General features: G+C 33.1%; 2 protein-coding genes across 2 annotated transcripts; both read left to right on the top strand.

Annotated features, from left to right (window-relative positions):
* The first annotated feature begins 13059 nt into the window (after positions 1–13059).
* On the top strand, positions 13060–27996 carry LOC127241672 (G patch domain-containing protein TGH). The gene is made up of 16 exons (XM_051260829.1): positions 13060–13254; positions 14065–14155; positions 14254–14348; positions 14906–15009; positions 15951–16012; positions 16103–16177; positions 17250–17389; positions 18886–18961; positions 19053–19118; positions 19211–19285; positions 21879–22023; positions 24058–24544; positions 24668–24949; positions 25045–25170; positions 26753–26968; positions 27070–27996. The coding sequence occupies exons 1-16, from the start codon at positions 13117–13119 to the stop codon at positions 27811–27813; spliced, it is 2922 nt and encodes a 973-aa protein (XP_051116786.1). The 5' UTR covers positions 13060–13116; the 3' UTR covers positions 27814–27996.
* A 6907-nt stretch (positions 27997–34903) lies between these two features.
* Positions 34904–36243, top strand: LOC127241690 (uncharacterized). Its single transcript, XM_051260866.1, has 3 exons — positions 34904–35377; positions 35461–35689; positions 35774–36243. Exons 1-3 carry the CDS (start codon positions 34904–34906, stop codon positions 36241–36243), a joined length of 1173 nt encoding a protein of 390 aa, XP_051116823.1.
* The last annotated feature ends 28695 nt before the right edge of the window (positions 36244–64938 follow it).

Raw genomic sequence — 64938 nt, 5'->3', positions numbered from 1 at the left:
ATATTATATAATAAAAATAATTTTAGATTAAAATTAAGACAACTAATTAGTCTAATTAAAATTAAAATTTTTTAAATGTGATTATAGTGTATAATTTTTTTTTTCAAACCTTCGACCTCACGATCATAAGTCCATCCCTACACCACTAGGCCATCCCTTACGATATATTTGCAATTTAACAAAAAATTAAGGATATTTTGGTATTAGTGTATAATTGTTTTTACTAAAATAAGAAATGAATACTTTTAAGTGGGATGACGAAAATGATAAAAAAAAAAAAAAAAAAGTACTTTGAATTGGGATGGAAGGAGTATATTACATGAATGAATATTTTTATGAAGCAGTAAAGAATGCGACAGTTACAGTGATGAATTATATTATTCAGCAGTGTGATGACAATATGTAATATATAGGTGGACATGACATGGCGTATAAGGTAACAATACAATTTTTTTATTAATATAATACAAATATAATTATTAGTTTCGGTAGAAAATATGCTCAAATTAGAATGCCTTATGCAAAATTCTCATCTTGATCCATGGAATGAGCGAAGCTCAAAGTAACAATGAGAGACTTAGACCCTAATAAATAGATGCTTTAAATAGTATACCTTATAGAGCAAGCCCCAAGAGCTCTTTTTTTTTTTTATAACGTAAAAATCCAAAACCGCTATTTTTTTAGAGTGCCCTAGGTAATCCTCCAATCGAAACTAATAGTCTGCAGACTAGGTTCGACAAGACAAGACACACTAGACGAACCAGATATAACATACAAGACCCGAAGACATGTTTGAACCCATTATCTCACAATCACGAGTCTAATCTCATATCGCCAAATCATCTCTTACGAGACAAAAACCAAGAGCTCTTAGAAGTAGGAACAAAGGTTCCAAAAGAAAAGATAAGGACATCAACTAGTAGAAGTCTAGGGCTTCTAGCAAATCCGATGAGAGTGGGGTTAGAATGAGAGTTCTTCTCCTTGTTATTATTATTAATAAATTGTTGGACATCAATCTCTTGAACAAAGATCAATAATGGAGTTGGAATTAGAGTTTTTTTTTTTTAGTTGGAATTAGACCTGATACGGACCAAAAATTCAATCCAAACTGCACGAAAATATTGTGTTTGGGTCTAAAAGATAAGTTTAAAAAAATTTGAGTCATGCCAGTTCAACACAACATATTAAGTAGTTTCAAAACAAATAATTATATATATATATAAATATATAAACAGATTAATAAATGTTAAAAATAAAGTATAATTTAATGATTTAAGTGTTAATTAAATTAAAATTTGAACTTACCCCATAAAATTTAAATTAAATTATTTTAGAAGTAAAATAAAAAATAAATTTTAAAATAAAAAACTAAAAATCGGACTATCCTAGCCTGGCAAGATTTGAACCCGGCATATAAAATTAGGCCGGAACTTTCTCAGCAAAGATGAAAATGGACCGCTCTAGTCTAACATGAAAAAAAGTAAAAATAAGACCATAAGTATAGTAAAAATAGGGTTAAAAATAAGACCGTAAGTATAGTAAAAATAGGGTTTGTTTTGGGTCTGAAATTGCTACCTCTGGTTGAAATTAAAGTTAATGCTAAAACGTAAGTACAGTGAATATATATATATTTTTTTGCGATAATGGAATAATAGAGTAGTAAGGGTGGTTATATGTCCAACGAAAATTCTATTGTATGGTATAAAAGATAAATATATATGAATTAGGAAGAACAATACACACAAAAATAAATATTAGGATGAAGTTTTTTTTTTTTTTTTCTCTCCATTTTTCTATTTTTCATTCTTTTTATTTTTTAGTTTCTTGTCTTTTCTTTTTGTTAGTTAAATTTATTTCCTCTAATTGAATGCCTTTAAATCCCATTTTTTTAAATTTAATATTATATTTCAATATTTTATTTTATGCATTGAATTCTTATTTTTCTTTCTATTTCGTTCAGTTTCCAATATTTATTTTTAGTTTTCCAATGTTATTAGTTTTTCTTAAATTAAATTTAATGTATCCTTTACCTTTATTTCATACGTTTATTTTAAAATTCATAACACCAAGTCTGAATATTTTCTTTAGTAGGTCAGAGAATTTATTACGAAAACCTTCTAATCGGCCGGAATCTAACACAGCGTCTGAAAGAATATTTTGTGTGATAACAATTTGTAGACGATCTAACACCTATTATGAAGAAATAATAGAAACATATGACTATTGGCCTTTCCATATCTTTCGGGATCAAATTTGAACAGGACTTTGAGCCTCTTTTCAAGATTTTACTATGAAAATCTCTCAATATCTAGCCGATATCACGAGGCCAACGACCAATAACAAATGACATGAACTCAAGACGGAGGAGCTAGGAAATGGAAGGCTTGGACTAAGGATTCAAACCCAAGTGAAGGGGTCCCATCCATTTACGCATCCAAATTTGCAAGCATTAAGCTCTCAACATTGTCTTCCCTCCGATATGACCAAGCGATAATTCTGCATAGAGCTGTAAAACAAACAAACAGTTTCCGAGCTTGGCTCGTTTAAGCTCACTAAGAGCTCGTTCGTTAAGCTAAACGAGCCGAACACAAACATGAATTTTGGCTCGTTATATTCACGAACGAGCTCGAGCTTGTTCGCGAACGTTCGATAATATTTATTAGAAAAAATAAATTAATAATTTTATATTATATTTTATTCTATTTTTTATTTAAATTTATTAATAAAAATTATAATTATAATTAACTAAATTTAATTTTTTTTAAAAAAATTAAATAAATAAAATAAAATTTCTCTTAACAAGCCGAGTCGAGTCGAACACGAACAAAAAAATTGTTAAACGAGCCGAGCTCAAACAAAAATTTCAGCTCGTATCTTTTAACGAACGAACACGAGCCGAGCTCAAACATGACAAGTTCGGCGCTATTCGGCTCGTTTACTGCTCTAATTCTGCAAAAGAATTGAGTCAATAGCGGACATCAGAACAACCCCCCTTAGTAGGAAGAAACCAGTTGGCCGACCCAAGGGATGTCAGAGAGTCCAAAGGCCGTAGACCACACATTTCAGTGACACCATAATGTGATCTTGATCTCTGTCACTGGAATAAATCCAACCTTTCAAGGGGGACCTATTGCAAGCTAGATCCCACCAGACTTTAGGGGGCATAGATTTTATAGGTCTTGACTTTTATTTTTCCACAACTAATACAAGACCTTCGTGAGGATTATCATCATTTCCCATATGTCCTACGGATTGGGGTATCCATTCACATTTGATAGGAATATCAAGTTTAAATTCAAATCCTTTCAGCTCCCTTCAAAATTGGTATACTTTATTCACCCTTATGACCCATGGTTGTTCAACAATCCATTATAGGTAGACACCAATGGCTTTTGAAATTATAAAATATTTTGTTTTAAGCATACCCATATAGTCCTTATAGAGGGATTCTACAATTAATTTTTGATTGAAAGATCACCAAAAAACCATCAACCTTACGCATATCATAGGGTTTCAAGGTAGCAGGTCTTTCAACTATCAAGGCCCCCGATACATAAGATGAATTCAAGATGTCAGAAATCTCAGCCCCAATGAGACATCCCTTATAAGCTTTCTATGACTTTAGAGTGGCCAAATTCTCCTAAATACGCAATATCCATTTAAAATTGGAAAGTATCAAATGTTTTTCAATAATAATAGCGGGTAGAAAATCAATTAAATGGCATCAAAAGGTCCCGATTACTCTAAAACAAAGAGAAATGGCCTCCAAGTTGGATTTCCTCCATCGGACTGCCTTCGAGCACAAGAGACCTCAAATTTCTCAACCACCAAGGCCTTTAACGAGTTTTTTTTGGAAAAATAGGTTAGCCTTCACTCGGTGCATGACCGTCACTTAGGAATTAGTAGGTGCCCAAGGTATCCAATACAAATATGCATTTATGGACCAGAAAAAGAGCTTTGAAATGTCCTATCCATTTAACAGCTAATGAGCAAGATCCTCAAGGTAGGTTTTCATTACCGAGTTTTCTACAAACATGAACAAATCACGAAAATAATGTAATAGCCCTATAGATCAATATAGAGGACCTCAAATATAGATTTTCTCTATTGGGAAGCGCACCATAGAAGAAGGGCCTCAGATCCATCAACCCTCGAATATGTTACTTCAACTTAACATTAAAATGACATCAAAATCATCCAAAGAAAAGAAACCTAGTTTGGAGAAAAATGAGTGGCACCAAATGAAGGAAAATGGTTATTGTAGAATCATAGTTCAACAAAAAAAAAGTTAGGGTGAAGCTGGAAAGACCTCCAACCTTAGTTGTCAACTCGACAAAAATTAAAATAGAAACATAAATAAAAAAATGTGATACCCTCAAAAGAGGAACAATAAGAGAAGCATGAAGACGAATTCGGGTATTCACTACTTGGAGGTATCGAAGGGGAAGCCTAATATCACTGCTTTGGATAAAGATGAAATATTTGAGGCCAACTTGAACATTAGCATAAGTCATAAGTAGCCCATATTTAGAACAAGACATTGAATATTATAGTAACTTACATAAACCTTGTGGGTTTCTTGCCAATGGAATTTTACCCCCCCCCCCCCAAGTGCAGCAAGAAAACATCATGTTAGAGGAGATTAACTCCATAATTTGGGTTGATAAGGAGGACTGTTCAAAAGATGTCTACACCTTGGAGGCTATATATTGCCCCCAAAAGTATTTGCTTTATCTGTGATGTTATAGGATGTGAGGGCTAGGAAAAATGTAACCTAATAGTCGGAGAATGAAAAGTTCAAACTAAAGATGACCTATGACGTAAGGTCCAAATGATTCACAATGAAATGTTGGCCCCATTCTTAATCAAAGACCTCATTCGTATGAGAATCCAAAAGTTCTAGACCATACAAAGATTATGGGGGACATTTCTCTCTTGTTTATTAACATTGTTGATTTTTTTCCTTCATTATAAATTGTTATTTTTTTTTTATCATTAATATAATTTAATGTTTTTGGCTTTACAAAATAATTAATACTATGTCACTTAGTGGGAGAACTATAAGATAAATATGAAAGAATATTTGTTGAACTAAAAATGTGTAGAAGAAATATATCAATCTTTGTAGCTGACTGTCAATAGCACTGCCAACCAAGATACATGTATCTATCTGTAATCAAACTTAATACAATGTATGATGTTAGTCACAAGATTCGTTAATGACCTCATTTTTGCATCAAATAACAAATGAAATTGTCTGAAAGTGAGAAGAAAAGAAAATGATCAATCATCATTGTAATGTATGATCCAGAGGAAGAAAATATTTTGCACAACAAATTAATTTGCATAATCATAGTTTTAGTTGTTATCCATAATTAAATTAAAAGAATTTATTGCAAATTCAAGAAAATCTATCTACAAAATCATCAGTCTTAGTTGTGATCCATAATTAAGAATTTTTTTTTGCAAATTAAAAGAATCCATCTGCAAATTATATGCAGGATCTCAATCTTAGCTGTAATCCATAATTAAAAAAAAATTCATTTGCAAACAACTGCTATGTGGAACCTAAATGACTACTCGTTTAAAGATGCAATTAGTTCATATATGGTGGTGAACCGGAGAGAAATAAAATTTTCTCGGATCGATAAGAAGAGATTGTATGTTGTTTGTAGGGATGTAAATTGTAAATGGAAAATTTATGATCGGGCAATGGATGATGGAATAGGCTTTGAAATCTATAGTTTTCATGATGAGCACACATGTGAAGAGCGGTTTAATGTAAAGAATATGAAAGATTAAGTGGTTGAATGACAAGTATGCGAAAATTTTTATGTTAGACCTCAAAAGAGCAATAAAAGGCTTTCGTATAGATGTTGTCAATGAGTTGTGTATGAATATAACGAACGACATAACATATCGGGTAAAAAAGAGAGCATTAAAGCAATTGAAAGATAAAGCAAGTCAACAATATAAGAGATTGTTGGATTGTGTCAATGCCTTGAGATAGGCCAATCCAAGTTTGACGTTGGTGTTGGGTATCCAAGATGAGGATTTATTTGACAGCATGTACATTTTCTTGGATGCCTTGAAGATGGGCTTCAAGGCTGGCTGTCGGCCATTTATTAAGGTTGATGGTTTCCATTTTTGAACAAAGTATAGTAGGGTCCATCTTACAGTTTTTTGGTAGATCCGAACAATTGTATTTATCCTATTGTGTATGTAGTGTTTCCGAGCGAGACAAAAGAAACATAGGTGTAATTTCTTACTTTGGTTAAGATGGATCTAGAAATTGAGAGCCAAGAGGTTTGTCTTATGTTTGATAAGTAGAAGGACTCGGTAATGCCATGTTAGGTGTGTTACCAGGCAAGGAACATCATTGTTGTGTGAAACATTTATACAACAATTTCATGACTAGTGGATTCAAGGGAAAAACCATTAAGAATGCGTTGTGCAAGGCTTCTATAACAACCACAACAGGGGAGTTTTCGAGCGTGGATGCAAGGGGTGAAATATCTCAATCCTAAGGCTTAGGAGTAGCTAGAGGGGAAGCCTGGGAGGAGTGGACCGAATTGCATTTTCATATCTTCTCAAAGTGTGATCTTCTTGTGAATAAATTGTGCAAAAGTTTCAATAGTTCTATTTCAGATGCAAGGGACAAACATATAATTACAATATTTGAGGATTTAAGGGTGTATTTGATGAAACGGCTGCAGGAGAATCGAGACATTGCACTACGCAGGTGGGAAACCATAGAGATTTGCCCTAAAATTATGAAGTTACTTCGATGGAATAGAGATAAGGTGGGGGAGTGTAGTATGATCAAATCCAACGACATGCACTACCACATATCTTGTGCTGATGGGAGCCAATATAGTGTTGATTTGGGAGTAAGATATGTACTTGTCGACGACGACAATTAAGTGGCATTTCATGTCAACATGCAATTTCAGTGATTGAAAATTAAAAGATCAGATGCAGTGACCCATGTTGACAACTGCTACTCGGTGGATTCGTACAATCGGGTTTACGCATTCTCCATAAAAGCAGTGAATAACGAGTAGGGATGGGGAAACTTACCAAAAATACTGATTATACCAATTTACCATACCTAACTGAGCTGAATATACCAATTTACCATACCTAACCGAGCTGAATATACCAAACATTTCGGTATATAAAATTTCGGTATGGTATTGGTATTTAAATTATCTAATATTGTATATAGTTATATAAATACATTAATAAAGTATCGGTATATCAAAAATTTTTGTTAATCATAAAAGTAAAAATTATTTATAGGAACATCGAACTTCCAAAAAAATTCATCAAGAAATTTATTTTTACATTATTTTTTGGAGGATATAGTCGTAAGAAACAATCCATAAGTGGTATAATCATCTAAGTAACCAAGTAACACATAAATATTAATTTATTTGTGATAAAATTAATTCAATGGGCAGCCCCATTGTGGCAAAATTAATGAGACAAAGGGCAACCAACAACATAAGGCAAGTAACAATATACTTTTGACAAACAAAAAAATCGGCAAAGGTAGGCCAAAACCAACCTCATTCAATGCCAACAATTTGAAATAAATTTATTGCAACAAAAAAGGTATGTATATGAGCATTTCCAAAAAGTTGAAAGTAAAAGTGTGTTTCTTCAACCCCAGTTTGGCCACCCGACACATCTGTAGCGGCAGTTTTTTTCATTTTTTTTTGTAAAATTCAAATATAATTTGTCTTGCATGGTCATGCAAGACACCAAATAATTCAGAGTATATACAAATGCAATCAAACTAAGCTTAACTGAGAAGAACAAGATAAGCCGGCTACGATTTTGCCTCAAAAGATTGGAGATTGTATTGGAATCTGGCATTATAAGGTACAAAAGCATGTCCAACACCATCCACATTTATGAGAAATGATTTAACTTATCTAAAGAAAATGATAGGTACTATCTAGCATTTGATGAGGTTGAATAATATAGAACTTGTCAAAGCAAAAGGTTCATTACCAAGGTAATGTTCATTTATACCTTATTAGTACCCTATACGGTTCCAATGGCGACTGTGTATTTGATGAAAAAAATGAAAATTTCCCATTCAAAAAAAAAAAAAAGAACATGCTAAGCATAATTCTAAGAATAGGGCTGCCGAGACAATGAAGATTAAACCATTGAACTCAATTACATAAGAAGTCACGAAGCAAGTATTGATAGATGAGGTAAGCACTTTTTTTTTTTTGGTTAAATGATGCACAACTCTCAGCAATAACCTAATATTTATTAATCATCATCGAATTGTACTTGTAAGTGATTCCGAGCAATTAAGAAAAGATGGCCTAGTGATGCGTCTAAGACAATCTACATACAATAAGATAATACAAAGCCTCATATTGAGGACAATGATCCGGAAGTCCGGAATGGCAATCAGTGATGGATTTTATATTCATTTGGTATTTCAACCGCCTAACAGTCCGGATACAAATATAATGTTCTAAGGTGGTTTAGATCATTGCAGTTTTTACAAATATCAAAAGTAAGCTACAATGTTGAAGAACTACTAAAAACCGTTGCCAATTCTTTTAAAAAACTATCAGACACAACTTTTAATAATATTTTCATCACATTACAAAAGTGTCTAACGAAAATTCTCAAGTGTCAAGGTGACAACGACTAGAAGATACCGTATATGGGCAAAACAACGCTTGCAAGAAAAGTTTTACTTCTTACCAATTTGGAGGTGGATCAAGAATTTGTCAAGTTCACACTAGAACAGCTCTTCGAGAGTAATGAAGCCGTGGACATTGAAAAAATCATCACACTCATGGAGAGTATGACTTAGGATCTTGTTTTTATTCAAAAAATTGATGTTTTTGTATGTGCATCAGATCATTAGGTAGGATTTTTTTTTTTAAATAACTATGGGATTACAAGTATGTGAAATCTATTTCCAATCAGTTTTAAATACTTGTAATCTTTTTTTGATATAGTGTAATATATGAACAATCATTCATATAACTTTGATGTTTGTATCATCAGGCTACATGTCCACTTTCAAATTTTAAAATCATCATCAAGTAGAATTTGATCTTATGGAACAATTGTTGGATTAGTTTAGGGTGTGGGGATTAGTTTCATATAATACATTCATCATCAAGTAATAAGAAGATGAGCTAATCCTATAATTAATCATCACCAAGTGTAATCAAATCACTATCAGATATGACTAATAGGACACAGGGATAACCGGATAGACACGAACGTGCACGCATCTACGAGGGGTAACAAAACATTGTGGAATTGTTTCAAAAACCTCGTAGATTATAAAACAACTTTATTTACCTAATCCGTAGCATATTTCTTATCACAATATCTCATATACTCAAACTCCCAACAACCAAACATATAAGTTTCACGTAGCATCACATATAATCAGGTTGGAGTATCAGTTCAAGCCATTTCACCTCCGATATCGTAATCGCAGAACAAACAATGCTTGGAACACAGCCACAAGTCCCATATTTTTTTCAGCTTCATTCGAATGATTTCTCAAACCGAAAGGAAATTTAATCAATAACTGAACATTTTAATAGGTACAATACACAAATAATATAAATTTAGAAAATAGTGAAAAATCAATTTCTAAAATAACAACCAACTATGAATCTTACCTTTTTTGTACTCCTCAAACTTCATAGCGAACAGACAAAGGATTGGAAGAAACATCAACTACGCCTCGCGAGTGACGGAGGGCTTTTTGGATTTATGGAAGAAAATTTTCGTTCCTTCACCCCCACACCCAACCCTTCTTCACTGTTGAACTTTGAATTAGTGGCAACTTCGTCAGCGTCGCCAAAGCCAAAATCGGAAAACTCGATTTGCAGCGGAAGACACGAAAATGCCAAATCCTACAGCTAATCTGGCTCGCCTTGAGGAGGAGAAGCCATTTCCGAAGTTTTTTGGTCGATTCATCAGCAAAAAATGGCAGCAATGACGAGATTTTTGCGAGGAAAAACTTTAGAAGATAAAAGATCGAATGACTAAGGGACCATGGTAAAAAAGAGAATAGAATTAGGTTAGAGTGACGGTGGTAATTAAGTGAAGTGGGTAGGATATTAATTAGGGTAGGTGGGATAATTTAGTTAATTTGTGTGTTATTTAAATTACCATACTTAATATTTAATATCCAAATTATCTTAAATTGTCAAAGACAAATGTTGCTCGGTGTTTGGGACGAAGGGAGTAATAAATATAAATTAAAATAAATTGATATATTGAATGATAATAAAAAATATATTAATATACAAAAATAGTATTAGGTTACAACATTTCTACATCATTAATAATTATAAAAAAAAATCGATAACTTTTCAATCAAATATGAAAGGTCAAGATTTTCAGCATCTCGATATGCAAGATGAAAATTCACAAATAAGAGAAACTAATACATGAAAAATAAATATTGTTGTTGTGAATTTATTCCCGAATCTTTTGGATTCATCGAATAAAACCTCGTATACAAAATACAAATCAATTAATAGCGAAAGCGATTCATTCGAATAAACCCAAATTAAACAATACCGAAACGAAACTGAAAAAACGCAATTAAAAGACATTGATTTGCTGGAAAATCAAAAGCAAACAAACACGCCTTAAATTGTGCAGAGGAAATACAACACGAAATTGAGTTGGGAAAGAAATTGATACTTCCCTGTTCGTCTCTAAAAAAACAACCGCGAGAAATGTCTATCGATGACAACGTTCGGAAGCGGCTGGCTTGTGACGAACTTCCTCTGGTGGCAGCGTCTCCGATTGGAGATGTCTTCCGGCGACAGCGTACAATAGCTCCGACCAACAGACCCGGACTGCACCGGTCGGCGGCGGCGATTTCTTCTCGGGGACAGCTACTGCGATCTCTTCCGAAAGATTTCGAACGATCCCAATTCTTCTCCGATCTTCCTCAATCTTTCACCAGTGAAGGGACGACGGTTTTCGGCTCATTCCCATGGCTCGCGATGGCCTATGGTAACCACACCTCAATGTGGAGGTTGGCTCTTCACTCCGAGCCTCGACACTCAATGGAATCGGCCATCGGAAAAGAGGTTACTCTCATCGGAATCACACGCCGGAAGTCGCCCAAGAAATCTCGCCCTCACTCTCTCTATCGGATCCTCAACCACACTTCTTGAATCGGTTTTCACCACATCAAAAACTAACTCCCAGATCTCACTCTCTATATCTCATAAAAATATGTTTGAGGTAAATGGATTGGATTAGGATTAAAGGGATGGGCCGATCTGGTGGACCGAACTAAGAAGTGGACAAACTAATTATTTATTATCGTGAGACTCGTTAGATTAGGCCTAGAGCGGCCAAAATTTTCAACAATTGCTAATGATGCGCGGAAATGAGAGCGTAATATGAAATAAAAATGACGAGAATGTAGATAAATAATAATAATGGTGATGAATAATAGTATGTATTTTTAATTTTTTTTATATTTTTATTTAATAATTTGTTTTTTTTTTTTACATAAATCAATAAATTATTTTATAAGTCTATGAAATTTATATAAATAATCCAATCAAATTCATCAAAATTTATTTAAATCAATTAATAAAATCCACCAATATGTAACATGAACTTTATAAATTTGGGGTGTATTTTTCCACCTAGTTTTGGGGATTCCAGCCCAGTTTGAACAGTAATCCAACCCAAAACTGGACTGGATGGGTTTTGGGGGACACAACCCGGCAAACGTTAACCTTTTATTTTATTTATTTTTTTTGTTTTTTAAAATTATAAATATAAAAAAATTATAATAATTATAATTTAATAAAATATATACAATATATAATTTAATTTAGTAGAGAATGGAATTGGAGAGAAATGAAATTGAGTAGAGAATGAAAATTAATTTTTTTTTTTTTAAATAGAGAATTCAGTTGAAAAATATATAAAAACAAAATGCAACTACACGAATGATCAAATAAGAATAAATGATTAACCGGATAATAAGAGAGTTTTAACTAATAATAATTCATGAAAAATATAAATTATATATGATGTTTTTTAAAATTATATTTTAGTACAATTTCTTAAAAGATCGTAAACATTAAATACTTTAACAATAAATTAAATTTGTTTTTTTTTTTGTAAAATTGAAATAATATAATTTTTAAAAAATTATAAAAATTAAATATTACAAAAAAATTTAAAAAGAATACACTACAACATCATTTCTCTCTATTTATCAGCATATGAGAGAGAAATGAAAATAGAGAAATGACTCGAACAAATAAGAGAAATGATGTCATTTTCATTTCTCTGGCATCATTTATCATTTATCTGTATAAAACATAACATTATAATCAAATTATACATTTTAATACACACTTATATTATTATATTCATTAAGGGTGTGTTTGTTTGAAGGATTTTGGTGGATTTCCACTATTCATCCAATTTTTTTCCCCCAAAAACATCAAATCAAACACCTATTTTTTATTTTTTATATTATACTAAAAATCAATTTTACATTCAAAACATCACATCAAACCCTATTTATATCACATCATACAACTATTCAAATTCAAAATTTTTACTATTCAAATCCCAACTCAAAATCCAAACCCCAAACAAACACACCCTAATATCAAATCAGTACACATCAAAACTCTCCGAACACAATTCAAACCTAAACACAAAAGAAACACACACCATTGTAAAATCAACACAAATCCATAACCGTTTTAAAATAGAATACAATCCTATAAAATCTCAGTTATACGTATATACCAACACAGAGGTATCGTAGATGTTTCTATATAATTCCACAAATTTGCTATGCATTTACTACGTTGTACTATGGTAGAAATAATTAATATTTTTATAGAATAATTTTATAATAATACTATAATAATAGCGCAACACAAATCAAATACTGCCAATTGAAATTATGGATAACCGGTTCACGAGAGGCACTTTGGTGAACCGCGAACGGTCGTCATCAACCGGCCAAAACCTCTTCTTCTTTTCCATAAAGAGCAAACTTCGTGACAAAGTCGTTTCTGTCGATGAAGTTTACCGCCGAAAGGAGAAAAAGAAGTAATGTCGAGTGACGACGAAGATTTCGTGTTCTACGGAACGCCGATCGAGAGGGAAGAAGAAATCACGACCCGGAAGAAGAAGGCGGTCGCGGAGGCCTCTGGTCAGCTCAGAACTGCTCTAGCTCCCTGGAAACAAGAGGTGAATGCATCGATTGCATTCATATTACGGATAATTAATTATCACTTTCGTATTTTTATATTTACAATTGAAATAGTTTTTTGGCTATTTTGAATCGTGGGACTTTGAGTTGGATTATTTTATGGTTCTGATTATATTCTTAGGGTGGGTGCACTCTGATTTCTGTGGGTTCTGAAGTTCGTGACTTTTGTGGCTATAATTTTACAACTCAGTTTGGGATTCGATAGTTAAAGTAACTTTGATGTTCGAGAGCTTTTGTATTCAAATTGGTTTTATACATTGTGATTGATAGGTGCTTCTATTGAACTGTTGAAGGGAAGTTCAGTTCAATTTTAGGGTTCTTTTTTACACAAACAATTTTTGGTATTTTAGGATGTCATTCTTTTCTCCCTATTCATGGAGTTCAATTTAGGTCCAAGTTTTAATGAATACTATTACTGAATAAATATGTCAATTATATATATTTATATATTTGTACATATTCCTTACTGATATATTGTTTAAGGATGCTCCAAGTTATAGATTGTCAATGATACATGCTTCTATTGAACTGTTAAAGGGAAGCTCGGATCAGTTTTAGGGTTGTTATTCCCCTCATTTTGGGAATTTAGGATGGCATTCTTCTTTCCTATATTTCATGGCTGATATATTGTATAAGGATGCTTTTTGGGAGGATTTTTGCCTTAGCTTTCTTCGTTAGTTTTTGCAAAGCATCTTTCTCTCTCTCGTAAAGGAGAGCCATCGGAGTTTGGATGTACATAATGCTACCCAAATGTGAGCTGGCGCTTGATTGTTGTAATGAATTTTCAGGTTAGAGATGAAGAAGGGAGGAGGAGGTTTCATGGAGCATTTACGGGTGGTTTTTCTGCTGGTTATTACAATACCGTGGGTTCCAAAGAAGGTTTTATCTGTTGCTTATCTATTTTTCTGGAATTTCATTCTTGCTTATTTTGTGTATACAGTTTGGAATATTGTTTGGTTGTGGTTGAAAATTTTCAGGTTGGACACCCCAGTCATTCACATCATCTCGGAAGAATAGAGCTGAAGTTAGACAACAGAGCATTTTTAACTTCCTGGATGATGATGAAAAATCTGTAAGATCCATCATTTCACTTATATTTAGTATTTGGTATTTCATACACTTAATGAAATTGGTAGATCTTGTATCATCTATTGATTCAATTCTTGAACCTCTCTGATCTAGTTGTGAGGACTATGTGATTGGCAGCTGAACTGAATTGTCATGCTTGGGAATGTGTTAGGGTTTAAAAGTTTCTTGAGAGTATATATAATACCTTGTCAAAGAGTTTAATGTAAAGGAAATAGACTTTTTTTCTTTTTTTTGGTAAAGGAAATACATTTGCATTTTCATGTTGAAAGATCTTCTATCAGTTTGACCTCTAGAACAAAACATGTCTTCTTTAGTTAATATGACTTTTCAGTTCTCTTACCTTCTTTATATTTTAACATTTGTCTTTTTTTTTTTTTTTTTTTTTTTTTTTTTTTTTTTTTTCTTCTTCCGTGTTGTGCTATTATTTATCAGTTTCTGCCACATTAGAATGATTACAGGATCTTTTTAAGTTGGATGTTGGTTAATAGAACATTTCTTTTTGAGCACTCTTGATAAATAAATTGTGGTATTCTGCTCTAGGAATTGGAAGGCCGTTCCATAGGAACATCCATGCAATTTGATACTTTTGGGTTCACAGCTGCAGAGCTTGCACGTAAACAGGCAGAGAAGGAACAAACACAAAGGTCATTCATTTCTTATGTATATGTGTGTGCATTACACTATGTTTGCTTTCCAAGATAATATAACCTTGATATTATAATTATAGCGTAAAGATTTTGTTACCCTTAAGAGAAATTTTACCATTAAATGTATTATTATGTAATTTTTCTGTCAGCACGGGCAACCACTTTTCTGAAAAATGGGTAAATTATTGATGCCATTTTTTTAACTTGCTCTCGGTTAGCAGCTAAATTTCAGTCTTTGTATCTGATTTTTAGCTTCTAGTTTTAGCTCTCATTGCGCTGTCTGGACTCAAGTTTCCACTTTCCAAGCTGTAACAGGTTGATTATTTAATCTGAAATTGCTTTCCGATTCTTAAAAATATTTATTTTGACCCTTTTTTGGGTTTTAACTGGATTATATTAGGTTGTATTCTTTTGTGGGTTTTATCACAGAGGTTTACTATTCAAAATATATCAAATAAAATAATTAATTTCTTTTTTTATACTATACATCTATTCTACACTTAAAATATCACATTAACATCTATTAATATCACATCAAACAACTATTTAAATTCAACTTTTTACTATTCAAAAATCCAAATCCAAAAATCCAAACCCAGAAACAAACACACTGTTATTGTTTGCCCTGCTATCTTTAGTGGAAGATGCAGTAAAATGTCAGGATTAATGGTAGGGAAAAAAACTCCCTTTGAATTTCTTTATTTATTTTTATAGTGTGTATCTCAACATCCATACTTAATTCCTGTCACATTCTGTATCTCAATTGCTTTATTGATAGAAGTATCATGGCTGTCTTGAGGTCCCAAAGATCGTATCATTAATGCAGCCTTTAATCCTAACGGGACCCTTTTGTTTTGTTCTTGAAGTTCATTTTCCACTGCTTTTAAACATGCAAGAACTTTCTAGTCTCTGACTATTTTCTTTCTCATGTATTGTAGACCCTCAACTATCCCTGGACCTCTTCCGGATGAGCTAATAGTTCCTGTTACAGAATCTATAGGTTAAATTCTGATATTGGTCACAGTTGATACAATATTTGCACTACATGATGTAGTTCCACTTTTCTTAATTTTGTTCCTCTAACGAGCAGGTGTTAAATTGTTATTAAAGATGGGATGGCGGTTGGGTCGGTCTATAAAGGATTCTAACAGAGACTCACGTTATGGTGTGATTTTCCAGACTTTGGAACTTAATCTTTCTTTCTTTACTTTTATTGTTTGCAGAGATAGTTGAACGATGGGATATTGAGATAGCCATCATTGAGTAATGTTGCAATTATTGTGCCTGTGCAAATGAGCTTTTGTCTGATTGAAAGAGATTATACTATGTTGCAATTAATGTTGTAACTGTTTGCTTCGTGCGGTGCTAGGGGTAGTGAAGAGTTATGGTTTTGCTATAATTCGTTTCTCCGTTTCCTATGGGCCTAAGTTGTCTAATGTATAAAATTTCCTTTCCTTAAATACATTCAGGGAGAGAACCAGTTATCTTGTGTACGGTCCTTATCAGTGCATTATATCCTTGACGGTTTGATATCAGTTTGTCTTTCGCTTTGAGATCTTTGTGTGTTTTTAACTAAAGTTGTTCCTTCATTTACTCTCCTTTCTACTGTCAATTTGCACTCAATTCCCTTAGGAGAAAACTCTGTTGTCATGTTTCTGATTGATGTAATTTTATGAGTGGATTGTGCTTCTTGATGTCTTAATGAAGAGAAAACTCAGTTCTCATGAGTATGATTGAAGTAAATTCATATCACTGGATTGTGTTCTTGGTGTTCTAACGAAGAGAAAATTCAGTTATCATATGTAGTATGTACGATTGAACTAACTTCATGTCTCTGGATTATATGCTGTGTCCTAATGATGAAGGATCGAGTTATTATTGTTGCTCTCACTGATTTCTCAAGTTTTGAATAATGACCTTACTGCATTGTGTTGATGAAATGAATGTATTGGTTAGGAAATTGATGTGATTTGAAATTTTGAATACTATCTGATCATATCAGCTTGTACATCATTTCAACCACCTTCTATTGGACATCATTTTTTTATGTTATATCTGTTGTTATCCATGTTTTCATTCTTTGGTTCTTTTGAATTCTAATTCTTCTGCTTGTGCAAACAAATGCAGCATTTGAACATTATTTTCGCCCATCTGTTCCTGGTTTTCCTACATTTTCTATATCATATTTTCTTATATTGTTTGCTTATGTTTCGATTATGTTTGTCATTCTCGTGAAGATGCTCGAAGAAAAGGTAGAAAAGCATTTTTGGCGTTGTCTGACAATGCGGGTTCACAACTAGCTGACACAAAGTTTGATGAAGAAGATAATGCAGAGTTGCCATCTGATATTGATAAACAATTCACTAGAAACATACCGGTTAGATTTATGTGTTTCTGGGAGCTAAATATATTGATTGGTTGTAATTTATATGTAGTTTAGTATCCTTCCTGCCTGCTTTTAGATTATGCTTGTTATATTCTCAAATCTGAAGGATTCATGTTTGCTTAATACAATTATTGTTAGTGCAGGTAGGGTGAGTTTAAAAGTATGATCTTTCAAAGAATCTGGAATGTTTCACTATGTATGGTAGTTGGTTTAAAGATTTCTACAGATATATAACCTATCCAAAACAACCAAATGCATAACTTTATAATCAGTCAATCATTAACTCCATCTAATTCAACTTCTAATGTAATACTCATTTTTAAATATATGATGACCATAAAAAACTAATTATTACTCACTTCCCATTACACAATTCAGTAAAATATATGTAAAAATAAAGCTGTAAAAATCAAATATATGGCCAAAATTTCTTCACATACATATTTTTATTTCAAGATTGCGCAAAGATATTATTTCACAATCTCTTACTCACAAGCAAACAAAGCATCTTTTTAGAAGTTAGTGAACTTGATTGGCTTCACTTTAATGCCATGGTTAATTATTTCCTGTCATTTTGACAAATCCATAGCTGGTGGTTCTGTTTAAATTGCATGTAGTTGTGAAGAAATTTTTATGAAGGATTATGAAGAGCTATGATCAATATACAATTAACATCAAGATTTACTTGAGGTTTTACTGTTTTAGTGCTTCTCATGTGTAATGCTAAGCTCTTTTTCACATGATATTATTCCCTTGTAAACTGAATTGATATGCATTTCAGAATTGAGCATTTTATCAAAATGTTACAGTGGAAGAGCTGAAACCGATTTATAGTATTTTCTTGATATTATAATCAAAGATAAGGGTTAAATGTACTTTGGTTGAGTTTCTAATTGATGCCTGCTCATCTCTATACAGTTAGGTGTTATTTCAATAGATTTTGGGATGTCAGGTGTTAAATCTACGTTATAGTCATAAAAGAACAGAAAACAGCTATTAAAAAGAATGAACTGTGATATCTTAACTGGAGCATACTGCAGTGCTTGTGTGTTTGTTTATGAGTATAATATACTTTCGTGTTTTTGTATGAATATAAATATACTTAACGTGCATATGTTTAATATCTTTTTGAGTCAAATACAATGTTGGTAAGAAAAGATGAATACAAAGAATTTTATAATTTGGTACTTGACTCCAGTTCAGGTGACATGGGACATGCACAATGGCAACATGTGAAATTGTACTTAGAAATTTCTTCATTAAATGACATATAAGAGGGATGGGTGGAATGCACTCTTTTAATTATATTAGGGACAATAGATGTTGTACAATATGAGGTTGAGTTATTGGAATAGAAGGCCTCAAATTATATTTTTATACAAATATCCCTAAGGTTCACATATTTTTGCATCATGATGTGGCGGATGCTTCTTTTCTTTAGGCTTATTCATTCAGACTAACATTTTTATCTTTTATCGTTTTTGTAGGCATATGTACGCAACCCAAAACAAGATATGCATGGATTAGGCTACGATCCTTTTAGGCATGCTCCAGAGTTTAGGGGTATGCCAATTTCCAGTGCTTAGATAATTAACCCCAAAATGTATTATTTGTTCTCCTTACAATGTATGTAACTGTTTTGCTCTACTTTTAGAAAAGAAAAGGCAAAAAATGTCTGGATATAAGGGAATGGAGCATTATAGGTCTCTTTCCATAAAGGGTAAGCACTCCTTTTAGTTCTCTCAACTTAGCGTAACACCAATATTTGTTTTGTTTGCACCTTTTCCAAATTGTCTTCATATATGCTTTCAGGGAAGGTTGGCCCTGGTTTCGGTATTGGTGCTCTTGAAGAATTAGATGCAGAAGATGAGGATGTATATGCATCGGGTTAGTGATCTTTCTTCTTGTTTTAGTATATGCGACTAATTTCTTCAGCTCACCATCTCAAGTACATTTCTTTAGGCAAAATTTTTTGTTGATCTCTCTCTTTTTTTTTTTTTGATTCAGTAGGGTATATATATATATATATATTTATCTTGTAAATGATGTAGAGCTTCTGCTCATATTAAGAATAAACAATCCACACTTAATCTGCGACTGGGCCAACACTAGGTTCATTCTGAAAATTCTGATGTTTGAAAAAGTGAAAAGAATTAACTCCAAGGGGATATCTAGCAAATTTCCAAAACTGTAGAATAAAAAAACAGCCAATTTTTTGTCAATTATGAACTAAAAGATCTTTAGTGTGTGTAAATTTGTTGAGTCATTCTCTTAAGCTAATACACACAGTAGGATTTTAAGTGGTGTGTGTATTTGGAAAATATTGAACCTTGGAACGGTTTAAAGTTTCAACTTCAAACATTGATGGACTTGAGACCTCAACAATGATAAAATGATTCTGGAATGCTAGTCCTTGAATTTCTTTGGAATTCATTAATCCTTATCCATGAGTTTTAATAATGGGCTACATGTTTTTAGATATTGATCAAACGAAGGAAAGGAGTTACATAATTCTATCTCTAGGAATTTGTTATAACTTATTGATCTCACCCAGCTAATAGCAATTAACCAAAGAGATAGTTTGGATGTCATGCCATCAAGCTAATATTCTGAATTAAGTGTTGATCGATTTTCCAAACAGCCAACTGAGTGGTCTGGTTTCGATTATCTTTTAGACATTTGCACGACTGAGGTTTTTATTGCTGTGTTGCACCTTTCGTTCACTTACTTGGGAGCCTAGTTGGTGCAATAAGCAATAGTGTGGACTGTGGAATCCTATCTTAGAAAAAGTTGAAAGCAAACTTAGACGGAGGAGCGGCAAGCTTCTATCCTTCAATGGTCTCATCACTCTTGTCAAGTTAGTTCTGTCAAATATCCTACCATATCTTGTCCATTTTCAAGATTTCCAGCCACAAGTGTACCCGCTGAGAGATCAAATTTAGAGCTCTTGTTTGGGGCGATTTGGATGAGGGCCATAAATGCATCTCGTTAATTGGGGGATCCTATGCATAAGGAAACATTTGGGTAGAGCTGGCTTAGTCTCTATTTGCGATATTAATCAAGCTCTACTAATAAAATTGGCTTGGTGTTTCCAACAAAATGATAAAATGGTATTCCTTGGAAACAAGTAATCTGCGGTAAATATGGATTTCACTTGGGGGTATTTTGTCTTTTCATGCCCTAGATTAGAGTTTGTGTTAAAGCTTGGGCTTCAACAAAGGGACAAGGGGGATCACTATTTTTGAGGGAATTTAGCAACAAAGGGGGAAGGGAAGAGAGCATAGTTATCAATCACGGATAGCGGTGCGAAGTGGTCAATATCTAAAATGCTATAGCGGAATAGCGGATAGCGATATGACCGTTATTTAAATATTTAAAAATATATATAAAAATTATTATATATACAAAATTACAACAATAATACATAAAAAAACCTATAAATTAATTTCATAATTACCATTCAAACCAATAAATTGTCAAAAAAGAAAAAGATACAATCATAACTGTTAGTTGTTAAATCCGCCAAAGAATTTTCTTCTTCATTTTCGTCTTCCTCACTGTTTAATTACTCTTGTCTATGTATTCTTCCTCATCTTCTTAATTCTTATCCATTTATTCTATTGTATGTTTGTCACCTTACAAAATATCATTTTCTTTTTTAGAGTAGAAGTACCTTTAGTTTTCTTTCTCATTCATATTCTGATGTTTGGATCATAGTGTAGAAAGCAGACCCGTTAGCTATAGTAGCATCAACTATAATTTCCTCAGTCAAATTATCATTGTCACAGACTAACTCATTATCCGCAATTATCAAATTCTTCAATTAATATTTATTGGAATCATCAATATTGTTTAAAACAATAGGACCAATCATATCATTGCTACCATAACAATCTAACAAATTTTTGGTTATACTTGATATAAACCAAATCTTGAAATTTTTGGCTTTCTAATTTGTTTCTTTTTTTTGGAATAATCTAAAATTTAGTTAAAATTTAAGATAAATATTAATTTTTTTTTCGTCTATATTATAATGAAAAAAAAGGTGAAAGATTTCAATTATTTATATGTTAAGAAATAACCCAATGAGTTACAATAACGTGTAGCGTAACGTAGTGGAGTGCCGCTATAGGCTGCTACGCTGCTATTACGTTAACGCAGAATTGCGGAGCGGTCGTAGCGACAACGTGCCTTTCCGCTGACAACTATGGAAGAGAGGAAGCATGTTGGTAAAAATCAACAAAGAGAAGATGGGGTAGGGGGACTATACTGGAGGAAGTTTTGAAATTCGCTTCACTTCTGTTTCTTTTTTAGGCTTAATTATTATTTATCATAAACTAAAATTCAACCTACTTTTTTCTTCTTTGTGGTTTGAGTTACAAAGCAGATTTTAAATTGCTTGAACCATTGTTTTTCTTTGTTTTGGTTTCCTTGCAAGATATTCCTTTTCTATTGTCTAATTTCCGGCATTTCTAAACAGGTTATGAATTTCAAGATAATTTTGTGCAAGAAATTGAAGAACCTTCAAGAGTGAATGTGGATAATTTGCGAATATTAGATAAAAAGGGACAAGGTGTCCTGCTTGGTTTCAAAGCTGCAACTTCTTCTGATGGCACATTAGAAAGGTAGTTATTCTTGCAGTTTTCTTCATCTTGAGTAGTAATTTAACAATATTTTTCGTCAACATGATTTCTTTACTGAATCAATATCTAAATTAATGGTTTAACCATGAAGGCAAAAATGAATTAAATTCTATACAATCTGCTTTCTGTCGGCTATATTAGGCCTATTGTTTGGGCAGTTAGCTTGTTGGAGTTGTCATTTTTCATGCTTTTGCCTTAGTATTTTGGTTTGCATCATCTTTTATGAGCTTACTCTTCCACAGATTTATTTCTTCTATATCCTTATTGAAAAATCTTCTACATTAATTCTCCTTGGGAATTTAGGGTTTGTTTTTTTACCAAAAATTTTCCAACACATTTCCCCAAAAAATTAAGATACTACACACATTTATTATTTTTATATTATCTACACAATTCCCTACATCTCATATCAAAAAAAAAAAAAAAAAAAAATTTCAAACCAAAACACAAAACAATCACACCCCTAGTATTTAAAACTGTTCTCCTTGATGAATTAATACCCGTTTTCTTTTCAACACTCTCTACATGACCTTTCATATTCTAAGGTTATCGGATTAGATTGAAGGGAGGTAGTCTAAATCAGTCTCATTCTAGTTTGCTTATTGTTAAATTTGAACTTCATTGAAATGTTGAGGATTAGTTTGTCAATTTCCATTATTTAAAGATACATCAATACCATTCAAAGTTTGACTTGGTTTTTCCTGATTTTAAGAGGAAAAATGAATCAACATATAGTTTTTAGTCCTAATAAACAACTGATATACAGTATCTAAGGTATTACTGATCAAACATGCCCGGAGGGAAAATGATATGGTGATAAGTCATTCCTCATTTATGGTGGGGTGAAGAATAGTATACTATACAACTACACCAATTGATTCGTTTGTCTAAAAATACAAATGTATCTACCTACCTACCAAATATAATGAGATACAAAATACATGATATTAAATGTAGAACAAGCATATCCTACCACCTCCCCTCAATGATTCTCTGAACAGCTCTAGCTATTTCCATGGCGTGAATGGAGTTGAATTATGAGTTCTATAATTCTGTGACCAACAATCAGTCCACCTTTATATGCCTTGTTCTCTGATGGAACACTGGATTACATATGAAGAGCTCGGAATGATGATTGTCCATTTTATGTATAACCCAATTCTTCCAATATATTAAACTGCCAGCATCAGCATTAATTTGGTTTCAATGTTATAGCACACAGTCTAGAGATAGCTGTTTCCTTCTTCAAGTCAAAAGATTCTTTTAGATCCTGTCTTTTATATTGTTAGATTAGGCCTGGTTATTTTGGTTAGATTAGGCTTGCACAGGTTACTTTGTATGTATATTTATTTGTACTAATTCTTAGCAAGTACATATTGTTGAGCATATAGACTACATATTTACATAAACCATAGTCATTCACATATTCTGCATTGGCATTTGTTTTGATGCTATAGAATATAGATTCTAGCCCATTGCAATCTTTCATACCTGTGTTTATTTACGTATTCTTCTTGTTATAGTTACATGGGCACCTTGTTGATCTTTATGTCAGTGATTTGGGTTTTTAGTGAATATTATCTGAGGTTCGGAAGGAGATTGGGAGTGCTGAAGAATCCTTTAATCATCCTCTTGAGAGAATGTATGTCGTTATCATGGTCGTAAAGAAGGGGAATGAACTGAACAACAACAATTAAATGTATCAGTATTTTAATCCTTTTCCTATTCTACATTTTGATGGGATTAAAACAATTTTTCGTCCTCTTCTCTCCTCTTGACTTTCTTAAAATGGATTGTCAAGTATATACTCCTTTTTCTACTGAAGCATCCTACCAAGTACATTGTATGAGTAAAGGATGGGATGGTTTGTAAAATAGTTTCATCATCTCTAGTTATGATGTAAATGGCACTAGCAGTTATATTTCTCAATAGCTTGTACCACTTTCATACCACTTTAGGTTTATATCTGATATTTATTGGTGATAAATGCCGGCTTATTGTGAATGGTATTTGCAGATTTTATCCACCTACAATTCCAAAGGACTTTGTTCCCCACCATAAGTTTACTTCTCCTCTTGAATATGGTGGCCGGAATGCTGAAATTCCTCCCCCTGAGGTCCCTCCTCCAGAAGATAACAATCTGAAGGTTATGATTGAAGGGGTGGCTACTATAGTTGCTCGCTGTGGAAAATTGTTTGAGGATCTCTCCAGGGAGAAGCATCAGTCAAATCCATTATTTGGTTTCCTTAATGGAGGAGAGGGATCTGATTTTTATGCAAGGAAACTCTGGGAAGAGCGCCAAAAGCGTGGTGTACAACCCAAGCCACTGGATGAGAAAATGCCTTGGAAATCAGAACAGCTAACTGCTGAAAACAGAGGGAAAATGTTAGGTGAAAAACCACTGCAAAGTAGCTCAAAAGGACCAGACTCTTTGGATGCTTCAAGTGCTTCTGTCAATATCCAATTTCAACTCTCCGATACCTTCACCAAGCCTGCTTCTGCTGTGAGTATTTCTAACTATTACTGTTGATAGAACTGACTGGTCATAATTAGCATATTAGTGCTTCTTTCTAATGAGCTATGTTAATGTTTTTCATTCCTTTGAAATTTGTGATAAAATGAACAGCCAGATTCTACTAAACCCTTCCATGACGATCCTGAAAAGCAGAAAAGGTTTGAACAATTCTTGAAGGAGAAGTACGAAGGTGGTCTTCGAACTAAAGATTCTGGTGGTGCCAGTAACATGTCAGAATCTGCTCGTGCCCGTGAAAGATTAGAGTTTGAAGCTGCTGGGGAAGCCATGCGGCAAAAAAGTTCAGGAGACAACAGCAGGGTCACTAGTCAGTTGCTTGCTGATTTGTCAGCCTCTGCTGGGTTACAATTTACTGTCGGTGGGAGTGGTTCTGAGGTATATTGGTTACATTGCAGATTTATAGATTTATGTTATGGTTTCAGCTAGCTAGTTCCATGCCCTAACTTCATGACATGAATGGCTGTGTGCAGAAGGATGTACAGCAGGATGCAGAAGCCATCGCTATAGCATTGTATCCCAAAAGGGAAGAGTTTCAGTGGCGACCTGCGCCAATTTTATGCAAGCGATTTGATTTGGTTGATCCATACATGGGAAAGGTAGTAAGTCTTATGGTTTATATTCTGCCATTTCAATCAGTAGTGATCCTACTCTCTCTCTCTCACTTGTTCATTTTCACCTAATATGCACATCCATTTTTATTTCTGTTGGAGTTTTTAATATTATTGATGTGAAGCCAAGAATCAAGACAAATGTATATAACAAAAGTACTATCGTCATACATGCTTTTGCAGGGAAAGTAAGCATATAGAATTTATATGATGATCAATTGATTTCAACCACATCTGTTAGAAGCTCGTTAGGGTTTTAATTTCTTTTGGTGTGACCATACTTTATTTATTAAGTCATGCCTGTATAAAATGTAGGCCATATTTTGGACTTCAGGTCTTACTGAATCCAATTTAGTCTAACAAATCCTAATCTTTAGTTAAACAAAACCTGTTCTAGATTTGCACAAAATACTGTCAGCCGCTGTACCTATTAGAGATGATGCATCTAAGACCCACCGAACTTGATAGAGAAGACGTCACCACCACCATAAGTTGATAGGAAGCCGGACCAGCAATGCACTGCACATTGACATTATGCTGTTGGCATATACGGATATGGAAGAGAGATTGCAAAACACTGAACAACTAGCAGGAGTTATGAAATACATGATTTCTACTTCTATAGGATTGTCATCTATTTCCTTGCGTAGACATGTAATAAAGCTTTCCTAGTCAATTTGCAGTGGGTGCTCCAAATAATTAAATAGAATTCTTATTGGATAGAATTCAGTACAAGTAGGACAAATTGCTATTAGGATTAATGCATTATGTAGGGATTTAGTATATTCCTGTTGTTATTCATCAAGTTTTCATAGGAGATCATTTACTCTGCTTATAGAAATCCAACCTATAATTCTTATATTCTGAATTGGAAAATAAACATAACTGTTTTACTTTTTAGAAATCTGTTCCTGCGTTAAGTGCTCAACTTGATTCATCCTTACTGATGCATATGGTAGAACTCCCAATATAAGAAGAATGCTAGAAAGGTGTTTGCTTTTAGTTGCTGTGCACTACTAGTTCATGTTAAATCAGAGAGCTGCTCGTGGAATAAGACTGTTAAAATTAACTGATGCTTTTGGGTTCGCAAATGTGGGTTATTGGTCATTGCTGTGATGATATTGTTGAGAGGTTAGAATTAGGTGTCACCTGTAGAACAGACATTGATGCTACTTGGTGCTGTAATTGGGTTAACTAAGGGGGATTTCTGGTTATTCTTGCTAGAATATCACATTTTAGTTTGAATTAAACACAAATAAAATGAATGCTGGTTCATCACCTATGTTTGTTGACTTACTTTTGGTTCCTGTTCTCTTCTCATGGATTCTATTCGAGAACATATTGTGTTATGGTTTGTCTATCAAATGCTCTTTCTGATAAGTTAAATTGGGTGTGTTTACTTGTGTTTTGAATTGTTTTGAGTGCAAAAAAATATTTCACTGTAGATTGATTAGAGTGAAAATGGAGGCATAACAACATGACACACCCAATATTTATCTTGACATTATTTTCTTATCAATGTAGCCACCAAATATTCTCTTTATTTGACATTATGTGCTTGTCAATGTAGCCACCCCCTCCTCCACGGTCAAGGAGCAAATTGGACTCTCTAATTTTCATGCCTGATTCGATCAAAACTGCAAACACGCAAGAACATATTGCGAACGATCTGGGTTCGTCCGAGGTTCTACAATTGCATGGTGCAAAAGGCAGAAAAACAGCTGCTAATGAAGTTGAGACTGAGGTGGAAGTTGAAAATGTTGAGCGGCCTGTCGATCTTTACAAAGTATAATTCTTCCTTTTTCTTTTTTATTTTTTTCCCTCCAATTATTTATTCATAGTCCTGATTATATATAATTGGGTTTCTATGAATGTTCTTCTTTTCAGGCAATATTTTCTGATGATTCCGAGGATGAGGAAAACAAAGCGGCACCAGAAGAACTGGAGGATACAGAAAAGAAGATAGAAGTTGCGAACACAACATTGAACCGACTAATGGCTGGGGACTTCTTGGAATCACTGGGGAAGGAACTGGGGCTAGCCGTTCCTCCTGAGATGCGACTGCCGGAGAATAAAGCTGGTGCACGGGTTGCAGTAAAGGAAACGGATTATACCGATAAAGGAATTGTGGATTCTCCAGCTGGAAAAAAGTTTTCAACTGCTCATGATGTTGCTGGCAGTTCAACAATTGGAGCAACTGCTGAAACTAAACCTGATGATCGAAACAACACTCAAGAAACGAGGACCAAACTTGTAGCGCCCACAGGGGGAGGTGAAAACAGCAATTCAAAGGTCCTGTCCACGAAGAATCTTGAAACTCCTGGAACTCGGAAACAGAGTAGAAGCAGCAGTTCATCAGAAGATGAAAGGAGAAGAAAGAGATCTAGGAGTCGAAAGCATCAAAGCAGCAGTTCGGATAGTGATTCATCTGAGGATTCCGATGATTACCATGATCGCCACAGGCGCTCTACGTCCAGAAGAAAAGACAAGGAAAGGAGGCGAAGCAAAAAACATTCGAAGCACCACCACCGGAGCAAACACAGACGGGGAGATTCTTCTCCCAGCCGATCCCATCGTAGCTCTGAAAAACGCGAACACCGGAATTCGAAGAATAATAGATATGAAAGGTGAGGGCAGTGGTGGTAGAGTGGAAAGACAAAGGTTTCGATGATGCTATTTTCTTTTATGTCTGTTTGGCTGGATTGCTTTGTGTATTTTGTACTACATTTCAGAAGCAGTATATACTGAGAATTGTTTTGCTGCATTACAATTACAGAATGATCGAAAGTAATGGTGCACTTTGTTGGATCTTCATTGGTATGTGGGGCGGGCTCTGTTGATTGAGTTAGTTTGCTTTGTGGGACTTGAATCAAAGGTATTTTAAAATTATTTTAATTTTAAAAAAACTATGCTAGAATTAAAACAAGCAAAAATAATGAGATGAAGTGGTGTATATATATATATTTTCTCAATTTCAAGATTTGTCTCTAAAATACAATATAAGTTTTTAGTATGTATGTGACAAATCCAGATAAACGAAGTTGTAAGTCTAAGGTCTTTTCCAACCCACCCCTAAATTCCCCAATTTTTGCAAATATGTACATGTTACTCCATAATGGAGTAACACTATACCTTCACTCCATTTTTGGAGTAAAGTGTTTTGTGTATTTTGTGGGGTTTTTTGTATATTTGTATTTTTTTTGGGTGTATTTGTATAATTTTATTTTTTTAGGAGATGATAACCATGCTGACTTTTCACATTAGCACGCGTCATATATGCAAACAATACATATTAGTATTAGACATAACACATACTATGTATAATAAAAATATGTTCTGTTTTTTAATAATAACAAATGTACTATTTTTTAATAATAACAAATATGATGTATACGCTTTCTTGCTCGTGCTTGTAGCTCTTCCTTATCTGTTTTTGGTCTTATCGCCTTGTCTATTGGTACGCTCAATGTCACCTAAATTCCTTCAACTCTCTTATGTCAAAGGAACTGGTCACTTTGTCAATCTTCTTCAATCCTAGGTAAACTCGGAAGTTTGGGATCAGGGAAGCATTCATTTACGTTGAAGCCAATAGGGAAAGAGTTTACACCGACCTACCAATCCAAGCTTTACCACAGATCGATCCGAAGCATCGTGTGCTAAAATCATTCATGTGTTATTAGTTCATGTGATGTATTTGTATTATATTAACATATATTGTTTATAATATTATTATGTGTTGTCTAATAAGCACACGATGCACAATGTTGAATTTTAAATTCAACACTGCAGCCGCCTTCATAATTTTATATTTTAAAAAGTGATTTTATTTTTTAAAAAAATAATGTATAATTTTATTTTTTAAAAGTGCTGTAATTCTAATTTTTGGAAAGTGATATATAATTTTGTTCACTTTAAAAACAAAGCATGATTTTAATTTTTTTAAAAGTGATAATTTTATTTTTGGAAAGTGATATAAGTTTAATTTTATAAAAATAATGTGTCATTTTATTTTTTAAAAGTAATATATAATTTTATTTTCTTTAAACATAAATTATATATGTATGGATTATAACGTAAAATAAATTAAAGTTGAGGTGTAATTTATAAATATGAAAGTTATATAAATAATATAAAAGAAGAAAATATAAAGAATATATTTTTTAGAGTGAAAATTGAAGTTTATTATTGAAGTAAAATTACTATAAATCAAGTGTATTTTTACTTTAGCTACTGCAAAAATAGAGTGTAGAGTTGGAGATGAACTAAGAGTTTGAATAACACTAAAAGAAGTGACGGTAAGTGGTTGAAAACAATTTGTATAGTTACAAAAGCATAAAAATTAAAATAAACAGACACACAGTTAAACAAAATGTTGCTGAGTTGTCTAATTTGCAATGGATCGAATCCGTCTCAAATGTTGCTGAGTTGTCTAATTTGCAATGGACTGTGTCGGTTGCAAATTCCGTGCAGTTACGAATACCAATCCTCGTCGGTAGACTTGCCCAAACGGTTCAAATCGCCGATTACGATTTATCAGAATTTCAAACTAAAATCGAATCGTCCGAATAACGGTTTCGATTACGGTTTATTACGGTTTGACGGTTTCGATTACGGTTTACGAAACCGACGGTTTCGGTTTAAAAACCGCCGGTTACGGTTTGAACCCACCGGTTTATATTACTCTTTTTCTGATTTTTTTAATATTAATTCTTACGATTAATTTTCATTCCGATTTTAATTTATTAAATCTTTGTATTTTTGTGAAAAATTATATAAATAATACTTCGTTTTTATAAAATAATTATTTATCAATTTATTAATTAAGAATTAAGAATAAAACTATAATATATACAATTGTTTAATAAGTTAGTTTTTAAATTAAATCACATTATTGGAATTATTTTTTTTAAAAAAAAATCGCCAAAACCGTCGATTTCGGTTCGAACCGCCGGTTTGCTCCATCAAATATCGGTCGTCAAATATGCGTAAATTAATATTGACCATTCACTTAAAAAAAATAAACCAACCCAAACCGCTGGTTCAAACCGAAACCACCGGTTTCGATTCCAAACCAACGGTTTCGGTTTGAAATTTAGCCCGCCCAAACCGTTCCAAACCGCCGGTTTGGGCAGGCATAATTTTACAAATATATATATATATATATAAAATATATTGTCCAAACCGCCAGTTCAAACCGTAAACCAGCGGTTTGAACCGGCAGTTTACAGTTTGGCTCAAACACAAACCGAAATCAAACCGTCGAATTCACAGTTTCGGTTCGGTTTGAGCCTGGTTTCGGTTCAAACTGAAATCGTTGGTTCGTAAATCGGAAAACCGACGGTTCGAATCGGCGGTTCCGAACCAAATGAGCAAGTCTACTCATGGGTCCCTTCGTTACTTTATGGGATACACCATATGTGTAGGATAAAGGAACAGTGTTTCTTTAGGCCAGATGATCTCGTAGGAAAATGAGGACATTTTGGGTGTGTTCCTTTAGGCCATAGTTTCCCAAACCTACTGTTAGATTACTGTGTGAGCAATTTTGGGCGCGAGACTGTGCCTACACCCGACAACCTCTGCATCTACACAAGTAGGTTTTGACTGTTTTATACTCATCCTTTATTTTTATTTGTTTTTTCTTTTTTTCATCTTCCTCATCTATCATAATCGATTTCCATCGTCCCCATCTCCACAAGCAAATTTGGAGGGTCCATCTCTGCATATCTCGGCGAGGGAAGCGTCCGTCTTGTAGAACTCGGCGAGGGTCGACGTTAATCGGGAGGCAGCGAGAAGACGCTTACCCTGCTCATTTCGTCATTCACGGTACGCCATAATTTCACTTCCGTTTTCGATTTTACGGGGGTTCGACAGATTTGAGTAGTCCGTAGGCGTCGTATTTACGTGGGTCTATTTATTTCAAGATTTTGTGCTACCGGGTTTAGGGTTTAGCCATAGTATTTCGTTTCACGGGAAGAAGTTCCCTGTCACATCGGGTTTCAGATTTCAAATAGGCATAAATGTATGGTACGCCGTTTACTTGAGGTAGGTTATTTTGTTTGTGTTGTGGGCATTTCTTAGGAAAAATTATAAGCATCGTGCCGCGCCTCCGGTCGCTCTTGGTCGGGTTCGACGCCCGGCGAGGAGGACGACCACGTTCGGACGCACCCCCCGTTACTCCTTCCGTTAGATCTTCTAACTTGGTCCGAAGACAGGAAGATGTACGTCATTACCTTAGTTAATGTGTGTCGTAATTTCGGGTTCGACATTTTGTAGGAGAACTTTGCTGTTACTCACCTCACAGTTGCTACGGGGGCGTGTGTACTCACGTAGTTTAAACTAGATTAGAATTCATAGAAGATGAATGTGTAAATTGTAGGAGGACGTTCTACCAAACTACATTTCGAAATAAGAATGCGCCAATGGTTTGGTCGTACTCGTAATAATGCCTGTCGGCATACGATCTTCGATCCCACTAGATGTGTGGAATCGGTAACAAAAAATGCACTCGTATTGTAGTGTTATTGTTGCTAAATTCGAGTGTCACCTAGAGCCTCGTCAACGTAGCTAGAAATGTAGCGGTGACGAATCGAATATATGAGTTCTCCTAAAATAGGTAAGTCGTTAAGTAGTCTCGTACTAACGTTGTCACGAGCGGGCGGATAGTCACACCGCCAAACCCGAATGGAGCCCCCTTGGAGTATGATATTGTGCGTATCCATATGATGCTTTGTAACTATGTCATGCTTTCGATTGAGTATTCCTTTGTTCCTTTCCAGTGGTGCACGGTAGGGGGTTCCCTTTGTACAACCACACTAGAGAACCCGTGAATAGCAATCTTCACGGGCCTTTATGTCCGATCGCGTATAAGGGGTGATCTTCGACAATGTCAACGAGGTACGCCTTCCTACATTTGGGATCCGGTAGGGGTGCGAACTTATGACGTGGCTATATGGAATGTTTGATGTACCTTAATCCCCAATAATCGTAATTGTTCAAGTCTTTCTTCCTATTGATTTGCAATAAATGTGCTTGCAATATTCCTATCTTCCCTGCTCTACATGTCCGTAAAGAGAGTGCGAAGCTGGAGGCACACCATGTCCCGGATGCCCATAGCTCCGTCGAGAGTTCTGTAATCGTCTATAGCCACAAAAGAAAATGAAAGATACCCATCTGCACTGCGCCGTCAATCGTGAAAGTACATTATTCCTTATGTTCTTCATAGTAATCGCTTTTGTACTTCGTTTCGTATTTTCTCTTGTTCTCCTTCGTAGATGCCTCGTCGCCGTGCTGTTGAGGGAGCTGTGCCCCGTCCCCCAGCACATTGGGATTACGAATTAGAACAATATTTCACTCACATATGTTGGACGCACTTTGTTGCCGAAGAAATGAAGGGGAAAAACTTTCCTCCAGAGGTGTGGTCGGAAATAGTAAAGGAGTTCTTCGAGGAAACGGGCTGAGACTACGATTACGAGCAACTCTATGGAAAATTCGAGCGGATGAAACTTCAATACGACCATCTACGTGACCTTGTTGTACGTCAAACAGGACTTGGTTGGGACGCGACGACAGGGGTGGTACTCGCTAGCGAGGCTTAAAAAGTTGCTTGGTTATCGGTAGCACTTTTCATCCCAACACATAATTAACGTAGGGGACTAGCGCATTCTCTGATGGTAGCAGTTGTGGAATTGCAGGCACATCCCGGGGACGGCCACTTACTGACGCGGCCGTTCGCGCACTTTGATTACTGTCATGAAATATTCAAGGGCTACTATGCCAACGGGGACGCCGGCCAATCGAACCGTGCCCCTCCACGCGGCATGGATTCGGCGCAGAGAAGGACGCAACGAACGGACCCCAGGAGTGCCGGTCCATCTAACGTTGGAGTAGAAGACCTACACGATGAGTTTGATGGTTCGGGCGGGACATCGACGATGAACGAGGACTATACCAGTAGCCCGTCAATGCAGCTCGTCGTCGGCGTGGGGGAATCTCAGTGAATGAAGAGTTCACACGGAGAATTGAAGGACAAATTCGGAGGGGGTACGAGATGATTCAACAGAGTTTACTTGGTAGGGACAATGAGCGCCGCGAGACTCTCCTCCAAGCGCAGACTATTCTTGACTCGTTCACCGATCTTCCCGACGTGGCGTTGGTCCACGCGTTACGTGAAATATCTTTCCTAGACCGTCGAGTGCTCTTCCTCTCGTGGATGCCCGTGAGGCAGAGAATGTGGGCCTTTTCTTTTGCGCCGCAGTAGTCATGGAACCTGATTTACGTTTTAAGTTTATGGAACCGACTATGTCATCTTACGTGGTCGTACCTTGTCTAGTAGTCGTTTGAGTGAATGTTTCCAACTGTGCCGCCCTTGCATGCGGCTAGAAGTACGCTTGATTGTTATTTTCGAAATTTCCTACATTTGATTTAACCTTCTTTATTCAGTTACTATGGCGACTAATATTGGAACGAACTCCAACGCCGACAACAATGGTAACGGCGGTTATCCTACCTTTAATGATAAAGAGTCTCGAGAGGAGGATGAAGAGGAAATCATCAGGTGCAATGAGTCGGACGAAGATGACCTATCGCGCGGTCAATCAATTATTTCACCTACTCCGTGATCACAATTTAATGTAATATAAGGGAAGGGATCGTCTCCACAGGGATTGTGTGATTCACTCTTTCGTATTCTAATGCAGTAAATAAAGGGGGATTTTATTTTATTATCTAATTAAAATAAAATAACAAAGCAATTAAATTAAAGGGGAACTGACTATCAAGAGGATGTCTGGCTCAAGGGATGATGCAGTTATGACACTTATGTTTTATCATTAATTCAATAAAATTAATTCTTATTAAAGTATCAATAAATTGGTTATAGTTATCAACAAGCTCTGACAACCAATTTTTCCTTACAGTGTAGGTAATTAAGGTACGACCGTTAACTACCCCTAATTAAGCAAATAAACCTAGGTGCGCCCATAAGAATATTGCCTAACCGCATTGTAATTTAGAAAAACCCAATTCAAAACAATTACTACCTAAGAGAAGCAATTAGATTTGATTGTCTAACCCCCGGGAAGGAACTATTCAACCCGGCTGTCACCTATTCAAGTGTGAATAGAATTACGAATATCCTACTTGAATTGACTTTAGATTATCAGACTAATTTAAATATTGGTACCAAAATATTCAATCAATCTAACAATCACAAACGCTATTATCAGAATTAGACAAATATTGATAATCAAAAAGAACTTTTATAAAGAAAATCAAGAATCTCCAAAACAAAAGAACCAAAACATTATCACCCCTCAAACCAGAAAAGTATCTACTCCATAATTAAATAACAAAGAACAAAAGAGAAAGATGAAGTCATAGTGGGAGGGGGAAATCTTCTCTGTCGATTTGCTCCTCCGCGATATATGGATATGTCAGTCTCCTGCTCCTGTGCGTATCTGCCCTAGCCGTTCTCCCCATTTTGAAACGTGTGATCCCTCATTTTATTTAATGTTTGCCTTAATTATTTTGTAGATGGGCTTTTGGGCCTTTAATTAATTTTATTTCTTTTTTTTGCCAATTATGCCAAATTTAATATTTGTCCTCTGCACACAGCAAATAAACAATTCGCATATAAATTAGGTAGAATCCAATCAAAATCACCCAATTATCGCATATGATATGAATATAAAACGCATGCGATTTCTAACTATCAGAAGAGCGGATGGAAGTAGCATACGTGGAGGCATTGCATGGCATGTCCGGCATTGCCGCAGCCGCATTTGTACAATGCTTGCAGCCAAGACGTTGCTACGACTCTTTGTTGAGTGGTTCAGCATTTACACAAGAGCTTATAAATGGACATCCGGTCAGGATTAAAAATCTTTTACGAGTGACGAAGGAGACTTTCCTACGTATGTGCGATACGTTGACTGTGCGAGGATTAATTAAACCACATGTACAGACGCGTGTAGGGGTTCATGAGGCTGTCGCGATCTTTCTACATACAATTGCCCACTCTAATAGGCATTGTAGCCGTGCGGAGAGATTTCAACACTCAACACACACCATCTGGCACCACGTGAAACGAGTAAGTGAGGTATTGTGTCTACTCAGATTCGAGGTCGTCTCCCCAGGAGATCAAAGTATCACTCACCCTCGCATTGCAAACAACCGACACTTTATGCCTTTCTTTAAGGTATAACTTGTCCTCTGTGGTCGTCATTGTACCTTACCACTTCAAATCGATACTATTGTACTATCCTATAACCTCCTTTACAGGATTGTGTTGGGGCCTTTGATGGTACCTTGATCCATGCAAGCGTCCCTGTTGCGGATGCACCGCATTTCCGCAGTCGGCACGGACATACCGAGCAGTCTATCTTGGCCGTTGTAGACCATGATATACGGTTCGTCTATGTATATACGGGTTTTGAGGGGAGTGCACACGACTCCCGGGTTCTAAATCACGCAATAGCCGTGTCACAAGACTTTCCTCTACCCCCGCCAAGTTAGTTTACCCACATTCGTACTCGAAGTTATCTTACGGGCGTGTACCCATGCCTACTCCTCTAACGTATGCGGGGTGTGATAGGTAAATACTATCTGGCGGATTCGGCATACACCAACTCCGCCTTGACACTTACACCCTTTCGCTCCCATCGCTACCATTCGCAAACATTTCGCGACACTCCAGGGGGTCCGCGTGGTCCGAAAGAATTGTTTAACTATCGACACTCTCAACTTCGCAATGTCGTCGAGCAAGCCTTCGGGGTTCGTAAGCAGAGGTTTGCAATCCTAAGAGGTCCAATGCCGATTTATAAGTTTTACCTGCAAGTAAACTTGGTCCAAGCGTGTGCTACTGTGCACAATTTGATGGTAGCGGCGGGCGAGAACGTAGAAAACCACGACGGAGAAGGCAGTGAACCTGCACTTGAGGAAACGGGGAACTCAACCACGGGCGACCCACTCCCGGATGAGTACCTGGAACTATTTGACAACCCACACAGGAATCAGTTTCGCGAACACCTTGCTAATAGAATGTGGACAAGCAGAGATTGGTAAAACGTAACGAGGGAATCAAAACTAATCCGTAGACGTATGGTAATTAGAATTTCTAAGTTAGGGCCCTTTTGGCCGTACTTTCAAATTCTGCATTACGGTTTAAATGTTGTAATGTATGGGCGTAATATATTAGCGTATACCGGTTTGTCTGTATGACAATAGAATTGGACATTCTTCGTATTCTATGTGCCGCAGTTGATTCAAGATATTGTCCCATGAAGTGCACCCCCGATGTGCTGTATGTGGAACACTCATGCCGAAGCGCATAAGCCGTACTGCTAAGAACTCTGGCCGTCCTTACTTTTCTTGCCCATATTGCCCTCGTAGGCAAGGATCCTTTTGGTGGTGTTCGGAGTGGGAGGCCACCGTGGTACAAGATGCCATAACACAACAACCGTTCACTGGGGGAGCATCAAGTACAACACTTGTAAGGAATGGGCAGAACAAAGGAACGCAGATGGGGGACTGGGAATTGTGGTTCCCTACCGAAACGGACGCAGAGCTTCGACCACATAAAGGGCGAACCTGCAAGTGGATAGTCATTTCAATGATCGTAGTGTTCGTCGTATGCTTCTGGCTTGTCATTTAAATCATGCAACCGTAGTCCCTTCATTAGTGTAATAGTTGCAAGCAAGCCTCAGCCCTAGTGTGTAACCTTTTGCCACTACGTGTAATCGATCGGTTCGACGTAATGGATGTTTAGGCAGAGCCAACATATCATTACAATTTTCCGATGTTCGTTTCTATGTAATCGGCATAGATGGTTATGTAGTGTGTTGAATGTGAATTGTAATGTTGACTTCGAAGGCTAAGTATGTCGTTTGATGTTTTATAGCGAACGGAGACAACGACGATGCCATACCATGTCACCTTTAATTGCGGAGACCCGCCATTGAGGAAAAATTCAGTTCATGCAATACTAGCGTGATCGTGCACAACCGTGCAGGGTGGGCTTTATTTTTCTGTTCCGGTCTTCATTGGAAGTCGAAAAAATGCGAAACATCATGCACGGCTGTGCGTATTGTGCCGTAGATCTCTGTTCGTGTAGAGCACGTATGGTACTTGTATTTATTAGGGGAAGCAGTGAAGCTAAGACACACTTGCATGGACGTGCATACGTACCTGCATCTCTCTGTTTCCTTTTGTTACCACTATCTGTTTTCTCCTTCGGCTTTGATGCACTGCCATGCGAAAGTACCTATTTTTTTCTGGCGGGCATTCGATTCGCGTGTAAATGCATTCCTTAATGCATGGCCGTACGAAAGTCCTATTTTTTCCCTGTTTTTTGAGTGGCCGTGCACTTTAAACTATTTACTAATATTTCTCCTTCGTTGCGTTTGTATGTTTTAGGTTATCCTTGCTGCCTATTCATCGGCATGGCACCCGTGAAGAAGAGGGCCAGGCATACTAAGAAAATCACCGGCGTATCTCCATCCATGGTTCCTGCCTCCGACGACCAAGCTTTGAGACCATTTGAGAACCCAGCGGATGCGGAGAAGTTCAACCGACTAAAGAAGGTAACTTTTCTTACCGGATGTTACATAACCTAAGAGGCAGTTGTTGCACTTAATGCAATGAGTAAGTGTGAGAGGTACCTCGGGGTGGGTGCTTGGGGACGTTTCTTCGATATAAAGGACGACACGCAACGTACGCTGACATTGGACTTCCTGAGTACCCTAGCCGTTGACAAGAAGCACTTGCACGAGTTCGACTATCCCGCCACACTTACCTTCCGCCTCGGCAATAAGAAGTTTCAGCTCTCTGTTACCGAATTTTCCGTTGCTATGGGCCTGTACGACAAAGAGTTCGCGAAGACAGTCGAGTACAAATCGTTGCAAGGAGAAATGCAAGACGCGCAGGAGCGGTATTGGATTTCCATCACGAACTCGAAAGTATACAATCCTAGAGTGTCAAAGGTGTCCGCACTCCGCTCACCTGCGTTGAGGTATATACATTATATACTTGCGCATACTTTAACAGGGCGTAACTCCAGTAGTAGCGTCGTCACGCGGGATGACCTAAAGTATCTATGGAGCATGAAGCGTGGGTTTCCTATCCATCTCGGGTATTGTCTTGCACAACTACTAGCTAGGCAGGCAGGCGACGGCCGTTTACAGGTCATATGTATCGGTCCGTTCGTGACTCGGCTGGCGCATGGACTAGGAGTCACGACGGGATTTGTGGAAAGCCCTTCGTCGAAGATGAAGCCTGGTGGCATTGACGTCCTCATGCAAATGGGCCTAATCCAGAGGCGACGACGTGGGGATCCGGTCACGCACATTGACAAAACTACGATCAATTCAGGCGAGCAGGGACCCACGTCCTCGGTAGATGCAGTCGTTGCCGGATTCCACCGCCATCTTGAGGAGATGGAGAAACACATCGAGGCTCACCTACTGGCGATTGAGCGCAGAGTTGATGTATTGTGCGCGCACTCTCTAGTGTTGGACGGAGGGCCATCCTCGTCGGGTGCATTGCGACTATCGCGTAAGTGATAATATACTTGTTTGCTCAATGAACAAACTTGGTGCATACTTGTATTCGGCGACGACATCATGTACTCGTTTTCCTTTCGACGTTTTGTTGGCTTAACCTAAGTCTCGGTCCGATTGGAATTGTACCGCCCGTCTGTTGGACGCCATATACGCATGATGTGATTTTGCCGTTGACGGTTGTTAACATTTTATTTTCTGCATACTCTATCATGTCGGGTACATTGGTCGTATTATATATTAAACGTAATTTGCACCAAAGAAATATTTTTTGCACTAGGCCGGCCGTACGTAACCGAAGGCTTCTACCAGGAACCATTTTTCCTAGAAGTTCTTCCGCGGGTAAAAGATCACACTTTATACTTATTGAATGTTCTTATGTAATACTCCCTCTTTCCCGGAATTTTTATCTGTTTTACTGTAGGCACGACAATTTATGAGGGGATACATAGACAATAATTTCAAAATATATTACTGGAAGTAAGCATCATGTAGTAAAAATAATTATAGATTATGATTAAGATAACTTATTAGTATAATTAAAATTAATGAAATTATAAATTAAATTTTTAAAAATAAGACTTAAATGTATAACACTGTTACAAATAATAACAAAATTAAGGGAACGAACAAAAATAAAAAGGTGGACATAACAAGTGGTATGGACGGAGTATAAATTAATTAATTAAACTAAATTAATAATGACATCACTGCAATAATTATCTACCACATCACTACTCAACAAAACCCACTAAATCCAAATATAAACCTACTACACCAAAGGAACGCGGATTCCCAAAACTCTTAAAAAATTCAAATCCAACCCAAACTCAAACCAAATCTTCCCAAACCCAACATAAAGAAGGTAGTGTCTAAATGTTTGATAAAACTTGAAAAGTTATTTTTTGAAAATAATTCAGCGGACATGGAATTAGAGATTTTATCGATTACGAAATTGGAATTGGGTAAGAAAATAGTGTACATTGATACTTTTGATTAGAACCGTTTTGAAACTGTAAAAACTGTAAGTTAATGATTGTAAGTACTGCTTTTGTGTTGTTTCCGTATGTAGATAAAATTTTTGAATATTAATCGTGTTAATAAGTCCGCAAGTTAAAAGACTGGAAGCAATTGATGATTCGGACTGTGATGACACCCACTTTTAAAGCACATTCTCCATGCCCAAAAATGTGGAGATTTGTGGAGTTTTGGGCCAATGAATTAAAGAGACCCAATACAAATACAACCGACCCGCCCATTTGAAGCCCGGATCTGTACCCCGCAACCCGACCAACATCTTTGAGAGACATGGCTGGATCTGAACCGGTCATGTCTGAACGGCAGCTACTTGATATATTGCTGCTCTGAATCGGTTCATTCATTCAGATTAGATACAGAACAGAGAAAGAAAAAATTCAAGAATAAATTCACAACAATCAGTATAAAATTCTAATTCAAAATTTATAAAACTTATGAAATTCTATAAATAAATTCAAAATTAATCTTATTCAAAACTAAATTCAATCATAATTCATAATTAAAGAAAAAATATCTAAAAAAATAAAATAAAAATAAATTTTAAAAATTCAAAAAATAAAAAATAAATATTTGTTATGAGATTCAAAATATACCTTTGTATTTAAGAATTTTTCATATTTAAAATTATTATTGATTTTTAGTTGTAATAATTTAAAATTTAATCACATAAATTTGTATGAATTACTCAAAAGTCATATAATGTTTATTTGAATATATAAATGTATTACATAATATATATATTTAAACTAAAATAAATAATTTAATTGGAAAATAAAAAAAGGAATATTCTATATTTTATACAATATCACAAAATTTATATCAATATTTTAATTTCAAAAAAATATTATAAATTTGTTTAGTTATAGTTTTATTAATTATAATATTAATAAAAGTATATTATTAAGAACGAAAAAAAAAAAGAAAAAAAAAACAAATTGACTCACTCATATGCTATATAGATAAATAAAACATAGTGATAAATATGTATAAAATTCATTTAAACCTCATAGTTATATTATAATAAATATACATTCAAACAAATATAAATCATAAATAAAATACAAAAAAAAAAATAATTTGGAGAAGAAAATAATTATTATATAAATTTTATTCATATCTTTGATATGATTATTGTGATAGATGTTATTGTAAATTAAAAATTGTAAATTAAAAATTGTATATATCGTTGAATAATTAAAACTATTTGATAGATAAGGTTTGTGATACGTGAAAATAAGATGTGAATATGACATTCTATAGACATTTATATTATTGAGTTGTGTTAATTACGAATGTAATTATTATTAATTACATGTTTAAATAAGAATTTAAAATTATTAAATTAATTTTAAAATTAATAATTTTTTTAAAAAATTAAAAATTGTTAATTACTAACATAATTATTATTAATTACATATTTAAGTTAGAATTAAGAAAATATTAAATTAATATTAGATAATAATATTTACATTGTTGTATTTTATTTTTGTAAATTCTCTTTACTAATTAAATTTCTATATATATTTTCAATTATTTTTTTTCTCAATTTTTAAAGAGAATTTGTATTTTTAACAAAAAAAAAGTAAATGAAAAATAAAAATTTGTGCACATCTTATATAAAGTGAAATATTAAAATATTATAAAATTAATATGAACAATCAAACACTAACAAATACACACAAACATCAGAAACAAAAAATACTATAAGAATTCAATTAATAAAATATATATTTTTTCATACTATAGAAAATAATAATAGTAATAACAACAACAACAATATGATTCGAAATACCTTTGTCTTTCGAATAAACATATTATCGGAAGGAAATTCAATTTTTTTATAAGACTTATATAAATTATATTTAAAAATAATAAAAAATAATTATCAAAATATTCGATAATCTACGTTGAGTCGATCGTAGGTCAAGGAGTTCAAGTTTCTGAATAAAAGTCATAGCTACCATTCTTTCTACTGATTTTCGACTCAATGCGTCTGCCACAACATTAGCTTTACCAGGATGATAATTGATCACACAGTCATAATCTTTAACAAGTTCTAACCATCTTCGTTTTTTTAAAGTCATAGACTTTTAACGAATTCGGCGTAAAAAGTTCCTTTTTTTTTTTCCTCCGTGGATCTCCTTTCTCCCTCTCTTCTGAAATTATTCTTCAGAATATGTTTGGTTGAGGTGGAGGGTGGGGATTATTACCCCGCCCCACCGCCTTAGATTTTCTTTATTATTATTATTATTATTATTATTATTATTATTATTATTTTATTTATTTAGTTAGTTATTTTATTTATTTTACCTTTTATTTAATTACTATAATAAATTTTCAAGTGGTCTATATTTAATTTACATCACTAATATTCAAATAATTTACCCAACCTATTTGTATCATACTAGAATCTTAAGTAAATTATGATAACATTTTATTATTAATAAACAGGTAAAATATATACCAAATTATAAACAATTTAACATATAAGTAATTTACCAGCACCTAAAATGTGAAATATGTATTAGCCAATGAGTAGTGAGAAACTCGGGTATCACAATTTTTTTTGTTTAATTTTATGTTTTTAAAAGGGGTAAATAAATTAACAAATAAATAAATTCTGCACTATTTTTATTTATTTATTTATAATTTAATCACGTTGTTACATTACTCTAATTGATCTATGCATATCTTTATTTATGTGTACTTCAGATTGCATATTCATGATACTTGTGATTTATTTTAAATTTTATTTAATTGTGGAATAACCACAACATCCTCAATTAATTAAAAATTTATTCATGATTTAAGTGAAATCACATTAATAGAGGTCGATTGTAATTATCATGCACAATGTGATGAGATCTACCCACAGGAGTCTTGTTATATTTATATGAGTAATTATGATAATATATCAAATTGTATTTCTTAATCTACTCACAGGAGTTAAGAAAAGGAACACAATTTGATAGTTTTATTATTAGATTTTTTTTTAATATAATTGAGTAAAACTTTAGCCCACACGCAAGTCTTATGTCTTTAGATTCATGCCTTAACATGTTTACATTGGTAGAACATATAATTTATTTGTCTCGCTTATTGATGAGCATGTATATTTAATTTTGCAGTGTTTTATCCTATGAATTTCTCTGATATTAAGTGTGATATTCCCAAATTGACGGTTGATAATTACAAAATCTGGAAGGAGAGGATTCTCATTCATTTAGGCTGGATGGACATTGATTATGCTATTCGGAAAGACGAGCCGCCGGGTATTACTGAAACCAGCGAGCCAGATGAGGTGGATCTTTATGAATGATGGGAGAGATCTAACCGTCTTTCCATGATGCTCATAAAGACCAAAATATCTGTTGGTATCCGCGTGTCTGTCGATCACGTCTGATAAGGCTCTTGCCAGCACGCCGATCATTCGGTTCTCCACCATGAGATTCATGGGTGTGAGGAGTGTGCGCGAGCACATAATGCGCCTACGGGACATTGCGCCGCAGCTGGGAAGCTTAGAGGTGACCATGTTTAAGTCCTTTTTTGTCCATTGTATTTTGTGCGCATTACCTCATCAATACGGTCCATTTAAGACATCCTACAACACACATAAAGATAAATGGTCAATCAATGAATTGATGACCATATGTGTTCAAGAGGAGAAGAGACTGTTGATGGAGGAAGGTGAGAAAGTGAACCTGACGGTTCACGGCAAGAAGAGAAAACATGATGCAAAGGGAAAAGGGACCTGTGCCAGCCGAGCGGGTTATAAAGAAGGAGTCTACATATTTTTTCTGTAAAAAGAAAGGGCACATGAAGAAAGACTGCATTAAGTTCAAAACCTGGCTCGAAAAGAAAGGTATCCCTTCTTTATTTGTCTATTATTAATCTAATATGGTTAATATTAATTATAACACCTGGTGGATTGATTCTGGTTCTACAATCCATGTTTCCAATATCTTGCAGGGTGTGGAAAGCCTAAGAAAACCAATGAGAAGTGAACAGTTCATCTTTTTCGGTAGTCAGATGCGTTCACCTATGGAAGCCATTGGGACGTGCAGTTTAGTGCTTAGTAGTGGTTTTGTTTTGACGTTGGCAAAGACTTTTTATGTTCCTAGTTTTTCCAAAAATTTAATTTTTGTATCGAGACTATCATGTTTGGGTTTTTCGTTTCACTTCATTGATTCTAGTTTTGTTTTGGATTTTGAATCTAGAACCGTTGGTTGTGGTGAAATAAATGACGGTCTTTATTCAATTAAATTGCAAAAAGACACTACTTTTGATTCACTGTATGTCATAGCTAGTTTAAACCGATGTTTTATGGATAAGAACTCATATATATTATGGCATCGTCGATTGGGACATATCTCAATTGACAGAATTAAGTAAAATAGTGAATAAAGGGATACTTAGTACCCTGGATTACACTGATTTTGAGACTTGTGTGAATTGCATTAAAGGAAAGCAAACTAACAAGTCCATAAAGGGTGCACAAAGGAGTTCGAATCTTTTGGATATTATTCATACAGACATTTGTTGTCCAGACACGAATGCAAGTGGTCCGAGATACTTCATCACCTTTATTGATGATAATTCACAGTACATGTATCTCTACTTACTTCATTATAAGGATGAAGCTTTAGAAGCCTTTAAAATTTTCAAGGTTGAAGTAGAGAAACAATGTAGAAATCAAATCAAAATCATCTGATTTGATAGAGGTGGTGAGTACTACGGCAGATACACAGAAAATGGACAAGCTGCCGGTTCATTTGCGAGGTTTCTTCAAGAGAGTGGGATTGTTGCCCAATACACTATGCCTGATTCTCCAGACCAAAATGGTGTTTCATAACGAAGAAACCGAACATTAATGGACATGGTGAGGAGTATGAAGAGTAATGTGAAACTTCCTCAGTTCTTGTGGATTGAAGCACTAAAGATGGTTGTGTATATATTGAACCGAGTACCAACCAAGGCTGTCTCAAAGACTCCTTTTGAATTATTCAAGGGTTGGAAGCCGAGTTTGTGACATATACGTGTTTGGGGATGCCCGTATGAGGTGAAAATTTATAATCCACAAAAAAGAAGCTAGATCCGAGGACTATTAGCGGGTATTTCATTGGATATGTTGAAAAGTCCAAAGGATATAGTGTATATTGTCCATCTCATAGCACTACAATTATGGAATCGAGAAATGTGAAATTTCTCGAGAATGACTTGGTTAGTGGGAGTGATCATTTTCAAGATATTCATTCTGAAAGAAATCACTATAAAGATCAAACTACTAAATCGAGTGATAAATTGATTGTCTTCCACACTCCTCAAGTTCCAACGCGTGTTTGACGATTAATTTATGAAGTTCCACAAACTGCTAAAAATGATCATGTAGATCGAGTTGTTAATGAAAAACATCAAGAAAATGTTGAACAACCTGGTGATTAATCAGGTTGTCAGCAAGTTCTTCGTGATAATGATGAGACAACATTGAGAAGATCTACATGAGTCAGAAAATCAGCTATTTCTAGTGACTTTATGGTGTATCTTCAAGAATCAGATTATGATATAGAAGCCGCAAATGATCCCGAAACGTTTTCACAACCCATGAATTCTAAAGAATCCGATTTACGGTATGATGCTATGAAAGATGAGATGGATTCTATGGCATCAAACAAAGTCTGGGACCTTGTCGAGTTGACTGATGGTGTAAAAGCCATCGGATGTAGATGGGTTTTCAAAACCAAAAGAGACTCTAATGGCAACATCGAAAGACATAAAGCAAGACTTTTCGCCTAAAGGATTCACTCAAAGGGAATGAATCGATTACACCGAGACATTTTCTCTGGTATCTAAGAAAGATTCCCTCTGTGTGATCATGTCATTAGTAGCTCAGTTTGATTTTGAGTTACATCAAATGAATGTGAAAATAACATTCCTAAATGGTGATCTAGAGGAAAAGGTTTATATGAAACAACCTGAAGGATTTACCTTTAGTGGTGGAGAAAATTTAGTCTGTAAGCTTAATAAATCCATATATGGATTGAAGCAAGCCTTCAGCCAATGGTATTTGAAATTTCATGTTGTTATCTCTTCATTCGCCTTTGAAGAAAACGTCATGGGTCACACTGTATATACCAGAAGATTAGTGAAAGTCGTATTTGCTTCATTGTGTTGTACGTGGATGATAGTTTGCTTACAACTAATGATAAAGAGATGTTATATGAGGTGAAACAATTTCTCTCAAGGAACTTTGATATGAAAGATATGAGAGAGACATCTTATGTCATTGACATTAAAATCCATAGAGATAGAAATCGAGGCATTTTGGGTTTGTCTTAAGAAGTCTTATCAAGAAAGTTCTAGAAAGATTTAATATAAAAGATTGTTCACCGTTTGTAGCTCCCATTGTGAAGGGTGACAGACTCGAATAGAGTCGGTGTCCGAAAAATGACTTTGAAAGGGAACACATGAGAAAATCCTTTATGCTTCAGCAGTAGAAAGTTTTGTATATGCTCAGGGTTGCATCAGGCCTGACATAGCATATACTGTTGGAGTATTAGGGAGATATCAAAGTAATCTAGGTGTTGACCAATGGAAAACTGCAAAGAAAGTGTTGATGTACCTTCAAGGTACGAAGGATTTCATGCTCATGTATAGACAAACTGATGTCTTGGAAGTGATTGGTTACTCTGATTCGGACTACGCTGGCTGCATTGACACTGGAAAATCCACATCGGGTTATGTGTTCATGTTGGCTGGTGGAGTTATCTCTTGGAGAAGTGCGAAGCAGTCTATTACTGCTACTTCCACTATGGAGGCTGAGTTTGTTTCATGTTTCGAGGCTAGCTCGCATGGTGTATGGTTGAAGAGTTTAATATCCGAGCTTAGAGTTGTTGACTCTATTTCTAGACTGATCAAGTTGTACTGTGACAACTCTGTTGCGGTGTTTATGGCTAAAAACAATAAGAGTGGGAGTCGAAGTAAACACATCGACGTCAAGTCTTTAGCCTTAAGAGAACATGTCAAGGGAAATAAAGTGGTCATTGAACACATTAGTACAGAGTTGATGATTGTTGATCCTTTGACTAAAGGCATGCCACTAAAGAATTTCAGGAATCACGTAGCAACTATGGGACTTGGTTCTACAATGTACACATTGTTATTTGAGACTTTTATTCAGTTTGATGTTTTCTCGCGTTCTTGTGCACATATTTATTTATTATTGAAAAAACTCGCTTAAGTTTAACCCGATATAAGTATATGACTTATTCATTGAGTTGTGAATTTAGTTTGAGATGCTTGACATATCGTGATACATGGAAGGTAACATTCGTTTATAGAGGACCTACAACCATGATTCGTATGTAAAGTTTCTCGTTATGTTGTGATGGTTTGAGTGGGCCAAGTGAGAGATTGTTAGTTTAATTAATTAGTTAATCATATTTAAATTTTGTTTAGATTATCTTATATAATTAAAGTAACCTTAAATTGTGGCCCACTTTTCTCCCATTAAGTCCATCACATTCAAAATATACGTGGCAACATCTTCCTAAGGTTCTAAGGCTTGACAACTATCTTCCCAGGGTTCCAAATTACTGATTATTTGAAGAAGAAGATCTGAGGCACAAATTCAATTTTAGCAATGACTGGAGGTTTATTTAAATTACGTTATTCGGTTCTGCTAACATATTTGATTTGAGAATTATTTGTAACAGATGTAACTGGATTGAGTTTTATAAGGTTGGATCTTCATCGCATTTCAGGTGTAATAAGAATATTTTGAACAATTAACTCTTGCAATAATGAAGACTCAAATTGCCATTTCAAATATCATGTCTCCATCTAGACAGAAGTTTTTGGAGAGTTTTGGAGTTTTAGAAGTTTAGAAAAAATAAAAAATTAATATTTTATTTGATGTTTAATTTATGAAAGAAAAAAAAATATATTTGATATGATATTTTTCAAAAAATGAATAATGCGAAATGAATGAGGCCAATTAGTAAATATTTATTAATTCACTTCCCTTTATAAATATTTTATTAAAGTACCCCGCAATACAATATTCATATTTTATTACTTGAGTTAACAACATTCATATAAGAAAATTGTATTTTGAGATTTTATGTTAATAAATATTTTATTGTGTACTTAATATATATATATATATTTATGGGCAAACTTCTATTTTATAATGTATTTAATTTTTTTTAATGAGAAATACATAAATATATTTATGGCCAAATTTAATTTCATTGTTCAATTTTGTGTTTCTTTTTCTTTTTTTGGTAAATTATAATTTTATAGATTTTTTCCCTAATAATTGAGATTTTTTATTCAAAATTATTAATTATTATTGGATATATATATTTAATGAAAAATGCTTATTTAGGGGTAAAATTCATCTTTATATTGTGTATGATAAAATTAATTTAAATACTCAATTATCTTTTTCTCAAGACAAATGAGAATCGAGATAAAAAAAAATGAAAATTTGATTCTATTGTTTAATTTTTATTGATATATTAAAATGGTGAGTTTTAATTCTACTTTATGTATTAATTATTTTTTCAATTTTTTATATATAAATTTTCTATTAGTTTTTTTATTATACCGTAAAATTAATAGTTTGTATGTGTATTATTATTTGATATACTATATCTTTTTTATTAAAAAAAATTAAGTTATTGATATTGTGGATTGATATTTTTTTTCTATTGGTTTTATTTATTGCAACTTGCTATGAGGGATCGATTTGGTGAACATATCAACATCTTCCTTCATCCGTAGCCTGAAATGACATTGCTTCAAAAGTAACTTATTGGTTAGAGATTTCGTCATGTACAAACTCTCCAACTTCTTCCAGAAGCTAGTAGCAGTTTCCTGATCAACAACTTTGATGATTACATTCATCGGACAAACACAACATGATTGCCGAATGGGTCTTATACTTTGCATTATCCCACTCTTCATCATCTACGTTTGCACCTATCGGTTTTCCAGATAGCGGCGCCCATAAACCTTGCTACTTCAGCAAAATTCGCATCTTGATCTGGCATAAGCCAAAACTGTTTCTCCCGGTAAATTTGTCAATCTTTACATTGAAAATAGACATTGTTGATTGACTCACGAAACCCTAGTAGAACTGAAATAAACAAAACCCTGATTGAAACGACCAGACTCTGATATCATTTTGTTGTGACAAATTAGGGTTGATGATTGAATAATAAACAGAAACATAAAGAAGACACAGATTTACGTGGTTCACCAAAAACATATCGACTACGTCCACGGGCAGAAACAGAGAACAGATTTATCGCAGGACAACTAGATTATAGATAGCCGAGATTGTTAGCCACTCATTAGAATGGGGATACATGTCTATTTATAGCATAAACCTATGCCAATAGTATTCAAATCATATCTCTAAATCTAATGATGCAATATCTAATATCTAAATCATATATCTAGGATATAATATCTTATATCTAAATCATATCCATAAGTTTAAGGCATATCAACAAATATAACATTATATCATTATTGATATTGTAAGTTTCATTGATTAGAACCCAAAGATAATTTAAATAATATTTGTTTCATGACATCAATATTCTTATTATTAATATATATATATACATATGCAAGAAGATGCTTTTATAATTGTTCTAGAAATAGTGATTTATTGGATGCTCCGACGAGCAAATATTCTTGATATATATATATGCAAGAAGATGCTTTCATTATGATATATATATATATGGTAGTATTATTTTATTTGAAAGATGTAAAGGGCTTCGTCTTTATCTTCATGTTCATCTTTAGAGTGCTTCTTCTTCACAGGGGTGGAGGTGGAGGTGGAAGGCATGCAAGGATAGAAGGAACAATCCCTGGAACTGGAATTGCTGGAACAATGGAAGGATTCCTAATCTGGTCTGTCTCGACACTTTGTGAAAGCACACGAGCAGCTGATGCGAAACTACCCGACTGCTGCGCAACCATAATTAAGGCCACAAGGAGACACACACTCCACAAGAATACTTTGGCCATATTAGGATATATTTGTAGATATAGGACTTGTAGGCTAAAGCTTGTAATAAAACTAACTAATTACGTAATTGTGTTGTTTTGGTGGAAGTTAAATGAAGCATACATCATCTGCTGCCTATTTATACTACAAAATTTTGGTGATGTTATAAACGTTGATTTGACTTTTCACCACCAAAATAAAGAATGTGAAGATTTTTTTCGCCATTTTGCCAACCCTATTAGTAACTTTCTTTGCTACCATTGTCCTCTGGACGATTACACAATTTACTCCTCTTATTTTTATTTTATTTTTCATTTGCCATGAAAATAATGTTAGATATGTGCAATGCATAATTATATTATAAATTTTATATTTCACTATAAATGTACAACACATTCATTTAATCAAATGATGAACTTAATTTTTCATTTCATTAATTTAATATTAATTAATTAATTATACAAATGAACAATACATTAATTTAAATAAAATTGAAGAATTTAAACAATGAAGGTATAAATATATAAATGTATGTCAAAAACTCATATTAAAATGATGTATCTACTATACAACTTAGGATATTATATGCACATTCATTTGATCTTTTGTTGATACTTTCGACTAATTTTTAGGTAATTAATAATAATAATAATAATAATAATAATAATAATAATAATAATAAGAATTAATTAATTAATTAATCAATAGCACAAGTAGATCTATGTATTACAGGAGCACAATATGTCTGTATAAAAGTGTATGAAAATAAGATAAGATTATAGTAGAGGAACTCACCTTTAAATGCATATTCGACTAAGCAAATTAAATCATGCAAATATACCTTGTAATTAAAATAGTTTCTAATATTAAAAGTCTCACTGCATATACAAATATACAATAATATATATAATGAATTAATTTGTCATGATTATATAAACTAAAGAATTATAATAACCTTTGTAATTTAAAATAATTAATCCAACAAGTACTTGTTATATAAACAACTTAATAAAAATTTTGTGAAAAATAATTTATCTATTATATATAATTGTTTAAAACACAAATAACAAGCAGAAAAATCAAAATTTATTCCAACCAAATTTTTTTTGGATAAAATGTTTTTTAGTCCGTAGCTGATATCATTTTAAGATTTTAAGTAGACTTCGTCTGAAAATAGTTGGTCCTCCAGTGCCGGACTTACCACACTGACTCTCGCTGACAGACAATAATATATAAGTAGTATGGTTTCACTGCAAGAAAAAATTATTTTTTAACAAAATTTTTTTTTCTCTAAATCTACTTTTTTTCGTTACTAATGACATTAGAGACGGAATTAGGAATGAAATTACGTTAGCTATGTGAACTTTAGAGACGGAATTATGTGACAAATATATTATTTTTTTTTTGTAGTGTTTGTTTATGTCGCAAGTAATTATCGATATTTGCATATATATATATATATATATATGGTAGTGGTAATGAATAATAACGGTAAAATGAAGTTCACTTACTATAAAAAATATTTTAAGAAATTACTGGAATATTAGACATAAGTAATGGAATAATATATTTTATTTTATTATTTTTTTTAATAAATAAATTGATTAAAATAATATATAATTAAGCCATTATAGGTAATACTTCTGTAATATCATAAGTATTGCCTGACTTAACAACATTCATATATAATATAAGAACAAATGCAAATAACCCAACCATTCATGTAGATACAAGTTACACTGTTTATGTGATGGTTTAACACTATTTATGTAATGGTTTAACATATACTTTTTCCGTTTGGACTCTTTATGCCGCATTGTCGGACACAGAAATTAAGAAATAATATAATTTTAGTGTAAAAATGTGATATATAAAAAGTAAAGTAGGATTATTATAAAAGAAAAATATTATTAAAATTAATAAAAAAATAGTATGATAAATAAAAAAAATAATGATAAATTAATTATTATTTGTTATAATAAAAATAATAAAATTATAAATTGGTAAAGTTGTTTACTTATGCCAAACTTTAAAGAAAATTAAATAAATAAATAAGAGGAAAAATGTCATAATTATCCCAGGGGAGTATTATATTAATAAAATGTTCAAGTGATATAAACTTGTAAAAATTTGGATTGATTATTTGACTTTTAATACTCCTTTGCTCTATAAAATAAGCATTATTTTTTTTTTCTTTAAGTACTATTAGTATAATATTGATGTATAGTACAAACTTAGTGAAAATGATAAAATAACCTCTTATTATTGTACGATATAAATATAATGACATTTGTATAATATATTATAAGTTCTAAATATAATTTTACTAAGAAAGGAAATATTTTTCCGGTCCCACATAATTTATCAACTCTTTCTATTTTCGTCTATTTCACGTAATTTTTTCTTTTTTTTTTTCGAAAATATAATTATACACTTTAATCACATTTAAAATTCATAATTTATAATTTTTTTTAATATTAAGTAAACTATTTAGTCATCTTAATCTTAATATATAATTATTTTTATTAAATCATAATTATTTTTACTAAATCATAACTATTTTTATTAAAATCATAATTATTTTTACAAAATTATAATTATTTTTATCAAATCATAATTATTTTTAAAAAATGTGCACATTAGTGAATAAGTAGTTTATTCAATTCATTTCATTTATACTTCTAATGGGTCACCCATCCTCAAATTACTTTAGGGTAAACAAGATTAACTTTAGAGTTCTCTCCGTAGACTCACGAAAAGGAATATGCACATTGTTGTGATTAGTACTCTATTCAATCAATTTAATTATTATTCAATCTCGGATAGCATGACACCGGGCTTACTCATGGGAGTTGACCTAGCACTAGCCCAACTCCAATAAACTTATTTTTAATAACATTTTCAAAGTTAATAGGAAAAAATAAATAAATAATAACAACGGATTTTATTATTCTAATTAGTAATCCAAGAGCTTGTTTACGCAACCTAGGGATGTCAACCGGGCGGGTTCGGGATAGGTTTTGCAGGCCCCGGGACCCGCCCCGCTAGAAAATATTAGGACCCAAGACCCGTCCCACCCTGCTTCAACCCGGCCCCAGGACTCGTCTCGCCCCGAACCCTCAAGGTTCGGGGCCAACCCGACAAACTCGCTTTTTTTTTTAAAGAAAAGAATAAAATAAATTTTTTAAAAAATAATTTAATACTAAAAAAAGTATGCGTCAAAGTACCAAAAAATTATAGTTCTAAAAATAAGAACAATCAAATATTGACAATAGTTTGTAGTGATGGCGGTCAGCAATAGTCCCGATTATAAAGAGAATGGGGTATTCCAAATTTATATCATTATATGTGACCGTCTTTTCAAATTATGTCCCTGGTTACTCAAAAAATGAGCATATTCTTAGCTTGACGAAAATGTGTATTACTCGAATTTCTGTATAAAAACCATCATAATAACTTGTAAATGACATACATTATTGATCTATATTACTTGGCATGATCCAGAGCTCGTTGTTGAGATTATTAAGGATTTTTGCCCTTTTTAAGCGGTAGTCTGGTGCCAGAAAAGCTAAGGCAGGCGCCATAAGCGACAGCCACCTCCGCTCGCAAGCGCCCAAGTTATCTCTTGGAAAAGACTAAGGCATGAGAGGCAAGCGGTAGCTTCCACCGCTCGCAAGCGATAGTCTCTCCCGCTTGCAAGCGACAACCCAGACACCCACCGCTGCAGATCATCCCCAGATTTCAACTAAGTGTTCCAACTGCAGCGGTACAACCATTTCGTTTCCAGCAAGCACAAGCGAGCCTAGCTGCGCTAATGCCCTCCAGCTCTCTGGCAAGCGAGGAAGATCTAAGCCCTTGAAATTCAATGCAATCAAAGCGAGCGCCCTGGGAGTTATGGCTAGCAACTGCTTCAACAGATTAACTATCAGTAACCGCCTAACTGCCCAGCGGTTGGAACCGCCCAGCAACTGATTGCAACCGTCCCGTTCCACTTGCTATAAATAGAGCCAGATATCTTTATGTAAAGGGATTGATACTTCGATTTTGATATACTTCTAGCAATTACTTTCAGCACTCAAGTCGTCTTTCTGTCACCAAGAGCTCCAACCCTGTAAGGGAGTTCTCCACAGAAATGGCCAAGGGAGTAGGGATTCCCTCCTCCCTTGGCCAAGTCTTTACAGCTTTCTTAGATTAGATTACTGCTTTCGTTTACAGCTTTGTAGTTCTAGTCTTTCCTGCTTTCGTAGTAAATAATGAAATATCATTCAGTTCTTTATCCTCATTTCTTCCACACTTTTTACATACTTATATAAAGTTTGAAATTAGAGAACTTCATTTCACTGGTTAAGAGCATGAGAAGAATTGATTATCTGAGCCTTGTTATGCGCCAGAAACGGTTTCAAGGTAGTTCAATGTAGTTAAGTACACGGGAGCCTTGTCGACCTGCTTAACTACTGTTCTGAATTCAATTTTGATTAAAAAGAGGTAACAAAAGGGTAAAACCACTAATAAGGCAGAAATTGGGATAATTAATGGGGCATAGACGGTGGTCTATTAGGTCATAGAGACTCCTAGTGACAGTAGGGTTTCTTTCTTATAATGTCTCGATTCTGGGTGTCATTGAAGTCTTGTTGTAAATCCCTTAAAGCCAAAATTCCAGTGTTATGAATCCTTTATTATTCAGTTTATATAATTACATCACCCCCTTCTAACCGTTCCGTAATATACATATATCTTCGATAACACACTTACATCGCTCGCTCATTACATCCAGGGAATTCTATCTATTTAGTAACGCACAAGTCAGACACAACACCTTTCCTTCACTCTCTGCCGCTCTCCTATATACATATATATACATATAATGTGCCACTCGCTCATGTCCCGTTCACTCGGTAACCGCTATTCATCTATGTCCCGTTCATCTGGTCCCCACTTCCGCTTATGTCCCGATCATCTGGCTACCGCTGTCACTTCACTCTACGCCCTCGCTTCCGCTCATTCACTCTTATCGCTTTATTTACTGCTTTTTATAGATTAGAAGTTTTGATCCGCTACAAACGGATCTTTTCCTGTCATTTTCGACGCTTTTTCAAGATCTTCACCTGTGAAATTCATGACTTAAAATCATTGTGTTCGACCTGGAAACTCACCACTAAAAAAAGTATAAATAATTGTGATAACTACTCAAGGTCTACAACCACAAAATTACTATATCTGATCGCTTTTCCATAAACTTCCACTCACTGATTTTCGAATGTAAATTCCTTGTAAATTTGTACAAATTACAAAATAACAAATTCAAGTTATCAGTCCCTATAATATTAATTTTGTAAAATATATCCTTAATTTTTATTAATCAACGTTAAATATAATCTAATTATCAATTAGAGAGTAATTAGTGAATAGTTATAAATTTTCTCTCTTCTCTCGTCATTAATGTTTCTATCTACTTCTTTTTTCTTATTATATATATAACTTATTATTATTATTATTTGCATTAATTTATATTAATAGTATATAATATATATTTTTTTGTATAATATAAAGATATTTTTAAAAAATAATACTATATATTAATTATATTTTTATAAAAATACTATCATTTTATAATAATTAAATACATTACTCTCATTTAGGTAATTTGATTTAATTTTATATTATATCACACAATTATTCAAACCATAACTCTTCGCTAATTACTCTGTAATTGATAATTCGACAATATTTGACACTGATTAGTAAAAATTATGGATATTTTTTTTACAAAATTAATATTAGAGGGACAAAATTTGAAAAGACTGGTCAAATATGATGACAGAAATTGTGAATACCCCTTGAGAAAATAGTAGGAGAAACAAATGCAAAGATAAATTTGATTTAGAATTTAGGTTATATTTTATATTTATTTATTTTTTAAATAAATAAATAAATAATATAATTTATATTGTATAAAAATATAAATAAATTATAATAATTATTAAAATATCCGCGTTCGGATCCAGGTCCGGGGTGTGGCGGGTTTGTAGTAAAACCCGTAATCCACCCCGAACTCGGCCGGGTCTAAAACTCAAAATTCACAACCCGCCCCGAACCAATTTTTTTTAGACCTGAACCTGCCCCAAACCAAATTTTTTAGACTCGAACCCGGCCCATTAAGACTGGGTCCGGGGCGGGGAAATTTTACTCAAATTTTATTATTTAGATTTTACATTTCCAAAAAATATTGTTTTTCACTCACAAAATATTTCATCAAATATTATTTTATATATTTATATGTTTTTCTATCACAAAATATTCAAATATTATTTTATATATTTCTTGATTTCATAATATATATAAATATATAAAATATACATATTCTGTGAAATTAAATTTTTAGGAAGATGATCATTTAATATGGTATTAGTGGCGGGAGTTCTGTTAGTTGAATTTGAACGGTTTTATATATGGCAGATTCCGATTTTATCATCTAAATATCGCTGGAAGATAATTGTCAGACACGAAGATTGCTTATTTTTCTCTTGGTTTGGATGGATAAATCAACGGGTGTTTTAAGTGTTTCTCAAATATTTAGAGATGACAATAGGTCTGGGTAGATTCGAGACTCAATCCGAACCAGACTCATTTATTTGGAGCCAGATTCAATTATTCTAGTATCGAATCGGGTATTGTATACACTTATCGGAATCAGGTTGGGTCTTGAGTTGAGTCTCAGGTCTAAGGGCGACCTGATTCGGACTCGATTAATATATTAATAAATATCAATTCTATATAAAATACATAATAATAATTCCTCAATATAAATTATACTAAACATAATTTTTGAGCTTAATATATATATCTTTTATTATTTTATTGTAATATTTTTGAATAAAATACATAAATTTTAACGTATGTCCGGTCCGGATCTAATGTTAATTAAAATTTAAGAATTGTAAATTTTTTTTCAAATTTGTCGGGTCTTGTCAAGTGTCAGGTGTGTGGTCGGGTCCGGGTATAGCCGGGTCCAACAATATATATTTGGGTCGGGTCTCGGCGCCGACCCATTGCCATATCCCTACAAGTTTACGGTACTCATTCACCCCTACCAATTTTTTTTTTCCTATTTTTATTTTGAGCGTGAAGAGTAATTATCGGTGTAATTGATATTATTGATTGAATTTTGTTGAAAGTTTAATGGTAAGTAATTTGTTTAATTTATATTATATATATAATTTTAAAATTTTAAAATATGTATGTAAATATTATAAAATTTATATTTCAATAAACTATATAATATAGATATCAATAAAAAAGTTTAATGCATATAAATATCGGAGCAGCTGAATAATGTTCCTAATTAACTTTAATTCAAAGGCTAATATTCAATTTAAGGTACGTGTGAATGTAATTTGAATACAAAAATACATTAGTGTATGTGATTCAATCAATCAAGCAAGCATAGAGATAAGTGTCTATGTAGAGAGAGAGAGAGAGTTACTTTAATGATATTACATTAATTAATGAATGTATTTTGAAACGTACACACAAGTGTCTATGGTTGCATAATTGTTCTAGAAACAGCGATTTGATCTATTGGATGCTCCGAGGAGCAATTATTCTTGATATCTACCTATATATATATATATGCAAGAGGATGTCTTTTATAATTATATATATATATATATGTTGTAGTACTATTTTCTTTGAAAGACGCAAAGGGCTTCATCTTCATCTTCATCTTCATGATCTTTGGAGTGGTTCTTCTTCACAGGGGTGGAAGGATCCGAGGCATAACCGGAAGAGTTGCAAAGGGAAGGCCATTATTTTCAAATATCTGGTCTGCCTTGACACTTTGTGAAAGCACGCGAGCTGCTGATGCGAAACCACTCGACTGCTGCGCAACCACAATTAAGGCCACAAGGAGACACACACTCCACAACAATACTTTGGCCATATTAGGATATATTTGTATATATATATATGTATAGGACTTGTAGGCTAAAGCTTGTAATAAAACTAATTAATTACGTAATTATGTTGTTTTGATGGAAGTTAAATGAAGTATATATCCGCTGCCTATTTATACTACAAAGTTTTGGTGAAGCTGTAAATGTTTATTTGACTTTTCACCGCCAAAATGAAGAATGCGAAGCTTTCTTTCATTTTTTTTGCCAACTCTAATAGTAGCTTTCTTTACTACTATTGTCCTCTCGGCAATTACACCATATTACTCCTCTTATTTTTTTTCTTTTCTTTTTTATTTATTGTGAAATTAGTCTTATCAAATTGTATTAAAATTCTGAAATATATCAGCCATGTTAGTTTGGATATATTTGGAATAAGAATGAATTTTTGTTAAATGGACTTTTGAGTTATTTTGATCTGAAATATCAAAATATAAATGCATCGTTTGAGTGGTACTTGGAATCATTCGAAGTAATAATAATTATTTAGATACAATATAAATTTATAAAATTAAAAGTACGCCATTAATAAAATGATATAAAAATAAGTTAGGCATACACACGAAACCATGCAAATAGGTTTTTGATTTGAAAATAAGTTTTTTTAAAGAGTTAAAAATATGAAAAATACATGAAAAACCTTAACAAGCCACTTATTAAAGCAAAGGCAGATATATAAAAGAGCCCCCCGGCTGCCCAGCCCCCTTCATGCTTCTTCACTAAAGTGATATATATACATTATTTATATATATATAATATATAATACATACATTATATATATTTATATAGGTAAACTGTTTTTTTAGTAATGTAACTGGACCCTTTATCATTTTAATCCCGTAAGTGGAGCCTGTTGCAAACTAGTCCCATAAATGAAAATTTTTTGTTATTTTAGTCCTCCAGCGCCGCAGACGCCCGCGTGGCTCGCCGGAGGCGACGTGTCCGCCAGGTGTCTCGCCGGGTCAGCGACACCTGGCGGACACGTGGATTTTTTTTTTCATTTTTTTTAATTAGACCAAATAAAAAAAATACAAATAAAATTAAAAATAAGTTTTAAAAAAATTTTAAAAAAATGAAAAAAAATTAAAAAAATCCACGTGTCCGCTAGGTGTCGACCTGGCGGACACGTGGCCTCCGGCGAGCCACGCGGGCATCTCCGGCGCCGAAGGACTAAAACAACGAAAATTTTTCACTTATGGGATTAGTTTGCGACAGGCTCCACTTACGGGACTAAAATGATAAGGGGGTCCAGCTACGGGACTAAAAAGAAAATAGTTTACCCATTTATATATTACATATATAAATATATGATGATATTGAATCCTTAGCCCTTGTAAATTAGAGATATCCTAAATTGAAGTCCATGCCTTGCCATGACCGTAAGTTGCGCAAACGTAATGTCGATTTTTTTTAATTTCAAGTCAAAATTTGCATGCTATTAAATTTTACCAGAGATTTAAACACAGAGCATTTGAAGAAAAATATTTGCAGATTTCCGCAACATAAAGAAAAATGAGGCAAATATGCCGAATCTAATAAAAAACCAACAAATAATGAGAAGATTGGAGAGAAGAATTTTATCAAATAAGATTTGACAAATGTTTAACATACATTCGAGATGAAGCAATTGTTGATATATGTTTGAGCATTCCTGTATTTTATTTATTCATGTTTTTTATTTTTAATTTGGATCAATAGAAAATCATATGTAATAAATTATAGACAAGGGCATAAATTTTTACACATATTAGGTAGGTGTTATGTATGTCAAGTTTTTGGCTAAGGTGACAAGAGCCTTATCTAGAGACAATATTAAAAAATTAGAGCTATCAAAATGAAATGAAATGAGTTGAATCGGTCGAGTTGATCCGCCCCGCCCCATTTTTTAATAGAGTTGGATTTTAATTTTTCAATCTTGTTAAAATGCGTGCTTAAATGAATCAATCCACACCAGCTGCAGATTGGAAGTGAATAGTCTTTTCAAAATTAATTTATTTAGAAAATTCTTACAACTTATATATCATTACAACAAAAATCATCATCATTGTTTAATAGTAATATTCATAATTTTTAATGAAAAAGTAAACAAATATATACATATGACATTGATGAAATATTATATTTTATTGTAACTTTTATAAAAGTTTTATATTAACTTAAATGAAATAATTATTTTATTAAAAACTTTCATCAAAATTAAATTAATTAAACAATATATTGTTTGCGATGTCCCTGTTTTCTTTATTTTAATTTTTTTTTTTGTGTTTTTTTATTTATTTTTCATTGTCTTTTCGTTTTTTTCTTCTAAAACTTATTGAAAGATCCATAAGATTAACATCTATTTATTGTTTAAATATTTTCGATTAGCAATTTTATTTTTTTAAAATAACAATTAATGATATTTAAAATTTTAATCAATTTACGTTAGATGTTTGTTTTGAAATAAACTCTAAAATATAACTAATCTTTATATTAAATATATAAAATATAAAAATTTTAATATTTTCTAAAAGTCTCTGGATTGGCCTGCTTGACTCGCCACCCGCTTGTGGGTTGGGTTGGACCATCTAATTCTTAGTCTGCCTCGCCGCGGATTGGCTCGCACATAACCCGCTTATTTGCGGGTGATGGTGAGTTGTGGACTAATCTGTTCCGCTAACCTATTTTGACAGCTCTACCAAAAAATATTGATGTGGTGGCTAATTTATATATATATATACACATATAATGCTATTATTAAATATTTTATAAAAAAATATATACAATTTCAAATAAAAATATTTATTTCTAAATAACTTATTTTAATATTGGGTTTTTTATTTTTTTTTCAGTATTTAATTTATAAATTTTAAAAGAAAATTATAAAAAAAAATTATTTATTAGTTAATTAATAGTTTCTTTAATGGTAATATTTTATTGCAATAAGTTTTTCAAAATTTAATACTATTGAGAACTTATTTAAAAGGATAGACATATTTTTTTTAAAAAAAAATTATTTGTTTTTTTATTTTTTTTATTTCAAACACATTTCAATACTATTTAATTCGTATGATTTTTTTTAGATAAACACAAGCTATAGTATCTTACAAAATATCACAATACAATAATACTTAAACAAAGATCAAATCAAATATTCAATTTCAAATCAAAAGCAAACACATTTGTTTGATTGTACTTTTTAAAAGGTATTTATTAATATTTTTTTTATATAAAAAACATATATTTAGATTACATTAAATAATTTTTTTAATATAAATTTTTATTATTTCCAAACTATGCCTAAATATCCCAAAATTGAGAACACAATAAAATGAATTAATTATATTTTGATAATTTCGTATTTTTAAAATTTTAGTTTTATTATTAAAATTTAAATTAAAAATATTTACCATTTTTTTCAAATTTTATAATTATATTGATATAGAAATATATACATTTAAGGACCCACTAGTTTGATTTGGCCTGAATTTCATAAAAGTCAGAAACGGATCGAATGTTAGGGGGTGTTTGGCAAATAACTTTTTCAAGAGCTTTTAGCTTATTGAATAACTTTTAGCTATTTGACCAGTAAAAAAACTAATTTAGGTATTTGGTAAATTAGTTTTTTGGAATTGTTTTTTGGATCCAAAAAGCTAATTTCTGAAAAGCTAACTTACCCATCGTTTTGAAATAACTTTTTCTGTACACAAATAAATATATTTTGATTATTTATTAATTATATTAGAATATTTTATTATATTATAGTTTTACTTTTATAAATTTAAAATAATTAATTTTTATATAAAAATTATTTTAATTGTAAAATATATAAATTTATTAAAATCAACATAAAATAAAAAATATAAATATTAATAATTTATTTTTATTAAAATTACATTATATAAATTTTATACTAAAAATAAATTAAATTTATTGAAAATTATAAATATAATGAACTAATCGATAACTAACATAATAAATATATACACAAAAAATTTATTATTTTATATTTTACATCATTTTCAATAAAAAAACAACTATTTATATATTTTAATAAAAATATATTATTTTTTAAATCTAACTGTAATAAAAATAAATACTTTTATAACACTTTTACAATTTTCAATAACTAATAACAAAAAAATTTAAACATTCTAAACTCAAAAAAACATAATTGAATATATTATAAACAAGAATAAAATAGAAATGTCCTCAATTGTCATTTTACGTATAAACAGCTAATATCAAACAGTTATTTTACCAAACATTTTAATACAAACAGATAATCGAATCAGCTAGTCAAATCAGCTAATTGAATCAGCTAACAACTATCAGCTAATTGAATCAGCTAACAACTAACAACTATCAGCTAATTGTCAAACACGCTCTAGGTCAAAATTACTGCGCAAGTAGGGGTGTGCATTGGGTTGGTTCGGTTCAAATCGAACCGAACTTTCAATTTTGATCATTTTCGGTTTACAAAAATTGAAACCGAAATCGAACCAAAGTTATTTTCAAAATCAAATAAACCAAACCAAACTAGTTCCGTTCGGTTCGATTTAAAATCGAAGAAATCGAACTTTTATTTATTAATATATATTTTTAATATACAATCAAATATAAATACTCAAAATTATAATATAAATATTATTTATTTATATATAATTTATTACTATTTTTATAAGTTCGGTTTTTTCAGTTAATCAAAGTTAAAAATTAAAAATCATAACCGAACCGAAATCAAAATTTATAAATTCGGTTTTGAACCGGCCGAACCAATCAACCGAACAATCCAAACCAAACAATCCAAACGAAAAAAAAAAAAAAAAAATCAATTTTTTCGATTTGAACCAACCAATGCTCACCCCTAGCGCAAGGGGTTTAAACTCATGACCTTACGAGCTCATTACCACACCACTTTATTTAATGATATGGTATAATCATATTTTCTTATAAAAAGATATCCATCATAATTATTATAAATTATACGCACATATATATATATATATATTTTTAATATATAACAATACATTAGAATTTAGTTATGATATTATCATAATTAACATATATATTTAGATATACTCTCTCCGCCGTATTTGAAATGACTGATTTTATTTGTGACAAGTTATTTTTAAGTAATATGTTTTAATTAGTGGATAATAACGGGTTATGATATTATTTTATTATATTTTTATATGAATATTATTGTAAGCGATTTTAAAATAAGAATTAATATATATAATTAAAAAATTGAAATGTGTTTAAATATTTTAAATATTATATCTCAATAAAATATATGTAATATGGATATCATGTAAAGAATAAAATTTTAAATAATACAAATAAATAAATAAAGGGTAAACTGTTTTTTTTAGTCCCGTAACTGGACTCTCTTATCATTTTAGTCCCGTAAGTGGAGCCTGTCGCAAACTAGTCCCATAAGTGAAAATTTTTCGCTGTTTTAGTCCTCTGGTGCCGGAGACGCCCGCGTGGCTCGTCGGAGATGATGTGTCCGCCAGGTGTCCCGCCAGGTCAGCGACACCTGGCGGACACGTGGATTTATTTATTTTTTTCAATTTTTTTTATTTTTTTAAAATTAAATCAAATTAAAAAATTTAAAATATATAAATAAAATTAAAAATAAATTAAAAATAAGTTTTTTAAAAAAATAATAAATAAATAAATAAATCCACGTGTCCGCCAGGTCAGCTCCAGGTGTCGCTGACCCGGCGGACACATCACCTCCAGCGAGCCACGCGGGCGTCTCCGGCGCTGGAAGACTAAAACAACGAAAATTTTTCACTTATGGGACTAGTTTGCGACAGGCTCCACTTACGAGACTAAAATAACAAGGGGGTCCAGTTACGGGACTAAAAAAAACAGTTTACCCATAAATATTTATTTATTTATAATTATAATAAATTAATTTTATAAAAAGACGAGAGTTTTAAATGTAGATAAAAATGAATATATTTGTAATTTTAGGGGTTTATAAATTGAGATTCTAAAATTTATGCAGTTTGAGCGCATTTATGTCAAATACCGTTAAATAAGGACGGACGAAAGGGTTAGACACAGAGTTTATGAAACCACGAGGGAGTTTGACGCAGTTTTTTAAGTATAGGAGATTTGACGCAATTTCATGAAACCACGTGTAGGCTTTGTGCAATTTAGCATAGTATTTTTTTTAAAAAAATATTTATTAAATATATTTAATTTAATCTTCAAATTAAATTATAAATTAGTTTTTAGTATTATATTATGTATTATTCTTATCACTTAAGGAATGGTATTTTAGACATTTCATTAATTAGGATTAACTAATATTAGATGGAATAATTTGATTAATTATCCTCCAAATTCATTATATTGCTCCGGAATAAATTTAAATAAATATGACATTAAATGGAATAAAATAATACTCTCTCTAAATCCAATGGTCATTACTTTTTAGTGTAAAAGTAATATGATAGTAAAACACGGGTATTTGTTAAAAAAAAAGTGAGATATTTTTAAAATGATTACTTTGTAATTGAACAGCCCAAAATGAAAATATATATACTTTGCGAGTTGACGGAAATAGCATTATGCATTATAATCTCATGTAGTAAACGCACTTCAAGTATATATATATATATATATATATAAATGATTAAATCAATATCCTAGCTCGACGGGTGCTCAAGGGGTTGTACGTATAGTACTTTTACCATCTCCAATTTTGACTTTATCACAACACAATAAATATAATACAAATGTAGCAAATAAAAAATTAACAACATATGATTATAATATATACAATATATACTACTATTGATCTCACTGTTTGAGATAAGTTGATGATATACATTTATAAAATATAATTGTGAGCACATACTTTCAACTAACACAATATATATATATTGTGTTAGTCGAAAATATATGCGTTAAATCTATCTTATATGTCTTGATTTGATTAACTCTAACACTACAAAAAAATAATATATTTGTAACGGAATTTCGTCCCTAAAGTTCACGTAGCTAACGTAATTCCATTCCTATTTCCGTCTCTAATGTCATTAGTAACGGAAAAAATAGATTTAGAGACAAAAAAATTTTGTTACAAAAATGATTTTTTCTTGTAGTGTAATTAGTACTTTAGTCATTCGGATAGTTTATATAATTGATAAATATTTATTATCATGAACATTAGGAAAAAAATCATAGAACAGTA

This window comes from Andrographis paniculata, unplaced genomic scaffold (genome assembly GCF_009805555.1).
Source record: "Andrographis paniculata isolate CXL003 unplaced genomic scaffold, ASM980555v1 Contig83END, whole genome shotgun sequence".
NCBI lineage: Eukaryota > Viridiplantae > Streptophyta > Magnoliopsida > Lamiales > Acanthaceae > Andrographis > Andrographis paniculata.
The sequence above is the reverse complement of the archived record's forward strand: the minus strand, read 5'-3'. Positions and strand labels throughout refer to the sequence as shown.

What these genes read in the sequence shown, in the direction of transcription:
- LOC127241690 (XM_051260866.1), top strand. Translation starts at nt 34,904, where the DNA reads ATGGAAGTAGCATACGTGGAGGCATTGCATGGCATGTCCGGCATTGCC. An exon ending in ACTTTATGCCTTTCTTTAAG is followed by an intron (nt 35,378 to 35,460) that starts GTATAACTTGTC and finishes CCTCCTTTACAG; the next exon opens with GATTGTGTTGGGGCCTTTGA. An exon ending in CTTTCCTCTACCCCCGCCAA is followed by an intron (nt 35,690 to 35,773) that starts GTTAGTTTACCC and finishes GGGGTGTGATAG; the next exon opens with GTAAATACTATCTGGCGGAT.
- LOC127241672 (XM_051260829.1), top strand. Translation starts at nt 13,117, where the DNA reads ATGTCGAGTGACGACGAAGATTTCGTGTTCTACGGAACGCCGATCGAG. An exon ending in AATTCACTAGAAACATACCG is followed by an intron (nt 17,390 to 18,885) that starts GTTAGATTTATG and finishes TCGTTTTTGTAG; the next exon opens with GCATATGTACGCAACCCAAA. An exon ending in TCTGATGGCACATTAGAAAG is followed by an intron (nt 22,024 to 24,057) that starts GTAGTTATTCTT and finishes TGGTATTTGCAG; the next exon opens with ATTTTATCCACCTACAATTC.